General features: G+C 52.4%; 4 protein-coding genes across 10 annotated transcripts in view; 2 read left to right on the top strand and 2 right to left on the bottom strand.

Moving 5' to 3' along the window:
* Positions 1–7,326, bottom strand: part of MSL1 (MSL complex subunit 1) — an 11,958-nt gene extending 4,632 nt beyond the window's left edge. Inside the window, exons 1-5 of one of the 2 annotated variants that reach the window (XM_041725862.1) lie at positions 6,559–7,326; positions 3,874–4,097; positions 2,443–2,825; positions 493–540; positions 1–36 (exon numbers count right to left, since the gene is read on the bottom strand). The exon at positions 1–36 is cut by the window's left edge and continues 29 nt beyond it. In XM_041725862.1, the coding sequence (XP_041581796.1) occupies positions 1–36; positions 493–540; positions 2,443–2,825; positions 3,874–4,097; positions 6,559–7,326 (1,459 nt within the window). The remainder of the gene's footprint in view (positions 37–492; positions 541–2,442; positions 2,826–3,873; positions 4,098–6,558) is intronic. The other variant, XM_041725863.1, reaches the window with a different exon arrangement.
* A 19,740-nt stretch (positions 7,327–27,066) lies between these two features.
* On the top strand, positions 27,067–34,655 carry NR1D1 (nuclear receptor subfamily 1 group D member 1). The gene is made up of 8 exons (XM_041724608.1): positions 27,067–27,650; positions 30,344–30,676; positions 30,885–30,973; positions 31,078–31,222; positions 31,579–32,219; positions 32,528–32,713; positions 33,251–33,461; positions 34,169–34,655. The coding sequence occupies exons 1-8, from the start codon at positions 27,620–27,622 to the stop codon at positions 34,366–34,368; spliced, it is 1,836 nt and encodes a 611-aa protein (XP_041580542.1). The 5' UTR covers positions 27,067–27,619; the 3' UTR covers positions 34,369–34,655.
* A 167-nt stretch (positions 34,656–34,822) lies between these two features.
* THRA (thyroid hormone receptor alpha) lies at positions 34,823–58,551 on the bottom strand. The gene is made up of 9 exons (XM_041724609.1): positions 58,330–58,551; positions 47,480–47,832; positions 45,009–45,076; positions 44,305–44,405; positions 41,769–41,916; positions 40,930–41,135; positions 39,760–39,906; positions 38,893–39,151; positions 34,823–38,266 (listed from the first exon to the last, which is right to left on the bottom strand). Exons 2-9 carry the CDS (start codon positions 47,530–47,532, stop codon positions 38,016–38,018), a joined length of 1,233 nt encoding a protein of 410 aa, XP_041580543.1. The 5' UTR covers positions 47,533–47,832; positions 58,330–58,551; the 3' UTR covers positions 34,823–38,015.
* On the top strand, positions 55,831–67,950 carry LOC121472938 (translation initiation factor IF-2-like). Of its 6 annotated transcripts, none has more exons than XM_041724614.1 (4): positions 55,831–55,852; positions 56,349–58,217; positions 66,969–67,154; positions 67,243–67,950. In XM_041724614.1, the coding sequence occupies exon 2, from the start codon at positions 57,239–57,241 to the stop codon at positions 58,151–58,153; it is 915 nt and encodes a 304-aa protein (XP_041580548.1). In that variant the 5' UTR covers positions 55,831–55,852; positions 56,349–57,238; the 3' UTR covers positions 58,154–58,217; positions 66,969–67,154; positions 67,243–67,950. The 6 variants fall into 6 exon arrangements, 4 of the variants coding, with proteins under 4 accessions (XP_041580548.1, XP_041580544.1, XP_041580547.1 ...); XM_041724610.1 differs by having other exon boundaries at positions 56,349–58,149; positions 67,243–67,949; XM_041724613.1 differs by having other exon boundaries at positions 66,946–67,154; positions 67,243–67,945.
* Positions 67,951–68,562: the final 612 nt, after the last annotated feature.

Here is a 68,562-nt window from a genome sequence, read left to right as displayed (position 1 = left end):
TTAGAGGCTCTACTGAGTGGTCCCTCCAAGAAGGAACTGGAAAAAAAAAAAAGAAAGAAAAAGAAAGGGAGGAGGGGTGGAACCACCCTTAAATCCAAAGTCACACAACCCTCCTATAATTCACTAGGACAAGAGGTCTCTCCCCAGATAGGACAAAGTTACCAAGTGATAGGAATCCATTCTATGGCCTCGCCTGAAGCCATATTCAGTGTCCTCGCTATGGTATAAAAGAACCTAAAATGCCATTGCAGTCTGCCAGACACAGGATCACAAAAAACCCTAAGCCAATACCTGACAATTCATATAATGGATGCTATTGCAGTTCCTGAAAAACAACTGAAATTTGTAGTCATTTGGAAGTCTATAGTGTAATCATACACCGAGGAATCTCACTCTCCCACATCCAACTGATGGGGAATGCAGCTCCCAACCATCCACCATCCCACCAACCCCCACCCCAGGCCCAGCCAGCACAATTCCTATTCTACTCACCAGCCAAGACTGAAGTTTCTCCTGCAACACTTGATGGCATCAGACACCCTAAATAATGCAGGAAAGAAGAATCATCTCAGTGTAAAAAGAAAAAAAGCCCATACCCAAAATGGAGGAAAGGATCATCACTGAAGTTCTCACTAGGAAGCCATTTTGGTTTTTTTGAGTTGTTCTTTTGAGAATTTCTCTCTGGGGGAGGGGAAGAGGGAACAACAGACAAAAGAAAAGAAAATAAGCCCACCACTTTTTTTTTTACACTGAGACGACTTCTTTTCTTCATTATTTAGGGTGGTTTCCCTGCAACAGTTGATGGCCAAGGATATCAAACCTTAAACTCAGAACATGGCAGGTGAGTAAAAGTTGACCCTATTTTTCAAATAAAAGATCAGTGTTCTCAAAACTTACATATGTAGTCTTCTTAAACAGCTCCCTCCTCCCTCCAAACAAACTACCTTGCTGGTCCAGCCTGAACAACATGCACAAAGACTTTGGCTTCCTTAGAACAAGCCATTGAGCTTCCTCTTGAGATAGGATAAGGATTCACACATTTATTCACAACTCAGGCTCCTCAAAGGGCCGGGATCCCCCCAGTCAGACTCTTTCTGTACTGCTATGCCCCCACAATCTCAGAGGTGTTTGAAATTTTCTGTACTAGGGCAGAGAGGGTTTTCAAAACAGCCAGTCAAACAGAACAGCTCTGGACCAAGCCATTTCCCAATCCCGGATGGGAAGTTGCTTCATGGTTTCTCTTAAGTTGTTACACAGCATTGCCATGGCAGCAAGAAGGTTAACCATTAAGGATGAACCTGTTCAACTGACTGAACCAACAAAAAACCTGAACCTAGATCAGGATCCTGGTCTAGCTCATGTACTCAAGTGTGAGGCCTAATGAATTTTAGATAGTTAAGAAGAGTAATCTATCTTCCCCACTTAATTTTTTCACCAGAACAGCCAAACAAAGCCTGGAGAATGCTCTTGTCTTATTGGAATGGATTCCCATCCCCATTCCTGCTAGGGCAAGACACAGTGGTAGAAACTCGGGGCTGTGGCTCTATTCAAGAAGGCTTCTCCCACCATCACCCCGAAGTACCCGCAGTGACCGTCACCGACTAACATTACACAATTGAAGGCACCTTGCAGTTACTGGTTGATGTAGGAGATAGGGGAGCATCTCTGTGTGGAAGCCATGAAGAAAAAAAAGGGAATGAAGACCAAGGTCCCACATCCCACACCCTCCCCAAGCAGCTCAGATATCCCAAGATAGTCCTTATTGTTTGAAAAATAGTTTGTAGACCATTTTATTTAAATATATGAACAACCAATGGGCTACTGCAATCCAAGTAAACTCTTCACATTTAGAACCTTTGTGAAGTATAGTGAGATAAAGTAAGACTGTTGGGTCTTTGGCAGATTCCTCCTGCCCCCCAGACCGGGACATAGAGATACAGATAAATGTTTATATAGTTAAAGAGCGGAGGCCCAGGTGAAATTCCCCACCCCAAGCTGGCTCCCCAACCGAAAAATTACCATTGGCCCCTGAGAACACCCAAAGACCACCCTCCCAGGTTTCACACAATATCAATTGCAGGAACAGTCGTGCATGGCAAAGTATAAGTTCTATGCATTTCACAGCACAGAAAACCCTTCTTTCAGAGGGCATGCAAGTTGCCGGAGATTACACCCCCAAGTCTGGTGCTCTTGTGATGAGCAACTTACTGGCAAACACATCTCCCAGTGGTGTAAGCAGGCAAATACATTGAGCACATTTTGCTGTAATTCCATCTATTTGCAATGCCTGCACAGTGTCTGTCTCTGGCTGTTAACTTACTCATTCTTGACAGAACTCTGCTTTATTGATTGCACTTTTTTAAAAATGCCAAGGGCATTTTCACACTTGTTAGCTTGACCGCCACCACTAGGGTATAAGAGCAAGTGTTCTCTATGCCTTACTTGCTACAGTCTCCTCCTTCTTTGGAGAGGATTCCCGTAATGGTAACGGTGATGGGGGAGGCTGGTGCCAACGACACAAATACATTTCTGTGGTGGAAAGGTACGGCAAATCTTCTATCTCACTTGAGAAGGCTTTCTCCTTGGGGTGGGTGCTGGGTCCCTTCTGGGGAGTGGAGAGTCTTGGCGGGGTGTCCACTGAAGACCGGGGCTTTTCTGGAGTTTCTTGGCTCCTCAATTCACGTTTACAAACAGTTTCAGATAAGGAACCACAGGGTTCCTCTTTAATGGGAGAGTGCTTAGGAGTTTTTGTTTTGACTTTTGAAAATTCAGGAGCCAGCTTTTTAACAGGAATCTTTCTTTCTGTACTTCCAAATGGGGATTTCCTATTAGATAGGGAAGAAAACATTATAAAATGTATTGACTCTTGAATAAAATCTAATTTGATTACATTTGGGGGCAAGAGAATAAACACGTTCAGGTATCTAAATATCTCAACATCTGGCTCAGTTGGCAGTCACAAGCAAGAACAATCTCATGCTTACCAGTATAACAGGCTCTCAGTTAAGTGTTTATTGAACAAGTGAGTTTCCATGGTTAAGAATCTCTAATAGTATCTTATTGTCTACTAAATCTAAAAAGGTTCCTATTTTATTCAAGACCCTTTAGCTAACATGAGGTGCCACTACTCTGTGGCCTATGTCATTCCTCTCAACCAGAGCCCAGTCTCTTATTTTTTTCCCCAATTCTAAACCATGTTAATTATAATCTCTACTTCTTTTTTCTTGCTATCTGCTGGCTTTCCTTCTCCCACCAATCTCCTCCCCCAACTCCCATTCCTAGAATGCCACCTCCTTTCCTTTTTACCAACCTAAATTCTAAACTTCTTTTTCAAGATCCATCTCCTCCTTAAGAGCTTTACTAGTCTACCTCAGAATAATCTTTAATGTGTCTGAATCTTGTAAAACTTAATTTATATCACTGTTGTCTACGTTTGTATGTTTTGTTGCAGTTGAATTCCAAGTTTGCAAAATTTATGCCACCTTTATAGCTATAGACTGACTACTGTCTTTGGGTCCAAGGACAATTAGATCTCACTTCTTTGTCCAATACTACTTAACACAATGAAGGAATTTAACACTTCCTAACTTGACGTGAACTGCTATAGTTTTCTTTAAGAAGATCAGCTGTCACATTTGCTGCCCATTCTCTTTATGATGTGATGTACTCTACATTCTGTAATGACCACAATGTTCCTAACAGATTTTTATAACCTACAAGAACATTTCAAGATAGTTTCTCAGCATGGAAGACCTCATAATTCAGGATATGGCTGTATTAAAACTAATTCATAAATCCCAATTCCCTACTCTCAGTCACTGGAAACACATGTCCTCATCATGTCCAGACAGCATAACAAAGTTATTAGCACACCTTTTGTGTCCCTTTCCACTCCGCCCACAAGAGAAAGGCTTGGAAGGCAGAGTCTGGGATGTCTCGGAAAGCTCCGGCTGGCACTCCAGTTTAATTTTCTCGGATAGCTCCGTTTCCTCTCTTTCTTCAGTTTCATAGCCCTGAAACAGCTTGTGCCTTTCTTTCTCGTTATCCTTCTTTACCAGCTGCATCCGCCTTTCCATACGTTCAATCCGAGCAAGGAGCTAAAAGAGAGAGTGCCAAAATGCAGACTTAAAACACAAAAAATTACACCCAGGTACTTAGCCCCATTTAGGCATCAGTATGGTCTTCTGCCTCTTTCCATGGACCACAGCAATTCAATTTCTTTCTAATAGACAGCCATCCATCTGAATAGTTTTCCTTAAACGTAATAGAGAAAGCAAGGTACTCTGCTTAATTTTAGGGCTAACCTAGTTGAGGAGGAACATGGGAGAATTTGTAGTTCATTCTTTTGAAAGAAGATTCTCTTCTCTGGGAGGGGCTACAACATGCCTTTCAAATGGCATGGTCTCTGCTGCTGCTAACCATGTGGCTCCAAGTCAGTTTGGGAGTTTCCAGAATTAACCTTATGTTCTTTTAGCAGGCCCTAAGTTTCTCTAAATCCTATCCTCTCTTTCACTCCAAAATGCTATACACGGGGGCAAAGTCCAAACAGTATATTGAGAAGGAATTAAAAGCTCACAGTCACAGTGCCACAAGGGATTGCAGTGTTACTTGAAAGGGGTGTGCAGGGCATTTAAACAATGAACACTCAATTTGGAAGAATTATAACAGTAACCAGTACCCATAATCCCATTGATCATGAAATATGCAAATTCCTTTGCATTTAAGAAAACGAGAAAAATCTACTTTTATCTAAATATTAATTCATAGTCTTTTAACTTTAATTAAAGGAGAACTACATAATCAAACAGAAAATGGACGTCTATTATCAATGAAAACTCCACATTAAAATGTTCTGAGAAAAGTGCCAACTACACCAAGTAAAACAATGTAGTAAGAATTTCATTTGGGTAGATAGCAATATCAACGTTGTCTTCATTATATCTACTTGGCTGCAGAGATTTCAGTAGAGGCCAAACAACAACTGGAATAAGAGAAACAAGCTTAAGCAACGCTAAGACTGCAATACACAACAAAACAGTGAATGCCAAGTTCAGACTGATACTCTATCCTTATCTCACCCCACTTTTCCTCCCTAGGAAAGTCTGCAAAGGGGCCATTACCTTAGGAACTGAGCATAAACCTCCACAATCAGCAGAGAGCCCCCCCTGTCAGCCATACTCTCATTTCATCTTCTGTTTTGATTCACAGCCTTAACAATACTTAACCATGGTTTGTGGGTTACATTTCCTTGATTTCTTCTCCTCCACTGGTCCTTCTCTTCCCGCCTCCCCCCCCCCCCATGTATGGATATGATGTGTTGTAATTACAGTACCATCACACCCCTAGACTGCAGTACAGTAGCTGAGCAGTGCCACCTCCATGTTGAGTAACTTCCACAAATCAACACCATGAGATATTTTGATGAGACCTGCCCCAGCTCCCATTCCACCTTGCAGAATGCATTCTCCAATAAAACAGCCGATGCCTGATGTGATTCATTTGTAAAGCAAACAAAATGAATAGCCCTCTGCTCCGTTGCTCAGCCCTTGGCGCACACAACGCCAGGGAGAGAGAGAGAGAGAGAGAGAAAGAGAGAGAGAGACAGAGACTGCTGCAGCCTGAACACAACAATTGTAGAAACCATGTTTATTTTTAGGCAGCTGTAAGGTATGCTAGCACAGTAATACCCCCCACACACATACACACACACACAGCTTTCCTGATATCTGAAAGAGTATGTTTTAATGCATAAGGTGCTCTTGGCTAATGCTGCAGTAACAAGCCTATACAGTCATGTTCCTCAGAAGTACAAAGAAATAAGAAATTACTGCCCTATTTCAAGATCCTAAAATAGGGATTTTTTGGGGGGAGGGGGGTGTATTTGATACATTTAATTAACTTTCCCCTGATGCCTTCAAATCTACCAGTCCTTATACAGCATGCTTATATACAAGGGAGCTGGTCAGTGGGTCATGTTTTATAACTCAGATTCTTATTAAAAACTGTCTGGAATCAAAAGCAGTGATTCTCTTCATATCATTTAAGAAAACTAAAATAGGATTCCACTGTGAATCACCTCTACCTCTCTGCCAAATAAAAGGCCTACTTGCCCTATCTAAAGATGCTAGAGCAGTGCAACAGCTGCTCTGTCCCTCTCCTCTAAGAATGCATTTCTAACGCAAAAGCTCTTTCATTTAACCCCTTCCACAAAGCCACCACATATGCATCCCACCTTTGCATAGTCAACCCTTCACAAATCAGGTCTTTTCCCACTCTCAACGTCTTTCCCACAAGTCTAGGGCTGTCATTTTAAATTAACCCCTTGGCACCCGAAACCTCCCCTCCCCCTCCCCCTAGGAGGCTGCCCTTTAACCCTTCCCTCCAACCCAACGTGTCTGTGAGCCTGGTTCCCAAGGACCCGACACTTAAGATACTCTTTGCTGGTGGCCAATCTCCTTACCCCTAACCAAGGGATACCTTAACCTCCTACAGCCCCCTTCCCCCGAGCATGCGCACAACTCGTTCTTCGTCCCGAACGCAGATTAACCCGTCCCGTACCGTGTCTCTCTCCGACTTCAGCTCCTCGATCTCCTTTTCCTTGGCCTGCAGCTGCTGCTGCTGCTGTTCGATGAGGTCCAATTGCAGCAGAAGGATCTGTTTGAGGCAGGCGGCCTGACTGGAGGCTCCCGAGCCGCCGCCACCCCCGAGAGGGCTCTTCCTCATACTCTTCCATCTGCCCTCGCTGGCCGCCAGGGTCCCGGCGGCGGCGGTGGGCGCGAGGGGTGGCGGCCCCGGCAGAGGTAGTGGTGGGGGTCCCGCCGGGTCCGAGGCGGTGGCAGCTGGGGGAGCCGCCCCACCCTTGTCCCCAGCCCAGGGCGTAGGCTCTTTGGCCGCCGCCACGAGAGAGCCCGTCTGAATGGGCAGCACCGCCTGATACTTGGGTCGGGGACTGCAGCCGGCGCCCGCGGCCGCTGGCTCCCCCCCAATGCCGGCTTGTTTGGTGGCCGGGGGCGGACAAGGCAAGGGCACCGAGCCGCCCCAGCTCTCTTCCTGCTGCCCGGGGGCCGCCCCGGCCGGGAGCAACAAGCCGCGGCCCTTGCCGCCGCAGCCGGCCGGGGAGGGCGCGGGGCTCCCGCCCTGGGAGGAGGCCAGCGGGGGCCCCGGCTCCTTGAGCTTACGGTGCCGGGGGAGGAAGTGGGCTTCGGCCGCCCCGGGCTCGTCCTCAGGCCCGCCCAGCGCCGCAGCCCGCTCGTAGTCCAGTCGCTGCTCAGGGTTGCCGCCGGCAGGGGCCGCGGCCGCCTTGAACACTGCGGATCTCATGGTCATAGTGGTCCGGAGCGGCGCCGGGGACCGAGACGGAGGAGGGGGTGGGGAAGGGGCGAGGTGCGGGGGGTCGAGGACGGAGGAGGGGGAGGGGAGTTTGGCGGGCTCGCCTCAGCAGCGCGGCAGCAGGCCTCGGCTAGCGCGGCTCCTCCGGGGCCCGGGCGCCATCCCGCCGGCGTGCGGACAAGTGGAGGCCGCGGCTGAGGCCCGCCGCCGGCCCATGGGGGCCTCGCCGCCGCCTCTGCTGCCGCCGCCGCCGCCTTCGCCTCAGAGGCAGGAGCTCGCACCCAGCCGCCCCCGAGCTCATCCCCGGAGCTCGCTTCGGCCCCCCCTGGCCCGGCCGGGCCCGCCTCGTCTCCCCACCCCACACCCCCCCTTCCCCGCCCCGGCCCCCCGCCCCGGAGCTCGCCTCAGCCGCCCCGAGCCTCCATTTTCCCCCCGCTCCTCCTCCGGAGGGGGTGGGAGGGATGGGTCCGCCCAAAGCCCTCCTACTCCGGGAGGGGGTCTGTCGCCTCCCCCGGGGGGTCTCCGCGGCTCGGGGTCCCCCTCCCCCACAGTCACCCCCGGCGCCTCAGCGTTTCCCTTTAAAAAAACGGAGCCGCTCGCAGCCGCCACCGCCGCAGCCGCCACCGACCGGAGGGCGCATGCGCCGGGCGGGGAGCGGGCGGGAGCGAACCGGGAGCGGAGAGGAGGGAGGCGGGCCGCGCTATTGTGAAAGGGGCCGCCGCCGCCGCCTCGAGGGGGCGGGGAGGGGGCCGCGGGGCCGCCGAGGGGAGGCCGGGGCTGAGGGGCGAGGACCGGGAAGCCCGCCGAGGAGCGGGGTGAAGGTGGGCTGCCGAGGGAGGGGCGAGCCGGGGGAGGGTCCGGAGGAGGGAAGAAAGGGCGAGGGCGGCGACGGGCCGGCGGGGGAATGCGGAGGCTCGCCGCGGGGAGGGAGCGCGACGGGATGGAGCGCGGAGGAGGGCAGGGGGTCCGGACGGCGGGCGCGCCCTCGGCGGCCGGGGACCGAGCGCTCCTCGGCCCGGGCCTGCGCGGGGCGGCCCCTTCCCCCGGCACCTTGGCCGCCCGCCCGCCCGGCCCTCGCCGGAGGGGCCCCGCAAGCCTCCTGGACCGGAGTCAGGACTCGGGCCCCTGTCGGAGCCTGTGGGTGTTTCCTGGGGGTAGGATCCTAGCCCCTCCACCCCCTCCCGTCCGCAGCAGCCCCACTCTGGCCTGGGAGAGAATGAGGTTCTTTGTCTATAAGGGATCCAGACCAGAAACGGAGGGACCTCTGGTTCCCAGAGGGAGGAAAACCCATGATGTCTGCTGCCTTAGGGAGTTCTCGCCGCAAGCTCCCTGGAATGAAGCATTGCCAACTACCAACAGCTCTTTTTCCCAACGGCCACCTCCCCAGCCTTCTTAAGTCACTTCAGGCATCTGCTGGAGGTTCATGAAGGGTTGAAGGGAAAAAGAAAATCTCGGGAGGGACTTTTATTTGTTTAAAGTTTATTTTTTCGTAATCTCTACACCCAACGTGGGGCTCGAACTCACGATCCTCCCCCCCCCCCCCATCCCCCGGAGATCAAGCGTCACCTGTGCCTCCACCGAATTCAGCCAGGCGCTCCGGGGATTTTTATCTTTACCGGGAATAGGAATATTTTAGGGTATTCTCTTATGTAGAGCATTTCTTCCTATCTCACAATGGTCTGTGTATGCGTCTCAATTTTTTTTTTTTAAGATTTTATTTATTTATTCATGAGACACAGAGAGAGAGAGAGAGGCAGAGACACAGGCAGAGGGAGAAGCAGGCTCCATGCAGGAAGCCCGACGTGGGACTCTGATCCCAGACCTCCAGGATCATGCCCTGGGCTGAAGGCGGCGCTAAACCGCTGAGCCACTCAGGCTGCCCCTGTGTCTCCATTTCCATGCAACTTTAGCCAACAAGTCCTCAGTTCCTCCAGGAAGAACTTTTATATAGTTTTAATTCATTTCCTTTTTCTGTTGAGGTGTATTTTTTTTTTCAATCCATATGAAGATGGAGCTAACATTCTTTGACCTAATGTGGAAACCTCTGATTAAAACTAGGTCTCAGCATTTTTGGGCCCAAAGCATGAAGCGCTGGAAATTTTTATTTTATTTTTTTTTTTAAGATTTTATTTATTCACAAGGGACACACAGAGAGAGAGGCAGAGACACAGGCAGAGGAAGAAGCAGGCTCTATGCAGGGAGCCCAATGTGGGACTCCATCCGGGGACACCAGGATCACGCCCTGGGCCAAAGGCAGGCTCCAAACAGCTGAGCCACCCAGGGATCCCCAGCACTGGAAATTGTAAACAAGTGGGTGTCAATGTGTTAATCCAAGAGAACCCCATCCCTCTTTCCACCAGACCTATGGCCTAAGATCTGCAAGGGAAGTATCTGGGTTAGGGATACCAATAAAGGGGGTGGTGGGAGGCCCAAGGAATATGGTAGTCTCTTTCAGTACCAAGACTTTCAATACCCTCTCTACACTGACAACTCCCAAATTTATATCTTCATCACCTCATCACCTAATTCCAAAATTGTATATATCCAGTTGCCTAGGAGACATATCCACTTGGATGTCTAATCAGCATTTCAAACTAACGTCTAAAATCACACTCCTGGGACGCCTGGGTGCCTCAGCCGTTTAGCGCTGCCTTCAGCCCCGGGCGCGATCCTGGGCACCCGGGTCTCACATCGGACTCCCTGCATGGAGCCTGCTTCTCCCTCTGCCTGTGTCTCTGCCTCCCTCTGTGTGTCTCTCATGAATAAACAAAATCCTTAAATAGATGATTGATAGATAGATGATAGATAGATAGATAGATAGATAGATAGATAGATAGATAGATGCCTAGGTGGCTCAGGGGTTGAGTGTCTGCCTTTGGTTCAAGATAGATAGATGATAGATAGATAAGATAGATAGATAGATAGATAGATAGATAGATAGATAGATAGATAGATGCCTAGGTGGCTCAGGAGTTGAGTGTCTGCCTTTGGTTCAGGGCGTGATCCCAGAGTCCTGAGATGGAGTCCCCCATCAGGCTCCCTGCATGGAGCCTGCTTCTTCCTCTGCCTATGTCTCTGCCTCCATCTCTCTCTCCCTCTCCTCTCTTTGTGTCTCTCATGAATAAATAAATAAAATTAAAAAAAAAAATCACACTCCTGAATTTCCCTCACCCAAACTGCTTCTACAACTTTCCTCTCTTTCTCTCATCCATATCCAGTCAATTTCCAGTCCCATTGTCCTTCAAAATGTATATCCAGAATCCACACCTTCACACACCTCCACAACTTCCACCTTGATCTAAGTCCTATTGCACTTTTTTTTTATTGCTGTAACCTTATAATTAGTCTCTCAGTTTCAACCTTTGCCTTCCTCCACTTAAGTTTGTTCTCAACATAGCAGCCATAGTGATCCTGATAAGATGTGAGTGAGATCATGGTCTTTCTCTGCTCAAAACTGTCTTGTGGCTTCCTATCTTACTTGGTGGAAAAACAAAATCATTATTATGGCTATAGGATCTGGCTCCCTGGCATTGCTCTTTTACTTTGACTGCTACTCTTCTCCCCCTTATTCACTACCCTCCTTGCCACACTTGCCTCTTTGCTGTCCTCCCAATACATCTCATATGTGTTTTTCAGGCCCTTTCGCTTGCTATTCCCTCTACTTGGATCACTCTTCTTTCTGATATCCACATGCCCTCCTCTCTCACTTTAGTTCTTTACTGAATACCATCTTTTCATCAGACATTCTCTGGTCACCTATGTAAACTGCCCCCTCCTCCAAACTCCCTCTCCTCCTTTTTTTTTTTTTAAGATTTTATTTATTGATTTGAGATAGAGACAGAGAGCACGAGCAGGGGAAGAGGCAGAGGGAAAAATAGACTCCTTACTGAGCAAGGAGCCCGATACGGGGTGCGGGATTCAACCCCAGGACCCTGGGATCATGACCTGGGCTGAAGGCAGACACCCAACCAACTGAGCCACCCAGGCACCCGCCTCTCCTCCTTTCCTGCTTTATTTTTCTTCTTAGTACTTATTATCTTCTAACAATTTACTTTGTTTTCTCCCACTAGAATATAAGCTTCGTGTTTTGTTTACTGCTGTACCATCAGCACCTAGAACCATACCTACACAAAGTTGACACTTAATATTCATTAAATGAATAAATGATCTGTGTAGATATACTAAGAGAAAACCTCCTCCCTTGACCTTTAGTTTGGTTGAAAGTGATAGTCAAATTGACATTAATACAATGTAAAACGTAGTGAAACCTAGGGAAAAATAAAGTTGTCTTGGAGTACAGAGAAGATAGAATATACTGTCTAGAAGGAGTCGAGGAAGCGGCAACTGAGGTCTCAAAGGTTGAGACCATAGGAAGACATTTCAGATAGAAATGAGAACATAACAAAGGTGTGGGATAAAAGGACAGGTTGGAGTAAGTGAGAGAAGTTGGCTGAAGTTTAGCTTCAGCCAGAGTACAGGATAGTGGAGAGTATAGGGGATAAAGCAGATAAGGTGGGTTGAGAACAGATTATGAAAGTCCAGCTAAGAAATGTATAATTTATTATTATTAGTCAAAGTGAAACATCAAAGGATTTCCAGCAAAGCATAAAATGACCAGATTTGTTTTAGAAAGCTAATTTCAATATTTGTATCTATGCACTAAAGGCAGAAGGCCAATTTAAGGCTTTTAGTCCAAGGGTGAAATGACAAGTGGTTAATCTAAGGTGCTAGTAGTATGTGGTCCTGCATCATCAGCACCACTGGGAGTTTGTTGGAAATGCAAATTCTTGGGCCTTACTCTAGACCTGATGAATCAAAAACATTGGGTGAGACTCAGCAGTCCATGTTTTAATTTTTTTACGACTTTATTCATGAGAGAGAGAACAAGTAGAGGAGGAGGGAGAGGGAAAGGGAGAAGCAGGCTCTGTGCTCCCTGCTATGGAGCAGGGAGCCTGATGCAGAGCTCAATTCCACAACCCGGGGATTACAACACAGTGAAGACACTTAACTGACTGAGCCACCCAGGCGCCCCAGCAGTCCATGTTTTAACAAGCCTTCCAGGTGATTCTGATGCCCCTCAAGTTTGAAAACTTTTGGCCAACCTATTTTTTTAAGACTCTTTTTTAAAGATTCATTTATTTTAGAGAGAATGGGGGTGGGGGGTGGGGAGAGAATCTCAAGCACACTTCCTCGCTGTGCATGGAGTCCAACATAGTGCTCCATCTCACAACCTGAAATCATGACCTGAGTGGAAACCTACAGTTTGACACTCAACCCAATTGCAGTACACAGGTGCCCCATGTTGTTGTTGTCGTGTTTTTTTTTTTAAGTAATCTCTATACCCAACATGGAACTTGAACTCACAACTCTGAAAAATCAAGAGTTGCATGCTCCACAGACTGGGACTGCCAGGTGCCAACCTATTCTTAAAGGGCTACATAGTAAATAATTTTAGCTTTGACAACCATAGGGTCTCTTGCACTATTCAACTCTGCTATTGTAGTGCAAGATAATATGTGAATGAAGGTGGCTTATTTATGTATTTATTTATTTATTTATTTATTTATTTATTTATTTATTTATTGTGGCTTATGATAAGTTTCCTTTTGTTTTTAAGTAGGCTCCACGCTTAGCCTGGAGCAAACTTGGGGCCTGAACTCATGACCCTGAGATGAAGACCTGAGCTGAGATCGAGTCAGATGCTTAACTGACTGAGCCACCCAGGTGCTCCATGATGAGTGTTAATCTACGGTACGGTTAATCTACGGTACTCTGGATATACAGAGGGAACAACAAGTGGGAGGCTCAATGATTAAAAACAAAGGCTCTGGCATGAGATTGCAAGTAATAATTACAGTTCTACCATTCAGTACAATTTTCTTTAGGGACACTGAAATTTGAATGTTATATCATCATGTGTCATGAAATATTTTAGATTTTTCAAATATTTAAAAAATTTTAGCTTAGGGGCCCCTGGCTGGCTCATGCTTAGCTGGTAGAACATGTGACTCTTGATCTTGGGGTCGTGAGTTCAAGCCCCACCTTGCACGTAGAGCTTACTTAAAAAGGTAAAATTAAAAAAAAAAAATCTTAGCTTATTAGCTTGTGGCAAAATACAAAAAGAGGCATCGGGCTGGACTTAGCACTCGGGCTGCAGTTTGCTACTACCATTGATCCAGAGACCATCTAGAGATCTAAATGAAGCTAGAACCAATCTACAACAGCAACAAAGACGACTGACTATATAGTACCCATGTAAATCAATACAGAGTGGCTTAGAACTGTTATTTACTCAGATTATGTGCTTCCTATTTTGTATATGTTAAAAATTACTTTATTTTGTGAAATGGTGATAGTAAAGAGCAATTAATGTCCTTACTTGGCAAAATAGAATGCTGGCAATTCTACATCTGTCCCCCACGTTTTTTGTTTTGTTTTTGTTTTGTTTTGTTTTTTTCCTGGAAACTTTACAGCTCTGAAATCCAAAGTCTAAGGTTTCACTACTCCAGACTAAGTAAACATGCTTTTCTCCCCAAGCCAAAAAGCTGGAATTTTTGGATTTAGAGGTCTGATCTTCTTGATCTCAAGTCACAGGATGAGGTAGATAAACCAGAAAATGGAGCCCTGGGAAAAGAAACTCTTCTAAGAAGGGAAGATAATTCCTTACAAACCGTTAGGTTTTTATTTTTATTTTTTTTATAAGTTGTTTATTTATTTATTTATTTTTAATGATAGTCATACAGAGAGAGAGAGAGAGAGGGGCAGAGACGCAGGCAGAGGGAGAAACAGGCTCCATGCACCGGGAGCCCGACGTGGGATTCGATCCCGGGTCTCCAGGATCGCGCCCTGGGCCAAAGGCAGGCGCCAAACCACTGCGCCACCCAGGGATCCCAACCGTTAGGTTTTTAAACTGAACTAAGGTCATTCCTGAACTAAGACACATAAGGGCCCACAATATCAAAGACTAAAGACCAAGAGGGATAAAGTGAAGTGCTCCCTTTTGAGTGCAAGTAGGAAAATCTTAGGACCCATTAATTAAGTCCCTAAGTAATAATCTCCCTATGTTATCCTTAATGGGATAAGGACCATTCCCTTTTGCCCTCTGGCTGATCATACGGATGGAGTTAGAGCCAAGGCTACCACTACTCTACGGATTCAGGATGGCAAATTCCATTTCTATAACCTACCTTCTTTAAAGGGAGTGCCTATGGTGTGCGAAGAACAAGCCCTTCTACCTGTCTGCGTCTTGGTTTTCCTATACCAAAAAGAAAATTGAAGCAGATCATCTCTAAGGCCCCTTCCATCTTAAAGACTGTACGAAGCTGTGTTTTTCTGCTAACTGTGGGGCAGAACTAGGTAAAAGTAAAAGAGGCTTATTTTGGCTTCTCCCCAAGGAGAAAGGATTCATCTGGGCGGCTTCCTGAGGCTCTTGGAAAGGTAAATAAAGACTGGGGTTGCGATGCTGGCATTAGCCCAGCCCCACAATGGCACCGAAATGAGATCAAGGGGGAGAGGCCACCTTTCCTTCCTCCCGGAGGATGGGGAATGGGGAACCAGCATGGGGCCACGAAGGTTTCCGGCTCCGAAGCCCCATAGGGCTGAGAGATGTTTCTGGCAGAAACAGAACTGCCCTGCGTCCCTGGCCTCCGCGAGCAGGAGGCTCGTGTGCTGCTCCTCTTTTCCCCTTTGCAGCGGCCCCTCCGAGGGCAAGACACACCCTCTCTGCTGCCTTTTTTTTTTTTTTTTTTTTAATCACAACTCAAATTTGGGTATTTTTCGCCCATTGCCAGCCCCGCCAAAACTTTCAGCGGACTCCGCCCACTCCACGTGTACCTCCCTTCCCTGTCCCAGCAGCCCCTGCGAGAACCGCCCCCCCCAACACGTGACCAATTGTTATGTTTCCTTCCTGGGGCTCCCTTGTCTCTGGCACCAACGACTGAACAAAAGTGCCCCCTTCAGGGTGAATGTGGGGCAGCAGCCTGGGAGGAGAGGAAGGTTGAGGTGTGCAGTGCAATATGGGAACGTGGCTGTGTCTACTTAAATAATGATTTCATGCCGCATAGCTCCCCCGTTAATAACCTTAAGGATCACATAGTTTAAAAGACGAGGCGAATTCAAGAGGAGATATCATCAAAGAAAACGGCCGGGGGTGGAGTTGGGTAAAGTTTTAATCCCTCACTGCACAGTTGGTTACCTCTACTCCAACTCCCATTTCTCCCAGAGTTCTTCATTGTTGTTGGCAGAGCTCTCTGAAATCCACAGATAGCAGACAAGAACCAAGAGTTCTTTAATTACATGGCCTCTCCTAGAGCCAGTGTTCTGCGTCTTGCCTCCTTCATCACCTCCCCTTCCCCAACCACACTGGAAGCAGTTCTCCCTCTATGGGCTGGTATTCCTCCAGAGCTGACAGAAATTTTATTTCCAAAGCGCAGTTTTTTCTCTCAGCGTTAAGGACATCTGCCCTAGATGGGAAGAGCACAGGGGATCATGTTGGAGGGAGAGGTGGGCAGGACAGCAAAATTAGTCCAGTGGGAAGGCTTGATGCATGGAACAAGAGGACTAATCAGGGAAGGCTAGAATATAGGCCAAATGAAATCAAGCAGGGAACCAGCTTTCTTTGGAAAAAAAAAATTCTCACCTGGCTTTGTCCATTCATCCCCACTCCCTTTCCCCACATGGGATGTGAGGTTGGGAGATTGCATTGGGAATTGGGGTGATGGAAGGCATGTGTTAGGAGGTTGACTAGGAGAAAGTATCAGGCAGTGCTTAGAGAAGGAAGGGTAGGGAAGGGTAAATTTAAAATCAGAATGATCACAGGGTCATTTGGCCCTCACAGTCATAGAGGTCATGAATAGTAGTCGAAGAGCTACGGGTCCTTAGTGTAACCAAGTAGCAGGCTCTCCGTGTGCATGTTAAGGAGCAATGTGTGGAAGGGAATGGGACGAGTCCGAGGGCACCTATTTTCAAGCGAAACAGCCGAAAAGCGAGTAAGCTAGGACATTAAAGACTAGGGACACTTGCTCTCCTATAACTCAACATCTGTCAGCGCTCCCATTACCAGGTGCTATTTCCAGAGTCCCGGGCCTAGAGAAGGAAAAGGAGGGGCCCCGGTGGAGAGACAGTGGGAGACCCATTGGGCTCCTCCCCCAGCCCAGCTGCAGTTCCAGACTTTCCCCACTGCGGGGCTCCAGAGCTCAACCACAGCCCCAGAGTAAGGGACGAAGAGCGAACCTCCCGACTGTGTGAGACGTCAGTGACAACCGGGCGCAGAGAGGTGACCTGGAGGTCATCTGCTCTGAAGCTCCAGACCCTTCACAGGGCCGTTGGGAAGGCATCCAGCCTCAACTCTTCTGTCTAAAAGGGCCTTATGGCACTGGGAACTAGCTCTCCGTCTCTTACCCTTACCCTCTTCTCTGTGGTCATTTCCTCCCCCGCATGTTTCCTTACCCTCTCCCCAAACTCAGGGTGGGAGCACCACCACCATTCCCCCAGCCCCCAGCCTGTCAGAGTCCTGAGGAATGCTCTCACTCTGGCTGGGTGCCAGGCTGTGGACTTCCTGGGCTTTGGGGGTGGGGCTTGGCGGAGGGGAAGCCCTTTGGAGAGAAGAGCCATCCAGTCCTGCACTGGCTGTGTGCTCTCCCCCTCAGGAGTTTGAGCTCTCTCTCTCTCTCTCTCTCCCCCCATCCCCCACCCCCACCCCCACCCGTTAAGTAAAAGGCTCATCTATCATTCTCTGTCACCACCACCTAATTTCTTCCCCTACAATAGCATTTCCTTGCCAGGACAAAAAACATCCACAATCTGGAGGTAGCGGGCATCCTAAACACTGGTTTATAGTGAGAGAGAGGGAAAACACCTATTTCAGAACCTGCCTTCCAGTTCCAGAAGCCTATAGCTGGAAGGAGAGATTCATCTGCCAGGGTCCTGAGGTAAGGGAGTTACAAATGGTAATTCAGTTATAGGGCTTCTTTTGGATCCTGCTCAGAACCTCAGATCTAAGGAAGCACATGGGTCTCTATATAGTAAAGCTTGGGAGTGGATTTCTGCATATCTGACCACCTCTACTCAGCCTTCATATCCCTGAAATAAATCAGCCGAAATCTGAACTCACCGATCCACATCAAGCCAAGGAAATCTTTCCAGCCTCTGCAGGCTGGGGTGGGTTCAACAAGAACGGGGAGCAAGCGGGCAGAAACCACTTCCAAATCTAGTGAATAGAGACCAGGGCCTGTAAGAGACCTCTGCCTCTGATCCAAGGGGTCCTCTGCTCAGAAATGTTTTCATATTTGAGGTTTGGATTGTCTTCTGATGTTGTCCACCAACGAGAAACTGAGAATGCAGTCCTGCAGTATCCCCTGCCTGTGGTGCCTCAGTGCCACTTTTGCAGCCTCTCTCCCTGACGTCATCTACAGACCTGTGCCAGATTCCCAAGTTCCTATCTTGAAACCTCAGCCCCCACACCCAGGGCCTAGGGGAGAGCCAATGTAGGTCACTGCAGCTGAGCCTGCAGGGCTGTCTGCTCCTTGAGCCCACAGCCTTTCAGGCACAGAGAGGAACCCTTGCAGAGAGAAGTGAGAGAAATGGCTCTGTGAGAACCAGAGGAAAGCATATTCCTCAAAAAATGAAGCAGGAAGAGGCCAGGAGTCAATCCGTCACACTTGAGACAATAATAGGACCTCTCCTCCTGAGAAGCTACATGGTGATGCAGGAGAAAAGACCAGAGGAGACTGGCTGAGCATGGCTCCCCTCTCTGCTCTCCACCAACCCCACCCCCACCCCACTCTGCCCCATGCCTCATCCTTGTTCTTTTTGCTTGTGAAAGGGAACCCTTCTTTTTTTTTTTTTTTAAGATTTTATCTATTTATTTGAGAAAGAGAGATAGCTAAAAAGAGCACACGCAGGGAGAGAGGGAGAGGGAGAAGAACCAGGCAGGAAGCCCGATGCGGGGCCAGTACCAGGACCCTGGGATCATGACCTGAGCCAAAGGCAGACACTTAACCAACTGAGCCACCCAGGCACCCTGAAAGGCAACCCTTCTGATCTGATGTCCATTCCTCTACTTCCCTACTCGCTTTGCTTTCCAGGTTTGGGTTTCATTCTCAGGAGCCTTTGTGATTTGCTTCAGAGACCCTCTGCTTCCTCTGGTTGCAGTTTCTGGGGCTTAGGAAGCTAGAACAGGCCAGAGTTGTCCCCACCCTCCCCCATTGAAAGACTTTTCCTGCTTGTTATCTGTTAAACTCATTTTGCCTGGGGTACTTCCAACCCTCTGGGATCTCATTCCTTTTCTTGGCTGTCCCTGCCCATCTCCGAGATCCCAAGGAGGGTGTGTGTGCGTGTGTGTGCATGTGCCTATATGACAGTGCTCATATTCTCTTAGTTATGCATGAGGAGTCAAGGAACTATGGCTCTAACTAGCTTGTGGTTCCCATGGTCAGCAAAAATAGACAAGGAACCAGTTTCTATCTCCAGCCTCAAAACAATTTAAGCCACAACCAACTGTTCTAGTAGAAGCCTCAGGAGAGGACAAAGAGTAGGTAAGATGGAAAAAGGACAAATTATTACAACCCTAACCCTCGCTTCCTTTATCCCTCTCACCCAGTACCTTTCCTGCCCTTTTCAGTTCTGTCACTCATCCTCCCAATACTTTTCTGCTCTCGTTTCCAGAATCCTTGCACACAGTAGGCACTTGATAAATGCTTTTTACACTGAGTCAAACTGAATCCAGTTGTGCTCTCTGGCTAAACTTAGCTGAAGCAGCACGAAAGGGGAAAGTGGACATTCCCCAGATCTTGGGCTGGATCCTGCAGGACTGATTGCTGGGGAACAAAACCTCAGAGCAGTGGTGCTCACCTCAGCGTGCAACTGAATCCCCTGCAGGGCTAGGCCCTACTGCCAGAGTTTCTGATTCAGTAGGCCTGGAATGGGACCAGAGAATTTGTATTTCTAATAGGGGCTCAGGGTATGCTTGGGTGGCTCAGTGGTTGAGCCTTTGGCTCAGGTTATGATCCCAGGAACCTGGGATAGAGTCCTGCATTGGGTTCCCCACAGGAAGCCTGTTTCTCCCTCTGCCTGTATCTCTGCCTCTGTGTGTGTGTCTCTCATGAATAAATAAATAAAATCCTTAAAAAATAAACATAAAGGGCAGCCTGGGTGGCTCAGCGGTTAAGCACCGCCTTCAGCCCAGGGCATGATCCTGGAGACCAGGAATTGAGTCCCATATCCGCTCCCAGCATGGAGCCTGCTTCTCCCTCTGCCTGTGTCTCTTCCTCCCTCTCTCTCTCTCTCTCTCTCTGTATGTCTCTCATGAATAAATAAATAAAACCTTAAAAAAAAAACCATAAAAAGAATAGGTGCTTAGGTGATATTGACCCCACTACTAATCCTGGGATCACCAGTGGATCCTGAGAACCACTGTGTTTGGGAAGCATAGTCCCTGACCCCAGTGCTCACCATGGGGACCTGACTGGTTCCAATATTATATAGTTTAAGAGGAAAAGACAGGTGAGAATTGGAAATGTGAAACGTGATTCCTGCTCAGCCCTCCACCCCAACGTGTATAGAGATCTAAGAAAGATAGGGCAAGGGCAGCAGAAGTTGGTGTCGGGCTGATTATCTCTTCTACGTCGTTTAAAATAGCCCATGGACTTGATCCTGGTTGAAAGTCACTTCCCAAAAACATGTTTTGCAGCAGCAGCAAAGGAGCACTAGGAATTTCCTGTGGCGAGGCAGCGCCAGCGTGGGGAGGGGAGAGGCAGTGCTGAGCGAGAGCCTTCCCTTGGCTCGGGCAGGGCCACGTGCCCCACCCCCTCGCTTGCACATGTCTCCGCCACCACCGCCGCAGCAGCCGGGCTGTTTATGAGCGAGTTGTTGTGGTAGAAATGGAGCAGGCTGCACATGCCCAGGCCATGTGACCTGGGCAGCCCGCGTGAGCCTCGGCCGGCGCAAACACCCTCGGCCCTGTCCTCCACGGGCCAGAGAACCAGGAGGAAAGATGGGGAAGGAGCAAAAGGGCACTAGGCTTGCTTCTCCCTGCCTCGGCTCATTATCCTGCTTCTGTCTCCTTTTGTCTCTCCTGAACCACTGGGGGAGCAAATACCCGGGTAGGAAACATGGTTTCCCCAGGCATATTCTCCTCCCAGGCAACCCCTTGGCGTTTATACTACCCAAAGCCCTAGACCCCACATGAACAAAGGGCCTTCCCAAGCCAAGAGCACAGAGTGGCCCCCCCAGCCCTGGAGTTGATGTGCCAATGTCAGCCCGGAGCCAAGACTTGGTTTCCCTGAAGCCTGGGCTCCCCACATCAGGCTGCCTGGCCCCCTCTTTCTAGGAAGAAAGATGCCACACAGAGATGCAGCAAATGCCCATTCCAGGATTAGAGTAACGGGAGTTCGGGAATTTGTGGGGTCAGGGATGGGAAGCCAGGGTTCTTTCTGCAGCAGTGGTCTATGGGACAGGAAAAGGAAAGTCCTTCTGCCAATCGGGGGGATAGGGAGGAGCTGAGGGTGGGGTGGGGGGTGGGGGATCTGGAGGAACTTCACACTAACCCCGGTCCAGCTGGAGAACAAACGCTAGTGCTAAAGACAAGCTCAGCCTCCATCCCTCATGGAAGCGTCCCCTCCCATCCACCTGGCCCTCCCAGCCCCATAGAGTCCTTCTCTCAGTACTTAACCCCAGACCCCCACTTCAGCCCTCTGCTCAGGGCCCCCTGCCCCGTGACCCCGTTTCTGAGCAGCAGTGCCTCTTGCAGGGATGTGAGACCGTGCTGGAGTCAGGCGGACAGTAGGTTAGCAGGAACAAGCAAACGAAACGAGCACGACCCACATTTCCTCATCGCACCAAAACTTCGCAGATCCTGCATTGCAGAGCTAGCGCTTTTTTTTTTTTTTTAAATCTCCGCTGGGCCCCTACACACGTCTGCATTTTTGCAACCAGCACAGATTTTTTTTTCAGGGTGCAAACTGTGCATTCTAATGAGCCAAAGCTCCTTCCTGTGGCATTGAAAATCTCTTTGGCAAATTGCTTCTCCCCCTTTTACCCCCCCCAATTTAGAAGAAGGGGGGGATCCCAAATTTGCAAAGTCGCATTCTCTCTCTCCCTCCTTCTCCTGCCCCCCGCCCCCAAGATACTGCAGTCTTTCCGGGCCCAACTCACAGCTGCAGACCAGGGGAGAGGGATGGGAGGAGGGAAAATGAGCTTCTTTCCTTCTTTCCATGCAGGCTGAACTAGAGGGGCCAAAGCTGCTTTTTTTCCTGGGCAGCCCATTGCACCCTTCTTTTCCCTCCCCATCCTAGCCAGTGTTTATGTAAGCCTCCCAGAAGCTATGCACAGCCCCTAATGTCTGCCCAGACCGTCACTCCTCCAAAGGTCCATTCTGCTCACCAGGACTGTCATAAGCCTCTGGCCTCCCCAAGCAGCTAGGAGAAGATCCATTCCAAGGTATGGGAATAAGGAGAGGGTTTGACCTAGAGTTTGTGGTAAGAGGTGGAAACAGAGGCAGGCACACAGGTACCCCTCCACTCCCCCTTCCACTCCTCTGTATCTCAGTCCTACAGAGGCTCAAGGACAGACAATAGGCTTTTGCCAGACCTGGAATAAAAAAACACCAGTAGGCTCCAGAAGTAGCATAGCAAAGGTTGGACAGGATGGCCTTAGCATAGCATGTGCTGGATGGCACCATTCCCCAACCCAGGAGAAGGAACCCCATGCCAAAAAGAGGGTGATCTGAGACTTAAGTCTTCTGCTGCCAAAGCCGGTCATATACCTCCTGGATCCTGGGATGTGAGTGGGATCCTGGGCTCTGAAAGGGGAACCCTCCTTCCAGTTCCCCAAAGCATCTGATGAAGCATGGCCTAGGATGGTGGAAGGCTTTAGGAGGACTGTACTTAGAGGGGCACATTGTTCAAGCAGGTAAATGGGGAAGTGGGAATTGTTTCATTAGGGCTTTGTACACAATTATTTAGGGGGCCTTCTCTACTCTCATTGAACTCATCTGTTCTTTTTCAATTTTTTAATTACAAATTTTTATTTTATTATTATTATTTACAACATAGTGATTCAACATACCTATACATTACAAAATGCTCACCATGGTAAGCATAGCTACCATCTGTCACCATGCAAAGTCATATGAACCAATCCATTCTTAATACATCCACTGAAGGAAGCACAGTGGTGCTTTAAAGGGCCCTGACCTACCTGCCCCCTCCCCTTGTCACCTGCTGTGGATCCCAAAGTCAGAGGGAGACAAGAGGGTTCAGGTGTCTGCTTCAATGACTCACCTGTGAAGCAGTCACTGTGGTCATTTGTTTGCTTTGTTTGTTGTACCCTATTCTGGCCCCTGTCTACCTTTACCATCATGCAAGGAGAATGTGGGAGGGAGAGAGGGGAGAGGATGAGGAAAAAGTAAATGTGGCTCTGGGAAGGTGAGGTACTTGTGGGACAGGGGTTAGGGTACTTCAGGCTTCTCTTCTTGTTGACACCTCATGTTAGGAAACACCAGGATGAGATGGCTGCTCAGACGTTTCAGTGTTTGAGTCGAAGTGATCACTTTCTCCGGGAAGGGCAGTCTTGCTAGTGGAAATAGTTGCACCCTCATACTTGAGGTCAGATTCCCAACACTCCTGTCTTCACTGAGACACTGGCAGTGGTAGTTCTAAGAGATAGCTGGGGGAGCTTCAGTCTCTCCAAAAATCTCTATCGACTCCACCACTATTTGATGTGACATCTTCTCTTTGGTTTTCTTAAAAAAAAAAAAAAAAAAAAAAAAAAGATTTGTTTATTTACTTGAGAGAGAGAGCATGAGCAGGGGTGGGGGCAGAGGGAGAAGGAGAAGCAGGCTCCCTGCTGAGCAGGGAGCCTAATGTGGGGCTCGAGCCAGGAACCTGAGATCATGACCTGAGCTGAAGGGAGACACCCAACCGACTGAACCCCCCAGGCACCCCTGATGTGACATCTTCTCAATTGTCAGTGCTTCACTTCAAGTAGAGCTTCAAGGCAAATCGCCTAGCCTCTACTGCATCTCAGGCAAGCTAACAAACATCTCAAAGTCTCGGGTTCCCTCTCTCTAAAATAAGAATGAGACCTTCATCATAGTGTTGTTCTGGATATTAAATGAGATAATATGTGTAAAACACAACACAGTGCCTGGCGTACAGTTGGTACTTAATGTGTGCTTATTATTTCCTTTCCTTGGAGAAAGGAGTAGTAGTGAGGTGAGGATAGAATCTGAGGCAAAACATATCCATGGAACTCAACCCTAGACTATGCTTCACCTTCTCTTTATCCAGTTCCCCCAAAGAACAAATCAGCTCAGACTTAAGCCCTCCTGTGGCATGTTGTTGAAATTCTCCCCAAGAGTAGGTAGGTGAAGGAAAGCCACCTAGCCCTTTAGAGACTAGGAAAAGAATGTAGGAGGGCAAGGCAGGAGTCTTTCCCAGGCACATGGCTGCTTCCCTGATTCTGGGAATCCCCGGGGTTTCTGACCCAGGTTTGCATCACCTGGGCAGGGAGGTTACTCCCCTGGGCCATAGTTTGCTTGGTGAGAAAGGAGAGGGAAGGGAAGGCACCTACTGAAGCCTGACCTGGTTTCTAGCAAGGATCCACCCTCAGACAGTCAGTCAAGCAGTCAGCTCAAGATTTAGGCCACCCAGGATTTGTACGGGGCGTTGCCCTGTTACCCAGAACAACACACTGGCAAGGAGCATAGATCCTGGATCGAACACACGCATCCCTGCACACTCATACCATTCACACACACTCACACATGCAGTTTTTCACTCATAAACAATCACATGCATACTTCGGGTAGAGTTTGGAGCTCTTGATCCCTCTCCTTCCACTGCTTTATCTGTGCTGTCCACTCCCCTAACCCCCAGTCCAAAGAAATCCAGGAGAATTGAAGACATATTTGGAAACACACACACACACCCACACACCCACACACACACACACACACACGATCCAACCCTGCCCCCAAATGGTGATATCAGTCCCTAAATCCCAGACTCTGAGAAATCTAAGTAGAAGTATGTGCAATATGGAGCCAGGGCTTGCCTTGCTGTGTCAGGTCTTGGATATGTATCCTTCCACACGGTTCTAATCTGAGTACTGTTTATTAAGAACCCAGTTACTTCTTGAGCTGAATTTGGCTATAGGAGGAATGGGGTGTGTGTGTGTGTGTGTGTGTGGTGTGTAGAAGTGAACTGGAATGTCCAGCTGGCAGGAGAGGTGAGAGGCTGTGTTGAATTGCACCTGTTGTCTTAAGGTCAAGGTTGAGGTCAAAGAGAGGCCAAAGCTAGATTCTATTCCAGGTCCCCAAAGGCAAGACAACTCAGCCTTTTCTCCCTCCCTTTGGTGGCTCTGGGTTCCATAGGCCTCTGTACTTCTGCCAGTTGCTGCTGGCAGTAGAAGGAACAGGGCGGATAGACTAGAAGCTTCTGGAGCCAAAGAAGAGTCCTGCCTCTTCATTCTTCTGTATCCTTCCCTCCAATTGTAGAAGAAAGATCCCAAAGTTACCTCTTTGTCAGGGAAAAAAAAAGTGGGGGCCTATTAGAAGCACTGCAGAGTAAGGAGGCAGCAGAGGTAACCCCCCTCCTTTACTTTCTCCCTCCCAGCCTCCGCTTTCATACCTCACTCAGACTGCAAAACAACCCAAGTCCTTGCCAAGAGTTAGGCTGACTGAATTTCAGTGCTCCCTGCCTCTGCTTCCTCTTCCCTCTCCCTGGCTGCAAACGCAGGGAGAGTCTTGACCCCTGGCCCTTTCCCCATAGGGAAAAAGACCAACAAGCAGAACAGGGGGTGGACAGGATCATGAGCAATGAACAGAGCTCTGGGCCTCAGGGAGGGTCCAGGACAAGCAAGGGGAGTGTGCTGGTGTTGTTGGTAGAACTGGTGGAGTACTAGAGCTCATGCCAAGGGCCCTGATTTTGAATCTAGCCCTGGCCCTGGCTGTGAGGAAGAGGCAGGGAGAACGCAGAGGGCATGCAATACTGGACATGGCAGCTCATCTCCTAGCATTCCCTCCAGAGCCAGGCAGGAGGGGGAGGGGAGAAGGCTGAGGTCAGAACCAAATTTTCCTGAAAAGCCTCTTTCCGTGTTTGTCCTAGCCCCTCCCAGGCCCTCCCACGCTCTGCCACAGCTTCCCAGCTCTAGGCTGGAGGACCAGGGCAGGCCAGGGAAGAGCTCACTGTCTGCTCTCTCCCACATTTCCTGGGGTCGAGGGGGGTGGGGTGGATAAGGCTGAAACCCAGGGTATTCAAAGGAATCCATTTTAGACAGCACATCTCCTGGGAGTCAGAGGGTCAGTGGTCAAGCCAGCTATTCAGTCACCTCCTCTCAACCTCATGGTCCACTCGGTTCGCTGGTTTCCTCACTACCCAGTTCCCTCCTTCCTTAGTGTCCACACTCCCTTTCTCTACCTCTCTGGTTACTGTCATGTTTCCAGGGACCTCTCAGTGCTGCCCCAGGAGCTGTCTGTGAACAAGTGGGGAAGGGCTTCCTGTGCAGAAAAAAAAAAAAAAAAAAAAAAACCCTCCCTAGAAACCCTGGGACAGGAAGGAACTAGTGGGAAGCAGCAGGTGGCTCAGGCTCCCTTGGCTGCTTGAAGAGGCCCCATCTCTCCCCACAGTCCAAATCCTCAAGCGGGAGGGGACCCATTTTCACCAGTGGGGCAATTGCTGCTCTGAAGGGAGATGCTGGCCATCTCTAACCCCTCTGGGCAGTGTTTCCCTTGCAGGTCTGCCCGTCTCCCTGCTATTTAGGGTAGGCAGAGGGAACTAGAAATGAATGTCTGACCTTGGGCCACTCACTTCTAAGCTTCATTTTCTTCTTACCAAGGAAAAGATGCTAAGGAAAGGGGAAGGAGTTAAGATGGTCTTTGGGTTCCCTTCTGTGGGATCTACATGCTGCATTCAAGCACCAGGTGTTGGGGGTGGGAATGGGTCACTCTGCCCCCAGACCCCTGCCTCACGTTTTGCCCCATTACTTTAGGACCTCAAAGCACTTTCACCATAAAGTTCCCCTCCCTGGTCTTTTTTATTTCCCAGACAAAGGGAAGTGACTCACCCCAAAGTCACCTCGAATGAATGGGGTGGTGTCATACAAGCAAACAGGGAGTCCCTAGGGATAACCTCACAGCCATAGCAACTCCTTTTCCTAAAGATGTTCTCCCTCAGGAGAGTGGAGGGAAAAGGGGTCACATTTCCTTTTGGTCTCAGGACTTGGTTCTGCAGCAGAAATTCAGCTTAAGTTCCTGACTCTGGGAATATCTCCCTTCCCTACTTGTCATCTCTCCCTGTGTCACCAGTAACCTCAAGGCGCAGTCCTGCAATCACGTGAAGCCCTCACGTTTGCAAGGTTTGCAGAAAGAGCCTGTTAGTTTTGATCTGCCAGGGAGCAGCCAAGCTTGCCAGTCCCTCCCCAGGAATTCACATGCCTCTGCCATACAAGCTTTCCAAACACGCCACCCTGACTTTTCAGTGTACCCCACCCCATTCGGCTCTTAGCTCCTCCCGCGTCCCAGCAGCCGCTTTTTGCAAGGCAGAAAGGGGGAAATAGACGCAGTCCGCCCCCTTTGCCAGTGGACTACAAATCCCGACAGGCTTGGCGTTACGCAGGCGCACGGAGCTCAACGTGCCTGCTGCTGGAAAAGTGTGTCACTGGGGCACGAGGCGCTCCCTGGGATCACATGGTACCTGCTCCAGTGCCGCGTGCGGCCCGGGAACCCTGGGTTGCTGGCGCCTGCGCAGAGCCCTCTGTCCCAGGGAAAAAGGCTGGGGCAAAAGGCGGCTGAGATTGGCAGAGTGAAATATTGCTGCCGAGGGAACGTAGCAGGGCACACGTCTCGCTTCTTTGCGCCTGGGTGCCCCGTTTCTCCCCATCACCTACTTACTTCCTGACTGCAACCTCTCTCCCTCTGGGACTTTGGCACCGGGAGCTCCAGATTCGCTACCCTGCAGCGCTGTGAAGCCGTCAGGCAGTGGCACCCCGTGCACTGCAGAGACCCGACTCTCCTAGCTACCTTCCAGCCAGAACTACAGCAGGCTGATTCCCCCTCCCCCACACTCTGCTCTTCCCATGCAAAGCAGACCTCCGTTGCCTCTGCGTCCTACCCTTCTGCAGGGCTGCAGTCCGGCCACCCCGAGACCTTGCTGCAGCGTGCCTCGGATCCTGCTTGTGATCCGCGGGGTCCATTCCCCGCCCTCAGTCAGTGCCCAGGGGGTGACAGCGGCAATTGCAACCTCCAGCCTGTGTCAAGGTCCGGTTTGAATGACCGCTCTCGGCCAGTGAAGACATGACGACCCTGGACTCCAACAATAACACAGGTACTGAGATTCCTTTACCGTCATCATCCTTTGTAGTTGTCTCCTCACTTTCATATATGCCTTAGAACAGGAGGAACTTTGTAAGGCACTGGGGACTCCCTCGGCCCAGGGATTTGCTAGCATAATGGGGACCATAGGCTGGGATTTCCTGAGCGAGTTGTTCCTCCTGGGAAAGAGCCCGGAGGCGCCCCACCACCTCTCAGAGTCCCAAAGCTCCTTTTAGCCTGAAGGACTCGGATCCCGGGCAGGAGGAAAAGGAGAGCGGGTACGTGTGGTAAGATGCACAGTTTTGAGGGACTGGGAGCCTTGGAGCAGTGCCCCAAACGCCCCTATCTCCCCTCCCCCCTCGCCTGCAGCTGTGGCATGCCTGGCCTTCTCAGAAAGGGGACCCCCTCCTCCCTCTCTTCCTCTTCCCCTAGTTCCTGCAAGCTCAAGGGAACCTGAGAAGCAGTGGGGCGATAGGGGCTCAGGGCAGGAGGGGCTGAGGGAATGGGTCGGATCTCACTGGGGAATCCTCAGTGACAATAGGGAGCGGCCCTGAAGGAGCCAGCAGAGTAGTTGGTGCTCTGCCCCGGGGAGGACACCCACAACGCCCGGGAGGCCGGGAGGGCTCACATGGCTGCGGAGTCCGGCCCACGTGCTGCGTTTGTTTTCATTCAGCAGAAGCCGTGGCCGCCACCCCATTGGTCGTTGCCTTCCGGCCCCGTTACATAATGAGCTCCGCCCCCCGGTCGCCCCGGCAACGCGTGTTCCCTTCCCTCCTTCCCTCAGTTGCCCCGGACCGGCTGGCGTTTGGGGCCCAGCCCAGGACCCGGAGGCCCGGGAGGGGCGGGACGGGGGCGGGGCCGCCGCTCCCGATTGACGGGAAGCGGAGAGGGCGGGGCCTCGGGTTCCGGGGTTCCTCGTTGGGGAGCCACGTGCAGGAGGCACACGTGGAGTGGGGACGTGAGGCCGGCTGAGGGCTCGGCTCCCGCCCCGCCCCTCCAAGATCTGGGTGAAGCCGGGCTGACTCACCGCCCCCGCCTGCCTCTTTTCCTGTCCGCCTGCCTGGGGCCCCCCCTTCTCCCCATCATCGAAGCAGAGTAAGATGGAGACATCCCTGACCTCTCGTGGCCTCATGTTTACACTCCTCAATGGTACCTCCTGTCTAACTGCCCTTCGGCTCTTTCCTTTCCTCTCACTTTAATGCCTTTAGACTCGGTGTTACCATGGTCCAAATTCCTTCTGTTCCTGGAGCATCTCTTTCCTTAGTTCCGCAAACACTGTCTCACTCCCCATCCCTACCAAGCAAGCAGCAGTTGTCATGAAGGACTTTCCCAGAATCATAACTGAAGGTCTCCTTCACCTTTTTTCCCCCCCTTCCTCACAGAAAGGAAAACTGACACCCAGAGAGTGGAGTTAATTTCCTCTAGGTCACAAATCAAGTTGGTTGTGATAGATCCAGATCTAGACTAGACCCTTTTGGGCATGCCCCTCACTTCCAGGTAGGATTATATTTGGATGAAGGTCTTATTCCCCTTTGGGGGGATGGGTGAACTAGGTCAAGTTCATTTACCACTCAATAATATCCCATCCCCCTCCATCTCTGATGGGATATTCAGTTCCAACCCTGAAACTGTAGGAGCTGATCTATTGTGCAACTACTTTTACTGGGAGCTAGGTTCACCCTGACCAACCTTGAGCTATTTTAGGGTTGCCCTGCCCAGCTCAGTGTGTGTCAGTGGGTGAGCAAGACATGTGCTCTGGATACACGGTGACATGGCTTGTGTTGGCTCACACGTGTCCTAGGATCCTCCCTTCTCCCACCCGCCTGTGGCAGGCCAGGCTAGGTGCTTGGCAAAGGTGTGGCAGGCAGGTCACCTTTTCTCCTAATACCACGGGAACACAGCCACCTGGTTGGGCCAAAGTTCCTGAATGGCCAGAGAGCCAAGGTCGTTGTCACCAGGCTGAGAGATCTAGAAGGGGATTTCCAAAGCCCTATGCTGGGCAATTTGTTTTTCATGTCCACCTCCTGCAATGTGCACTGCTAAGTCTTTCCTGGACTCAGAGGGAGAGTCCACTCTGACTCTTGCTCTTGGAGCCCAGGGCAACCAGCCTGGGCATGTTCAGTACCCTCAGTATCTTCAGAGAATATGTCTTCCAGTTTTGGGGGAATGTGACTGGTTACTCTTGTTAAGACCTCTACTCTCCTCAGTGTTGGCTAGCTGGCCTTCCATAGTCTCATCCCTGGAATGCATCAGCCACGGTTTTTTTTTTTGGCGGGGGGAGGGGAAACTGGGCATGCTGAATGGGTCTCAGTGGCTCATCCATCCTCAGGTCTGCCACTGACCACTAGGTCATCAGCTGCAGTCCATAGTCCCAAGGACAGCATTCAGGGCAGAGGGGGAACATACGTGAGATGCCTGCAGAGGTCCCGCCTCTAGGCACCTCTAGGCACCTCACACCCAAGGCAGAAGCTGAATGTACCCTGCAAAGGGTCTTAGGGTATTGGTTGGCCATGTTATGTCTGATATGTGTTGGGGAATTGCTCACTGCAGCTCTTCCTGGGACTCCCAAGATTAAAGGTTCCACATGGTTAAGTTCTGAGCATCCAGCAGTATTTGGAGGAGGGAGGTGGGGGGATGAGCAAAGTGGTACCCTGGGACCAAAGATATGTGATGGCTGACATCCCTTCCCTTGTGTTCTCCTGCCAGGTGGTGTCATCACCTACATTGGCTCCAGCAGCTCCTCCCCAAGCCGCACCAGCCCTGAGTCTCTCTACAGCGACAGCTCCAATGGCAGCTTCCAGTCCCTGACTCAAGGCTGCCCTGCCTACTTCCCACCATCACCCACTGGCTCCCTCACTCAGGACCCAGCTCGCTCCTTTGGGAGCATTCCACCCAGCTTGAGTGATGATGGCTCCCCTTCTTCATCTTCCTCATCATCATCCTCCTCCTTCTATAATGGGAGCCCCCCAGGGGGTCTGCAAGTGGCCCTGGAAGATAGTAGCCGAGTGTCCCCCAGCAAGAGCACCAGCAACATCACCAGTGCGTAAATTTCCAGCTGATGTGGGGAAAGGCGGACAGGCCTAGGTTGGGACGTGGTGTTCACATGATACAGTTATTCCCAGGGCCTTCCCTGGCCTCAGGGATTTCTCCTAGAGTTGCACCAACTGCTGTCCAGCCCAGAAAACCTCCACGTCTCTGGCCATTCAGATGGCCCTCCTGCTCACCCGCTGCCTCTTTCTCCCCACAGAGCTGAATGGCATGGTGCTACTGTGTAAAGTGTGTGGGGATGTTGCCTCAGGCTTCCACTATGGCGTGCATGCCTGTGAGGGCTGCAAGGTGAGGCAGGATGGGGGTAAGGGCAGAGGCATGTGACCTCATCCTTCCGGACACATAGGCCTGGCCTGGATGGAGTGGCTCACTAGCTGCCCCTGTCCTTCCAGGGCTTTTTCCGTCGGAGCATCCAGCAGAATATCCAGTACAAGAGGTGTCTGAAAAATGAAAATTGTTCCATTGTCCGCATCAACCGGAACCGCTGCCAGCAGTGTCGCTTCAAGAAGTGTCTCTCCGTGGGCATGTCTCGAGATGGTAAGGCAGCACCATTGCCCCACAATGTCCCCTCCCTTCCTTCCACCCAAAGTTTCTGAGTTAATCCCTCCCTTTAAAAAGTCCCAATGGAGACCCGTCACACTGTGAGTCTCCTTTGCACAGGGGACACCCATCTTTCATCCTCTTGGATAAACGCGCTTCTTTCCTGTTAGTTCCTCTGGCCACCTCCTAAGTAATCCCTACTTGGAAAACCCCTCTCAGTGGGCGTGGCTGTGGTTCTGGTTTTGATGTGAAACCCCAAGCGTTCAGGGCCTTGCCCTTTCAGGAGGAAGGAAGGAAGAGAAGCATGTGAGTGTGTGTGAGAACTTCCTGACGCTGCTCTCATCCTGTCACAGCTGTGCGTTTTGGGCGCATCCCCAAACGAGAGAAGCAGCGGATGCTTGCCGAGATGCAGAGCGCCATGAACCTGGCCAACAACCAAATGAGCAGCCAGTGTCCATTGGAAACCTCACCCACCCAGCATCCAGCCCCAGGCCCCATGGGCCCCTCACCACCTCCCGCTCCGGCCCCCTCACCCTTGGTGGGCTTCTCCCAATTCCCACAACAGCTGACGCCTCCCCGATCCCCAAGTCCTGAGCCCACAGTGGAGGATGTGATATCCCAGGTGGCTCGGGCCCACCGAGAAATCTTCACGTATGCCCATGACAAGCTGGGCACCTCACCTGGCAACTTCAATGCCAACCACGCATCGGGCAGCCCTCCAGCCACCACCCCACACTGCTGGGAAGGTCAGGGCTGCCCTCCTGTCCCCAATGACAACAATGTCATGGCTGCCCAACGTCATAATGAAGCCCTGAATGGTTTACGCCAGGCTTCCTCCTACCCTCCTGCCTGGACCCCTGGCCCTGCCCACCACAGCTGCCAGCAGCCCAACAGCAATGGGCACCGTCTATGCCCCACCCATGTGTACACAGCCCCAGAAGGCGAAGCACCTGCCAACAGTCCACGGCAGGGCAACTCCAAGAACGTTTTGCTGGTGAGGGCACTGGGGGTGAAGTGGGCAGGGGGCCTGGGAGACTGGATTTAGCATAAGGCAGCTGGGTGTGCCTGTATGCTAATGCAGGAATATCCTCTTGTCAGGGGAGGATGCTCAGCCCTGCCGTAAGGGCTCTGTCGGCGAATCCCTGATCTCCACCTGGCACCTGATTGCTACTTTACCTAAAAGACTCATCCTCAGGGCCACAGTCCCTAACCCAGGCAGAAGCTGGGGTCCAGCCCTGCTGGGGGAACCCATCTGAACCAACCTAGCTGATATTCCCCTCCCCAAATCCATTCCTTCTCCAGGCATGTCCCATGAACATGTACCCACATGGACGCAGTGGGAGAACCGTGCAAGAGATCTGGGAGGATTTCTCCATGAGCTTCACACCTGCTGTGCGGGAGGTGGTAGAGTTTGCCAAGCACATCCCCGGCTTTCGCGATCTTTCTCAACATGACCAGGTCACCTTGCTTAAGGCTGGCACCTTTGAGGTGAGTGACCCGTTGTGATCCCGGGGAAGGATCCAGCGTTGGGTATCTGCGATAGGCAGGGGTTCTGCAAGGCTTTGGAACCCCCAGTATCTTTGTCCTGATTCTGACTGCTGAGGGAGGGGACAGGATTCCTCTCCATCCTGCCTTGGTATGGCTGGGTCTTGTCTTCTCAGCTGGGGTTGAATAACATTCCAATACCTTAAAATAACATCTTAGGGCACATTGCTACCCCCACTCCAGGCATGAGCAACTCACCTTGGTGAGCTTTTGTGACCTTTCCCAAGGTCACGGGTAGTGACAAAGTTAAGACTCAGATTCAGGCCTGTTGGATTCCAAAGCCAGGGTGATGTTCTCCATCCTTCCATTTCTCTCCCACTCCTACCCACTTACCCATTCAGAAATCACCCCCACTCTTTACTGAGAAAAATCTAAGGCAGCACCAGTAAACCCCCTGGAAAACTTGAGGGGCAATTTAGCAAGTGCTCCCCCACCCCACCCCCAAGGATGACCATCTCTGCCCCCCACTCCCCCCGCCAGGTGTTGATGGTGCGCTTTGCATCGCTGTTCAACGTGAAGGACCAGACAGTGATGTTCTTGAGCCGCACCACCTATAGCCTGCAGGAACTCGGAGCCATGGGCATGGGGGACCTGCTCAATGCCATGTTTGACTTCAGCGAGAAGCTCAACTCCCTGGCGCTTACCGAGGAGGAGCTGGGCCTCTTCACCGCGGTGGTGCTTGTTTCTGCAGGTAGGTCAAGCTCTCGCCTGAGCCTGACCCCGGGGGAGGAGGCGGACGCAGTTCAATTCAACACACCTTTTATGGAGTACCTACTCTATGCCAGGCCCTGCACCGGGCACTGGGGATACAGACATGATTCAGACACAGTCTAGCTGGGGAGACAGACTCATGCCCGACTAATTATAAAACAGTGAGATAAGTGTCACAGTAGAAGCATGAACCAAGGGCTTTGGAAGCACAGACAACTATTTCTGCCTGGGGGAGCTGGGAAAGGAGGTGACACTTGAGTGGGGCCTCACAGGACAAATAAGATATTGCCAGGCAGAGAGGGGGAAGGGCATCCCAGGCAGCGGGAACTACAGAGCAAAGAGCAAGGGAGCCTGGACGTGTGTGGCCTGTTCGGGGAAGGAGAATGGCCTTGTGGGATGGGAGGTGACCAGCCCTGTGGAGACCATGCTCCTGGCTCTTTCCACCGCTTCCTGCTCTCGGGGCAGAGGTCTGGGGGAAGCAGTCACGCTCCCCTCCTCCTCCTTCCCCGTGGGCCCTCCAAGGGGCTTCAGGGAGAGGCTGCTCCAGCAGCAGCACCGACAGCAGCCGTGTTCTCCTCCTCCTCCTCCTCCTGGCGGACTTCCTGGCAGACCTCCTCATAGACCTCCTCCGGTTCCTCCTCAGAGGAGCTCAGGGAGCCTGCCTCACTGCTGTCGTCTTCCCCACAGACCGCTCGGGCATGGAGAACTCCGCTTCGGTGGAGCAGCTCCAGGAGACGCTGCTGCGGGCTCTTCGGGCTCTGGTGCTGAAGAACCGGCCCTCGGAGACTTCCCGCTTCACCAAGCTGCTGCTCAAGCTGCCGGACCTGCGGACCCTGAACAACATGCATTCCGAGAAGCTGCTGTCCTTCCGGGTGGACGCCCAGTGACCCGCCCGGCCGGCCTTCTGCCGCTGCCCCCTTGTACAGAATCGAACTCTGCACTTCTCTCTCCTTTACGAGACGAAAAGGAAAAGCAAACCAGAATCTTATTTATATTGTTATAAAATATTCCAAGATGAGCCTCCGGCCCCCCGAGCCTTCTTGTAAATAACTGCCTCCCTCCCCCATCACTGACCCTCCCATCCTCCCCTATTTAAATCACTCTCCCCCCTCCCTCATTCGCTAGCCCCCTGATTTGTTCTATTCCTGTCTCAAATCCAATAGTTCACAGCTGAGCTGGCTTCTGTGGTGTGTGCTCGTTTTGGGGGTGGGGTGGGGTAGAAATACTGCCAAGGCTGGGGCACACCTCTCCATCTGGTCAGTCTGTGGGGTGGGTACTCTGCCAGCAGATGGGAGGATACAGGGAAACAGCACACAAGTCTAAGGGGGGTGCCCAAGGGGGTTATTTTCATCATATATTTATTACATAAATATATAGTAAAATAGACGAGCAACAATTACCATAAAAATATCTTTCTTTAAAATCCTGACCCAAAACACAACGGGGTGAAAAATCGCACGTAACAGACATACTGATTGTCAACGTGGGGCAGGAGTAGGAGCCCCCCAAGTCACCCCTACCGGTCCCCCCTCCCTGGGGAAGGGGACCTACCTCCTTCCCTGTTTCTGGCCACACACCCCCTCCCCCCACCCCAGCACCAGCTTCTCATACATTCAGTAGCGCCTCCAGGGAAGTGTCTCCTCCCCCCACCCAGGAGTTCCTGGGGCAGGAATTTCTGTGCCCCTATGGACGGTGTCTGTATCACACGCCCTGCCCTCTCCCAGCCCTGTAGACCCGCCACCAGGGGAAGGGGTAGGGGCTCCTCCACCCCCACCCTCCCCAAGGCTGAGCAGGGAGGAGGCTGGATGAGGTATGTGTGTTCTGAGTGATGGGGGGGGGATACTGAGATGGAGAGGCGGGTGGTGGGCACGGGGGAGTGGTCATGGCTCTGGCACCCCCTTGTCCTGGCCTGGCCCATTCCCAGCAGTCCCTCCTCCCACCAATACTGCACCTGCTGCCCGGCCCCGCCTGCCCTAGTGCCCCGGGCCAATACTGGGGGAGGCATGCTAAGCACCCACATCAAGGCCATCCCCCTCATTAGCACCAATGGCCCCCAGGAGAGGGCCCTGTCCCCCACTTCCAAAGCAGGGACTGGGACAGCTGCCTCTCTAGAGCAGGTGCGTGGCGCTCCTGAGTCCCCTGGCTCCTGCCCCACCCACATGTACTTGCTCACACATTCACGCAGAGAAACGCACACATACACCCCACATCACCTAGAGTGAGGGGGGAGGGGTCAGAGGTGGGGGAAGGAGTAAGGGATCACAGCTCATATGATTGGGGAGGGGCAGGGGAGGGTTCCCAAGTGCCTGTAAGAGGCCAAGCCCCTTCAAGGCCTTTTCTCCACCATATCCATGGCTGAGAATGGGGATGCAGGGGTGGAGGTTGGGATGGAAGGATGGGGAGACAGCAGACAGGTCAGGAATTCCACTGGGCCCCCAGGGGTGGTGTTCCCCCAGAGGAGGGTACAAGAGGGCTTACCCATGGGACTGGAGTAATACAGGAATCAGTACCCCAGGAGAGAGAGAGGATAGAGACAAAGACAGCAGGGGCAGCCCACTAGCCTGGGGGGGGGGGGGAGGGCAGGGCAGGCACATGCACAGGTGACAGCAGATGCTCTTCCAGGCCCTCCACCCCTGTGAGAACACCTGGACAGTGGGGGAAGGGCATGCCCTAATGGGCAGCATAGCATTGCCTTCCCGTGTGTGCGTGTGTGTGCGTGTGTGTGCGTGTGTGTGTGTGTAGGGGGCTGTGGCAGGCTGAGGGTCAGGGTGGGGTGGCAGGTTCCCCACTGCTTAAGACATTTTGCCCCAATAGTGCAAAGCGCAGGAAGCCCTGGCACCCCTCCCCCTGCCCCTGCCCCATTCCCCATGGCTTCCGGGGGCATCTGTGTCCACCCATCCATCCCTGCCGACGTGCAGCCCTGAGCCCAGGGCCCTCTGGTCTGCTCTGTCCCTCCCCATCCTCCTCCCCACATCCACAGGAGGGCTACCTCCTCCCTCCCTCTCTTCCCTGTGGAGTGGGCAGTGGGCGAGAGCCAAAACGAAGAGGAGGGCAGCTCACCCAAGTGCAGACCAACAGAGCACTCCTCACCAGGAGGGTGGGAGGTGGCTCAAGCCAAAGTCCCTGAATTAGAGAAAAGAAGAGGGGAAAGGGGTCCCAGGGGCAGAGGGGCGGCTGGCCTAAAGAGCTTCAAAGGAAAAAGGAGGAGCACCAACCGCCCCCTCTCCTAGGGCCCCAGCTAAGTGCCATTTGTCTAGGCAACCCCATTCTGGTGCCTGCCTGCCCAGAGTCTAGGTTAGTGCATTGAGTGGGAGTGGGGAAGGAAAAGGGCAGAGGTTAGAGAGAGCCCAGAAGACAGATGGGGACAGGGTCCTAAGGGGGTAGGCTCTGGGAGAAGCTCACGCATACCGCCCCACTACCCACCCCCCCGCCCCCCAGTGCAGCAGCATCTGGATTGTATCGAATACTGCAGGTGTGAGGAGGGCAGGAGTTTGAGCCACAGTTTTCCCTGTGTGGGTGCCAAGGTATGGAAGGAGTGGGGGTGGGGGTGGGGAGAGGCCCCTGGGGCTGGGCACTTGAAAGGGGAGCTGTGTGGGCAGCAGGGCAGGCTGGTGAGGGGCCAGCTGGCATCCAGCGTGAGAGGTAGATGGAACTCAGCGGGCACGAGTGGCAGAGAGCAGAGGGAGCACTGGGTAGGGGGTGGGGTAGGAGTGGAGGGCGGGGGTGCCGAAGGGACACAGAGGGGCAAGGCGAGGAGGGATGGCCAGGACCCTGTTGTGGTAACTCACAGCTCTGATCGGCAGCCCTACCCTTGGGGACCTGGTATGGGGGGGCAGTTCTCTCTGATTTGGGGGGAGGAGGGGCAGCTCTCAAAGTGCTTAGGGGTGGTAGGGGGCCAGCCTCGGTTAATAACTTAATATCATCTCTCTCTCTCTCTCATCAGTCGCTCACTCTCTCTTTTTTCTTTTTTTCTGTCTAGTTTTTCTTCATTTATCTTCTCCCCTTGCCTGGTTTCCAAAGTGCAGTTAGAATGACTAATTTTTAACCTCCAGGGGGAGGAGCCAAGCCAAGCCTTTCTTTGCACCCAGGCATCTGGGGAAGCGGAGAGGCCCTTAGCCTGGAGGGGGGGAACCTCAGTCAAGGGACTGGGCCAGGGAGCTCTCTCTTGTGTGTGTGTAGGGGCTGAGTCGAGGGCATCCCCCCCACACCTCACATTCCTCTATCCCCTACGGTCAAGATGGCTTGTCCCCTCTTGGTTGTCCCTCCCTCCCCCTACCTTCTTAGAGGACAGGGTCCTGGGAAGTGCAGGACACGGCCCCCCAACCTCCCACACTGTCCTTTTCATAGCAAGTTCATGTGTTTGCCCTGTCCCAGGGCTGGAGGTTCTGAGGAGGGATGGGCAGTGCGGGGAGGGGGGTGTGTGGGAGAGGAAGGAGAGAGGAGGGGTGGGGGGCCTCCCGCAGCCCCCCAGCTCTGCCCTTTCTCTCCACGCTCCTCCCCACCAGCTCCGCACACCCTCTGGCCGCCTGAGGCTTTAGACTTCCTGATCCTCAAAGACCTCGAGGAAGAGTGGGGGGAACAGTTCGGTGGGGCACTCGACTTTCATGTGGAGGAAGCGGCTGGCGTGGCAGGCCCCGATCATGCGGAGGTCAGTCACCTTCATCAGCAGCTTGGGCCAGAAGTGCGGAATGTTGTGTTTGCGGTGGTTGACGTAGTGCTCAAACGCCAGCAGGTATGCCTCCTGACTCTTCTCGATCTTGTCCACACACAGCAGGCCCGAGCGATCTGTGGGGAAGGAGGGACGTGCAGGGTGGGGGGGGGTTTGAGCCAGCGAAGGGAGACTGAGGCAGAGGAGCCAGGGCGGGGGAGGGGTGAGAAACCCCCTGTAGTACACGCACTGGAGCTGGAGCCAGAGGCCCAGCTGAGGAGGAGGCTGGGGTGCTGGGGGCTTGAAGAGGTAACGAATAAAGACCACAGAGGGGCTGAGAGGTGGGAAGGGAGGGGAAACCTGGAGACAGGGCTGGTGGGAGGAAGGGCAGAGGGGAGGAGGCACAGGGAGAGGGGACTGGGCACTGAGGAGGGATGAGGGATAGAAGGTGGCTGGGGGGTGGGGAACAAAGGCGAATCCAGGCAACAGAACGGATGGGGGGGGGGCAGCAGAGAGAAAGAACGGGGTAAAGATGGGACGAGGAACAGAGGAGGCATGGGCAGGCAACAGATGGGCCTGGACATCAGAACCCAGGGGGTATTGGTGACAGAGCAGGGCACAGGGGACAGAGAATGGGCTCAGTGACAAAGGGAAGCAGAGAAAAACTATAGGGGTCAGGGAAGAAGAGTGTGATGTGCCCAGGGCCCACCCAACCTCTGGGCCCCTGGAAGTTTCTGAGCCCTCCCAGCTGGTAGGCAGGTACCTGTTGACATTAGCAGCACAGCCTGCAGCAGAGCCACTTCCGTATCATCCAGGTTAAAGGCAGAGAGTGACTTGCCCAGTTCAAAGATGGCGTCAGAGACCACGCCCAGGCCGCCATTCTTGAGCTGCTCCCGCTTGACGGCCATCTCCCCGCTCAGCGTCAGGGTGTCGCTCTCGGGGTCATAGCGGACAGCCGCCCGCAGGGACATGATCTCCATGCAGCACCCCTTCAGGAGGATGATCTGGTCTTCGCAAGGCAGCTGCAGAGTGGCAGGGCCACAGGAACACTCAGCATGCCCCTCCCTCTCCTCCAGTGTCTCCTGTGGGTGCCCTTTGTGAGCCAGGAGGTCAACACTGGCCTCAGCCAGTAAGGTGTACTCCAAGCGGCTAACCTTGCTCTGGGGCCATGGGCATGGCCTAAGCCATTAAACCTCACAATTACGCCTATGTGAGTTACCTCCCATCATTAGCTCCATCCCACTGCCAAGGAGGAAAATGAGGTCCGTGGGTAGGTAACATGGCCAAGATCCCACAGCTAGGAGGGCAGTCTGTGCCCAGAGGTGGTGCTCACGCTGCTATAGCCAGGATGGCTATGTAGATGTGGGCGGAGAGGGGTAGGGAAGGGTTGGGGAGGCTGGGGACTGGGAGCCTTTGGTTCCTTAGGCATGGTGTGTGTGTGTGTGTGTGTGTGTGTGTGTGTGTGTTATAGGCACTGGGTATGTGTGTGTGTTAGCTGTGTGCTGACCTACAGGAATCGCTCCCTGTCCAGAGAACCTCAGATGAGCATGTGCTGACACCAAGTGACCTAGGGAGCAGCCCCAGGTTTTCCTCCAGTGTGGCACCATGCCTCTTCCCATCAGCTACTTACCTCGGAGAACATGGGCAGTTTTTTGGCAAAGTCCACCACACGGGTGATGGCCGGGGTGATGATCTTGGTAAACTCGCTGAAGGCCTCTAGGTCTACCTTGTCTCCATCCGGCATGGAGACGATGGGTGACTGGCCGATGTCATCCGGCTAAAGAAGAAGAAGGGGTCAGCTGGGGCTGCAGACCCCTTTCAACCTCTCACTGAGGCTGCCTGCCCACCAGGGGGAGCTCCAAGGCAGGTTGGGGAAGAGGGGCCACCAGTATGTGGGGAAGGCCCCATCCAGGACCTAAGGCTTCTCCTTCACCTTGGGGCAGAAAACAGAGCAGAGCCAGAGCTCCAAGTCGGCTAATAATAACAATGATCATAACAGTAGTAGAAATAATAACATAATAATAGAAGCTATGTTTACTGAATATTTAATACAGGAGACACCAGGCTATATGTTTTATATATCTCATTTAACCTTATGAGGAGGATGTTCTACTTGCCACCATTTCACAGATGAGAAAACTTGAGGCATAGTGTAGCTAAGTAATAAGCCCAAGGCCACATGACTAGTAAGTGGCAGAACCAGGATTAAAACTCAGGCAGTCTGACTCCTGACCATTATACACACATATGCTTGGTCTTGCAGCCTGTGCTCTGAACAGTATACTGTTCCACCCACTGGCACACTCCACCGGGAACCAGACACCAGTTTTCTGCCTTTACTCACCATATACAACCAACTGTTCATCTCTTCCCTAACTGACCATTCACTGAGCACTCTGTTTTGCCAGGGCCTAACGCAATGCCTGGCACCCATCAGGGGCCCCGAAATGCTGTTACATAACTGAGTCTTCACCATCTCTTTCCAGTCACTGTGGGCAGGGAAAAGAGCAGCAGCTGCCCCTGCTCTCTGGAAATTCAAGGAGGAAGGCCAGGTCCTATCCTCATGGAGCCCCCAGTCTGATGAAATAGGCCATGCTCAGACAGCAGCAACATATACTCAGGTGTATGAGTCAGGATTGCCAAATTGTAGAGAGCATCAGCTTTGGGTCAGATTAAACTAAGAAGGCTTCCTGAAGGAGGCAAGACTCTGAACTCACTCTCCCTCCTGGTCACCTGGCTGCAGCTCTTCCCGGGGCCGGGGGTGGGGTGGGGGGGGGGAGGTGGAGGGCTCTCTCCTTACCAGGAATTTCCGCCTCTGCTTCCAGTGGCTACCCTGGGCATTCGTGCTGCGATGGGCCTCTGTGGCAACATGGATCAGGTCCCACTCTTCGGGAGTGGGCTCTGGTCGCTGCTGCAGTGATCGGATCATTTCCTCCTTCCGTCGTCTCTCCCGGTTCTGCTCAATCAGCTTGCGCTTGGCCACCCGCTTTGAGTCATCTAGAACCACTATCAACAGCAGAGAGACACGACGCCCTTTGCATGGCACTCTCCGCAACCTGTTCAGAAACTACTCCTCCCAATGTACAGGTTGGGAAACTGAGGGCCAGAAAGGTTAAGTGACTTCCCAAATCACCTAGCAGTTGGGTGGCGCAGTCTGGGATCATGAGAATCAGTGGGACCACATCAATGCTAATTTGAGCTGATCCAGGTGACTCGCATATCCTGGTCTAAAGGGTTCCGATAACTGGTTACTAGAAGACCCTGCTATCTGATCTCTAGCCGATGCAAGATGCCCTCTCTCACCCAGAAGTGGGGTACCTTCTCTTATAGTCAAGAACCCTGTGCTAGGGTGGGATGCTCAGGACTCCTTTCTACCTGACAACTCTCTCTAAAGCCCTGGAGTGCTGAAAGGCAGGTAGGCACTGGGGCCCACATGTAGGGCTCAAAGAGAGATCCTCTGTTTCCTTTTCCCCAGGGCAGCAGGGACCAAGATCCCGAACATTCATTCCGCCATCAGCCTGATGTGGACTGTCACTCTGCCTTGAGCGTCCTGAGGATTCCCTGGCAGAAAGCAGTCATACCTGAAATCACCCCCACCCGCAGCCATCTGGCTCAACTCTGCCCCCTGCAACCCCTTACAGTCCATGGCCATGCCCACGGCGATGCACTTCTTGAAGCGACAGAGCTGGCACTGGTTGCGGGTGATCTTGTCGATGACACAGCAGCTGTCATATTTGCAGGAGTAGGTGGGATGGAGGTTCTTCTGGATTGTGCGGCGAAAGAAGCCCTGGGGTGGACGGAGATGAAGCATGGAGTGATCGTGATTTCCCCTTCCCTAACCAACCATGCAGTCAGTCCACTGGGGTGTGGGGGGATTAATGAGGGAGCCTGGCATCCTCCTGACACCAGCAAGCCCAAGATCACTTGGCTGGGTCAAAGGACCATAGAAACATGTGCCCTCAGCTCCTAGGCTGCTGAGGGGCAGGGGCAAGTGGGTAGTGGTGGTGGCAGGGGTAGGGATGAGGAGCACAGTACAGAGACAAGAGCCTGGGATGGTGTCAGGTGCTATGACGCCTGAAGGAAGAGCAGCTTTGGAAGTCCAACTGATATCTCATTTTCCATCTTGCTAACCAACTCTGAAAATAAAACTGACCTCCCCAAACCATTCCTATACATGGTGCCTGCTGCTCATGCAGGTGGAATTCTTGAAATGGGGCAGGGGGTAAAAAAAAAAAATCAAGAAAAGGCACTATGTGGACCCTACCAGCTTTAAAAGAAAATGTTTAATTCTATATATAGGGTTTCATCTTTGTTTTATTTTATTTTATTTTTTTTTAAATATAAACTATTTACTTGGTTTTATTTTATTTTATTTTTCACAGAGAGAGAGAGAAGCAGAGACATAGGCAGAGGGAGAAGCAGGCTCCAAGCACCGGGAGCCCGATGTGGGATTCGATCCCGGGTCTCCAGGATCGCGCCCTGGGCCAAAGGCAGGCTCCAAACCGCTGCGCCACCCAGGGATCCCTCATCTTTGTTTTAAAGGAAAAACCTGGGCAGCTCGGGTGGATCAGTGGTTTAGCGCCGCCTTCAGCCCGGGGTGTGATCCTGGACACCTGGGATCAAGTCCCATGTCCGGCGTCCTGCATGGAGCCTGCTTCTCCCTCTGCCTGTGTCTCTGCGCCTCTCTCTCTCTCTCTCTCTCTCTCTCCTCTCTCTCTCTCTCTCTCTCTCTCTCTCTGTGTGTGTGTCTTTCGTGAATAAATAAAATTTAAAACAAAATAAAGGAAAAACCTCAAGAATCAAGATGGCAGTAATAATACCAAGAATTAACATGTGCTGAATGCTATGAGGCACTTAAAAGCATTTGTTTGTTTATTTTTTAAAGCATTTGTGGGGTGTTTTGTTTTGTTTTGTTTTGTTTTTTGGTGCATCATATTTGATGCTGTGTCAACCCCATGAGGTAGGAACCCATTTTGAGACTAGGAATCTGAAGTTTGGAGAGAGTAAGCAATCTGCCCAAAGTAATACTGGCTAAATGGGCAGGAGAGCCAGAACTGGACCTGACATATGGGACACAAGGTCCGAGTTCACAGATTCTGCAGTGCATTGAAATCATCTAATGCACTTATGAAAAAATACCAATTCCTGGGTCTCACTCTAGACTTACAACATCAGACTCTCTTGGGGTAGGGCCAAGGCATTTCTGTCTTTCTGGGATGCTCCTCTAGGACTTTGCTGTCCTTGAGGGTGAGGATCCTTGCTCTATGTTACGCTATTTGTATTGCTTCCGTGAACAATGCTACAGGATGCTAAATCCCGGGTGCTCTTGGCTTGGTTGATACTAAGAAAGAGAGAAACTGGAAGCCTTAACATATTTTTAAATACTTTTGTTTCTTGGAAGGTCTTACATTTTCATGAGGTGATGATCCTGGAAAACCCTAGCAGGTTAAAATGAGCAAAGTGAGATCTAATTAAGGTTCCCCAAGTCTATGACCTTGTCCCATCTGCCCAGGGACACTCTGTCATCTTCTCCCACTCTGGATCCCACCATGCCCCCCCCGCCCCCCCAGCACTGGTTCTCAACCTTCTAGATGCAAGGGAAGCAACCAGGGAACCAGTTTCAAGGCAGAGTCCACGAGGCTTCACCACAAAGAGTTCTGACTGAGTGGGGCTGGAATGGGATCTGGGGCTCTGCACTGAACCCCTGAACCACATTTTGAAAAATGATGTTTGTTTCTAGTGTGCCTCTCTTGGGTAGGCCATGAGCAGCCCAAGGGCAGGGCACATATTACATCCCTCATAGCTGATACACCAAATGGATGGACAATAGCTGGGATTTTTATTGAGCGCTTCTTATGTGCTTGGCACTGTTATTAAATACTCTCCATGACTTAGCTCATTTAATTCTCCCAACAGCTCTCTGAAGTAGGTAGGACGATTATGCTCATTTTATAGATGAAGAAATTGAGGCCCAGAGAAATTAGGCATCTTACATATGAGTGGCAGAGCAGAGATTGTGCATGAACAAATGAATGAGAGAGAGCAATGGTGGAGCAACAGGTGGGCTTTAGGTGACATGTTCATAGGGCTGGCCTTGCCAGGTGCTGAGGGCCTTAAGGTGGGTGAGATGGGGGCTCAGGTGGCAGGGGAGGGGCAGGAGCTGGCTGGTCCATACCTTGCAGCCCTCACAAGTGATGCAGCGGTAGTGATAACCGGTTGCCTTGTCCCCACACACGACACACTGCTCGTCTTTGTCCAGGTAACTAGGGATATACCCTGGGAGGGAGGAAGGGAGGCAGGCAGGCAGGCATGGCTTGGGCCCCCAGCAGAGAGGCTCCTACACTTTCTTCTTCCCCCAACTTTTTCCTTCCTGGCCCATCCCCTAGCCCAGCCTCCTTGAAGGGTTTTGTGTCCAGGTAGAATCCTGGAGACACGTCAGAGGTCATCTTGTCCATCCCCTTCCCTAAGAATATGGAGAATCCCAGTTCTTCCGACTGCCCAGTTGGGGATTTTCTCTTGCTGCATCTGAGGGGCGGGGAGGGGGAATGCAGGAGAAGCACAGGTCAGCAGCTAATCTCTGGAAAATACAGTCCCTTGGCTCCTTAGCCCAGACTCTGATTCCAGGGTGCAGGGGGGTGGGGCTCAGGCAAGGGGGTTGCCGGAGAAGGGAAGAGGCCCTTCTTGACCTAATCCATCCTCAAAGGCTGGGGCATGCCCTCTTCACCCCTCTAACCTTCAGACAAGTCGGTCCCAAGCCCTCTAGGAAGCTCTCCCCAAGGGACACAGGAGCTGCTGGTCCATGCTCAGGCCCCGAAAGAGCCCTGGCCTGGTTTAGTGGGGTTGTGGGTGGGGAGGAAAGGCACACACAGCCAGGCTCACCTGACATGCTGGTTTTCAGGGAACATTGGCCGTTCTTTCTTTTTCGCTTTCCATCTGGTGACCTGGCACTGGATGGGGGCAAAGTGGGCAGAATCACAGAGCAGTCTCTTTGGGCAGCCCCCTTCTCATCCAATAGGTTTATATAATCCCCCAGGTCCCACTCCCTCCATCTTGTGTCCTCATTCTACTTCCACCCCTAGGTCAGGTGACAAAACTGAGAAGGGTCCAGCTATCTAGAAGCTTTGAGGAGAGAGATAAAGGGCTTGGCTGGGACGCAGGCACGTTCTAGGGCCCAAACACACATTACATGCACGTGCATACACATGCACACACGCGCATTATAGATCCTTGAACACCCATAATCCACAAGATATCCATACGTTTAAGCCTTCAATACATGACACCTATGCAGAAAGAATCTTCAGGACACGCTTAAAGCTATATAACCTTTAGAGCACCCAGATATACATAACATAAGACCAGCACATCTGAATGACTAAGCCTTCAGTATAAACTTAAGCATAGTAAATAAGCAACAAAATCTATATATCTATGAAATTTTCTGGGCATTCTCAAAAGCATTATATGACCTCTAGGATATGCCCGTCTGTTACACAACCCTCTGGAGAGACACTTAATAATACCATCTCCCTCCCCCCAGTGAACATGTTGCTTGATTTCCAGGTCATGCACACATGGTGAATAACCATAGTATTGAAAACATATAGCGCCTAGCAACTAGAACCTAGAACCTGGAATACGAGAATAAGAAGAGACTTCCAGAGTCACCCTGTTCATGGCCTCCATTTAACAGAGCAACAAACCAAAGCCCCACTGTGGCCTGGTGACACTGGGCACTGGAGTCAGAGCCAGGACAAGGACTCTGGACCCCTCCATGCAAGGTATCAGCAACCCTCAGCCACTGCACATATATGTCACTGGCCTCTGCCCATATGTGTTACATAACATCAGCACACACAGATTATGTAAGCCTCTACATGCATGCTCGGATTGTATAACCTCCCACACCCACCCTGCATGTGGCATACTGCAGGGCTCCTCCCCCCAGAGCCTGATGCGGCTCCCAACACACTGACACAGTGACCTTGGCCAGGGTCACAGTCACAGACAAGTCTGTGTTCTAGGCCCCCAGGGGATTACCCCTGTCTGATTTCTACAACCACTGGAGGCTCAGATCTCCCTCCTGCCTCCAGTAGGAGTGGGTGTGGGAGAACTCCAGGCCTTCCAGCCCCTAGTTGAGCTGGCGGTTTTCAGCAATTATGGCTCACAGCCTCTGGGTGCAGTCCCAGGGACAGCCACAAGGTGGCGCACGGACATGGGGGGAGGGGAGGAAGATGGGGGAAAGAGGGTAGTGCTGGGGACCAGGAACCTGCATTCCTACTTTTCTCTGAATTAGGAGCAGACTCTCCCAGACTCACATAAGTCTGCGCAGGGAGGTACAGAGGCTGCAAGTGAGAGGTATGCAGTGACAGGCCAGATCTTTTTTTCAGAGGCCCTCTGGGGTGAGGCTTTGGGAGGGATACCTGAGGTGTCCTATACAACTGCCAGCTTCATCCACTTCCTCCATCTCTCCAGGGACCTAGACTTGGGCCCCAAGGCTTTGCCTGGCCAAGCCTCTGGCCTCTTGGCTCAAGATCTGGTCTCCAAGGCAACGGCCACACTCCTCCCCAGAGCACCCTCACCCTCACCCTCTCCCTGGCCATAGGCACAGGCTGTACCCAGCTCTTGGGGCATCATGCCAACTGGGACAGAGCTCTGTGCTACTTAGGGCTGATGGGAGAAGTGGAGACCCTCTGGCCTCTTCAAGGGCAATGCAGATAATAGGTAACCCATCCCTAGTTGTGTGTACAGGGCTGATTCCTCCTCCACGTGTTGAGTAAAACCTTCAGAGCTGGCATTCACTTCCACTTCCTGGGAGGAGCCGCACAGCAGTGCTCGCTCCTGCCCATGAACAAGGAAGAGCTTGTGGGGCTCCCAATAGGTTCCAAATATAAGCATGGGCCGTGACCAACAGTCACTGGTGCATGTGCCCTGAAATGTCATGTCCCATGCACCATGGGTTCTGGACCACACAGTAGTCTGGTAGGAAGAATAGGAAAACGGCAAGGCTGTATGCATTCCACATGCTCAGGTGAGAGCTGCCGAGGGACACTGGGAGGGCATGTGAGATTTCCTAGCACTGTCAAGAGAAGAGCCACATGCCTGCTGCTGTAATCGCTCTGCATCACCTCCCCCCTCCGAAATGGACATCTCTCAATCCAGGTGCCTAATTCCCTGCCACATGTGGCCATGACCTCACCTCCTGGGCAAAGGTAAGCAGCAGATATGCTGGTCTCATGCCCATCCCTCCAAAGGTGCTTAAAAAGCCCAAGCTCAGTTCTCATTTGCCCAGCCAGGTGAACATGCCTGTTGCCTAGGAATTGGCATGACCTGGCTGCCAGACCCATTACCTGTTCTCCTCTGGGTCTGACCCACACTCCACCTTGCTTGGCTTCTGTTCCATTCACTTCAATTCCATCCAGGATGCCCTCCAGCACGCCAAGAGACTGGGGTGGGCACAATGGCCCCCCCGGCACACCCACAGGCCACCCACCCCCTGCCACCCAGGCCCTAGGGCACAGCACCCATGGTGCCTGCCTCAGCACTTGGCCTTTCACACCATGCCCTGTGCCCCAAGGGGGGCGGGCGGTGAGAGGGGCCAGGGAGTGGCAGGTGGTAGGGCTGAGGGCAAGGTGGGTGTGGGTCCGAGGAGGGGTCTTGGACTGGGGGAGTAGCTTTAGAGTCTTGTTCTGTCCAGAAGTCCCTGCAAAGAGAGGAGAGAAGCAGGGATAAGGCAGGGCCATGGTAGGAGTAGGTAGATAGGATTCCTTTGGTGGCAACATTTTGGGCTCTTGGGGGCTCATAAAAAGATGGTGGGGGGCATGGAGGGCAAGCACAGGGAGGGGATTGGGACAATCTGTTAGATCAACAGGTGCAGCAGGCAAGACTGGAGATACCCGTTCTAAGCCTCAGACCTGGGAAGGTATGGAGGAAAAGAATGAGGTGATCACGTACCATGTCTCAATCCTTTTTTTTTTTTTTTAAGATTTTATTTATTTATCATGAAAGACAGAGAGAGAGAGAGAGAGAGAGAGAGGCAGAGACACAGGCAGAGGGAGAAGCAGGCTCCCTGTGGGGAGCCCGATGCGGGACTCGATCGCAGAATCCCGGTACCACGACCTGAGCCAAAGGCAGATGCTCAGCCACTGAGCGACCCAGGTGCCCTCCCATGTGTCAATCCTGATGTTCAATCAAGCACCTGGCCCTTGACAAAGCACCCATTAATCGTTAGCTATTGCTACCACCCCTCTCGTCGAGTTTTTATAAGATTTATCAGTATTACAGGGCAAGAGGAGACCCAAAATGAGCAGTTTTCAGCCCAGGTGTGTGTGGGGGTACTCAAGAAGGAAGCATGGGGTGTGGGGGCAACATCCAGCGATCATGAACCCCCACCTGAGTGCCTTTATGGAGAGAGATGTTGAAAATAATGGGGAGCTGACATCCCCCCTGCTGCTGACCAAATTATGACTCCCCAGTCCCAGTCCCCCAAGGACTCCAGAACTTCCTGTCCAAGGTCCCAAATCACACTTCCCAGCCTGAGGATCAGACTTCCCAGTTGGCTTAAGTGTGCTGCCACCCACCAGGACAGCAAGGGAAAGGGGAAAGGAAACCAACATGTGCCACCTGAATACATAATATATGCCCCCTCCGGGGTGGGCATCAGAACTCTACAGATGAATTTGTAGGCTGGATCATTCATTCCCATGCATGTAGCTAGGAAGCAGGTGACTCCGGGATTAGAACCTCACAGGCTGTCTCAACGCTAGTGTTGCTCCACTAGCTGGGGTCCAGGGCAGTGCCAGCCCAGGGCCCACCGTTCTGTCCACACCGCCCCTCTGACCACAGGTGACAGACCTGAGGCATACTGCAGCCTGTGCACACACAGGCAGGTGTGGGCATGTGAGTGGGGGACAAAGGGTACAGTTCCCCACACATGGCCTCCATCACGTGGCTGCAGTAGCAGACACCTCACCCCTGGGCCCCCTGCCCCACCCCCAGGAACTGATAAGGAGCCAGGGTGGGAGGGGAGGCAGAGATAAGTCAGGTCACTGGGCAGGGCAGGGCAACAGGACAGGGCCTCTGCACCCCACGGAGCCCCCAGCTGGAGGAACATGGCAGGAGCACAGAAGGGTGGCCCATGGTGCCTCTGCTACCCCCACAGACCAGGACTGGGCACTAGGGGCTGGACAGGAGACTGAGGGGGGGGGCAACGAGCGGGGAGTCTTAGCCCAGGGAGCCGTCAAGAAAGTAGGTCAAGTTTTTCTTGGCTTGTGAAGAAATTCCTGTTATAAATTTATAATGGCGTAGCCAGCCCTAAGGGGTAGAGGTAGGGGGAGGAGAAGGAGTGGGTGGGGATGCCCAGGGACTGGGCACTGGGGCCCGCTACTTGAGAGGTAGGGGGCCAGGGAAGTTGTAGGGGTGTGACTGCACAAGTAAGGGCTATTTTGCGTCACCTCTGTTTCCACTTCTATCTGCGCCCCAGCGAGGCTTCCTTTGGTCGTCTGTCTGCATTTGAATGTGTGTGTGTGTGTGTATGTGTCTGTCTGTCTCTCTCTCTCTCTCTCTCTGGGTCTGGGTGTCTCCCTGTCTCCCCCCTGAGGCTGTGCCTCGGTGCTTGGCACACCCTGGCTGCGGTGCTGCCCTCGCCTGTCTCCTGCCCACCTGGCACGCTGCCACCACTTGTTTACAGAAGCTGGAAAAATCCACTCGCCAGCCGGAGGCCCAAGCGCCCCCAGGGATGGGAGGAGGCAAGCACAGAAGTGGGCATGCTGAGAGAGGGGCAGCCCCCAGGAGCAGGCCCTGGGGGCAGGCCCAGAGGACCAGGGTATATGGGAATGGGTATTAGCAGCTGGGGGCCAGGCCAGGCGGGCAACACTAGCAGCAGCCACAGGGCCGGGACAGCTCCTGCCTAGGGCCAAAGCTCCAAAGGACCCCCTCCTCCTGCTCCCTGCCACTGCCAGTCGCTACAGGGCACACCTGGGGTAGTGCCAACCTAAGCCACCATGTTTATTTTCCCTTCCTCCTCCCCAGCCCAGCCTTCACTCCAAATGTGTCTGGGCATTGCCAAGGGCTTGCACGTGCCTGCTGGGGGGAGGGTCAAGCTCTCTCTCTCAGAGCCCCACCTCTGTGCTGAGCTGAATGGTGCTCTGGTGCCCTGGCCATGCTGACCCTTGTCAAGGGGCAGAGGAGCAAGGTGCTGCCCTCATGTTCAGGGCACCCTCACGTGGCACCCAGCAAGAGCCTGGAGAACCCCTGGGGACCCCTGGGCTCTAGGGACATACCTGGACCTCTGAGACATCATAAGAGCAAACAGAGGGTCCAGCATGCAGGGAGGTGGATAGCATGTGAGCCTGGGTTAGTTGTGGGAACGAAAAGCTCAGCCGGGAAGAGGGGGTGAGGTAGGGATGTCCACCCTGCAGGGCAGCCTCTATTCCCTCTTCCTGGAGTCTAGCTTAATTCCCCAAGCTCCTTCCTGGCACTCGGCCTGCAGAGGTGGAGGCTCAGCCTGAGGAAGGGGAGGTGGAGCTGTGGGGTTCTGAGACTAGACTGGACTGCCGGATGGCAAGACCCACCTGTCAGGTGGGCTGGCCACCCACTCCCTCTTTGTCGGATAAGAGCTGTTGGGTGGCAGTATGGGCAAGGTGCCCGCGGAGGGGGAAGCATTTCATTAAGCTTAAGTGCTTTTGCAACGGGGTGTGGAGGGGGACAGAGACAAGAGGCCAATGCAGCATCCATGGGCACCATGCCAGGTTCCCACTGCTGGGCTGCCCCACTCTGTAGTCCTGTGGGCCCAAGGGGCCTCTCTGCCCCCAGAATCTGGCCCCAAATTCTACACACACGATTCCTCTGAGTGTCTGCTCTTGGCTTTGGCCCCATCTGTGTGGGGCCCTCGGACTTTGTCCTTAATGCTCTAGAGAAAGCCCAGCCCTCCTCCTTGCCAACCATGAAGGAAGAGACACACATGTATAGAGGGGGCTGAGAAAAGTGGAGAGAGAGGAGGAGGAGAGGGGCAAAAGGGATGATGGAGGAAGAGGGGGAGAAAGATGAGGAGAGGCAAGAACAAAGAGATGGGCAGGGGTGGGGGGGTCGAGCTGGGATGACAATGAAGTAGAGGGAAAGGCAGCAATGAGATGGGGGATGGGGGACAGAAGGGGTGAGGTAGGGAGGAGAGACAAATGAAGGAGAGGGGAGACAAAGAGAGAAAGGTAACAAAGAAAGATGGGTGGGGGGTGCTTCATGCCCCGCCTAAGTCCCACCCCACAGAGGCTGGGGGAGGGGGGGAGTAGAAATGGTTTCCACGGTGACAGCTGGTTCTTGGTGGCCTGGCATGTGGGTTATTAATAGTGCTGTGGGTAGGTTCACGCCTCCCTTTCCCCTTCCCCTTTGCCTGATGCTAGGGTGGGGGGCAGTACTCCCCCCCCATAGCCTGGCATCAATACCCTGACTCCACACTATGGGTGCCAAGAAGGGTGATGCTAAGGGGCCCAGGTGGCCACTGTAGCCCAAATATACACAGGGGCATGCACAGGCAAACACAGGCATCTGTGTGCACACAACCGCTGTGCCAACGTGGGCTCCCACGGGCAGCCACAAACACCAATAGCCCCAGGGAAGTCTGGTGAGAGTGAAGGCTACAGCACAACACAGGCCCCCGTGTGGAAGGGTAGGTAGGCACCTCTTAGGGTTAGGACCCTCTTTCTACTTTCCCAGGTCACCCTATTTTATTCTCAGGTATGGACTGAGTAGGACTGCCCCACCCAACTCACTGTTAGACTTGTGCCAGGAAAGAGAAGAGAGTGAAGGCGGGAAGAAAGGTACTATTTGGCAGGAATGAGATGGCAGAGGAATACACAGACCAGCTTGGCAAGCAGGAGGGAAGAGAAGAGGGAGGCAGCACTCCTTGGTGGGCTCTCACTGGCCCCCTGAGATGGAATTCTGGAACTTAAGAGCAGTGACCCTTAAGCCTGCTCTCCTAGCTCACCAAGGGGCCCTGGAGGCTAGAGAATGAGAGATGGGGGTAGGGGATATGACATGGGGGGCGAATGGTTACTTAAACAAAAGATCCTCTCCCCCCAAAGAATATAACAGGAAACTCCCCCCCTGCAGATCAGAGACAGAAAGACATAAACAGCAGCCTTGACTTGGGCCAGATGCCCAGTATTAACATCAAAGACTGGAAAGATTGTGTGCATCCTACCCCCCCACCCCTATAACCTTAACCACCTGCTGCTCTTCTCTCCCCCTTCCCACCACAGGCCAGCTCCAGTCAGGTATCAAGGTGGGTGCCCAAGGTCTAGAGGTCAACTCCATTCCCCACGCCCACAGCCATGCTCCAGAGCTTAGCCTCTTCCCTGCCAACCCACAGAACTTCTTGCCTCTGTCCCAGTTCCCCTCCGGAACTGAACGGAAGCGGGAGATCCAAGTAGCCAAGAAGGCAGTTAGGAGCACCCCCAAGCTGGGCATGGCATATTCTCCCCCCCTCCCCGCCCCCCTCACCCCCAGCAGCCAGCCGGGGAGGGTAATCGGAGCTGGGAGCTAGGGCAGCTGAATGCTGGAGGCATGAATGTCACGGGGCCAAGGCACTCGCTGCAGATGGCACCATGGGCACCGGGCTTGGGGTCCTCCCTTCCCCACTCTCTTCTTCCCAGGAGGCCATAGAGTTGTCTGCAAGCCCTGGGGAGCATCGCCCAGGAGGGAAGGGAACGGTGGAGGCGCAAAGACAGGCAGGGATGTTCTCCCAGGCACCCCAGGGACGCGGGACTTAGCCCCCACCCAGGCAGAACTGGCAGAGGCAGAGAGAGGGGGCGGGGAGAGGGAGGGAGAGTGAAAAAGGGAGAGAGGGAGGGAGAGGGAGGGAGGGAGGGGGGAGAGAGAAAGAGACGGCGCGAGCGCTAGAGAAGGGGGAGAAGGGGAGGGAGGGAAGGGGAGAGAGATTGAAAATTGTGTGTGTGTGAGTACGTGTGCGCGCGCGAAAGAGACAGCAGGAGAGAGCGAGAGAGCGCGCGAGCAAGTGAATGCAGCTGAGTCTCCGGCACACACACAGACACGTGCAGACACACACACTCACCCCGCATGCGCAGAGCCCGGCGCCCGGTTCCAGCAGATATTCAGAGCCCTCCCCAGCCCACACATGCATAAAACACGCACACATGGATGCGCGCACCACACACCCACTCACTGATGTGTACAAAAACGCCGATAGCCACCAATAGCCGATAGCCTCGGGTCCGCGTTCCCCTTCCCCCGCCCACGCGCCTGGGTAAAAGAGAAAATGAAACAGCTTAGGCTCTGGAAGCCAAGAACTCATCTCTTCCTTGCAAGAGGAAGACAGGAGGAAGGAGGGGAGGTGGGCTGGGGCTGCTCCTTGCCACTGCTGGGGATGAGGCTGTGCCTCTGGCCCTAACTTTTAACCTGAGTCCCCTGTCCCCAGACTGAGGGCTCACCCTCAGAGCAGGGACCAAACCATAGCATTTCCTGGGCACCAGTGAGTTCCACCTTGCTTTCCTTGTCTTCCGGGGGAACTTCTGTCCCCTCCCTCTGGACCACTTCCTACAAAGACACGCTAGAAGGAGGCCCCCTTTGTTACCTCAACCTTGGCCTACCAGGGAGGAGGGCAGGCAACCCACTATGCCTGAAAACCATATGCCTCCACCGCCACCACCATCACCACCACACACTGGCCCCAGATGCCTCTGTGAGAGATTGGGAACGATCTCTGGTTCCAGGGGGCAGGTGGATCCCCACCCTGGAGCATGCAGCCCCCAGAAGAACAGGAGAACCCATGGGCATTGCTTATCAAGCCAGGACGTGACAGGGTTTGACCACAGGTGTCAGGCCACATTATGTTATTTATCCTCGCTTGGAGTGAGGGGGCATCATTGTCTCCAGATGAGGAAAACTCAGGCCAAAGTCAGCAACTGGTGAATGGCAAAAACCCAGCCTCCAACTCCCAGCCAGTGCTCTTTCCACTATAAGCATGCTTGCCTCCCTCCCCAAGAGGCACAAGTCCCCTTTGCAACCGTGAGAACTGGAGTTGAGATTAACTTCCCAACCTTGAAGCTCCCCAGTGACCCACCACAGGGCATCCCTGTACGGTCTTTGCTTGCAAAGACCTGCAAGAGGAAGTGCTGAAGAAAAGGGATTTGGGGGAGAGAGGAATCTCATCACCAGACTCACCAGAGAAGAGAGGCAACTCAGGACAGACCCTGGCCCTCAAGGTGCCACACCCACCCGCTGGTCTTTACTCAGTGCCACCACCCTTCACACAAATGCCCCCTTGGTGCAGGGATGGGGACTCTGGTATCTATCAGCTGGTGCTAGATCCTGGGTGACTAACTAATGGTTAGGTAGCTGGACGCTGGGTCTCCAGCAGAGAGGTAGGGTGTTGTACTCTACATGCCAGAGGTAGAGGGGCTCCAGCTTGCAAAAACTTGTAGGGGAGAGAGATGTGATATGAAGGTGGAGGAGGCTGGAGATTAGGAACCCACTATCCTCCCCAACCCCCACCCCATTCCTATGAAGTCTGGAGATCCAATTCTCTACCCAGCTTCCCCAAGAAATCCAGGGGATCCCAGACCCACAGGCTTCCTCATTATAACAGCTAACACATACAGTGCTTTTATGCACCAGGCACTTTTACAAGCATTTTATATATTCTAACTCCTCTCATCCTCAAAAAGCTGAATGAGATAGGTATTACCATTCTCAATGTACAGATAAGGCAAGGGAGAGGTTAAATTGATTGCCCAAGGTTATACAACCAGCAAGTGGCAGAGTTGGGCCTGCCAACCCAGGCACTCCAGCTCCCAAAAAAGAAGAAGAAAAAAATCCCTTCTCTTAAGCATTTTATTATCTGCTAAAGGAACAATACCTTGTTCTTTGATCCAGCTATGTTTCCCCTGTGACTGAGCCTCAACTTCCCCTTCTGTAGTGGCCAATGGATTATCTAATGTAGAACCACTACCAATGCCACCTCATCCAAATAGGTCATGGCTAGAGGGGAGCATGGCCAGAAATGCTTGGTGCCCCCTGGGCTCTGGGCTCCCTGCTCCACTACCTCCTGCCCCAATTCCCACTCTGGGCTGAAGCCTACACTCATGAGACAGGGCCTCACTCAGCCCCCCACATAATCTGGGCAGCTGTACCCTCAGGACCAGGCTCTGAGGCTGGGCAAAGGGCACAGCTGTTGGGCATCTCTGAGGTGGATCTCAGCTGCCAGGGGTGTGGAGAAAGGCCATTGTGAGTACTGCCACTGACCCTGCTCAGTTGAGCCCTGCCAACTCCCGCCACTGCCCATGGGGGTGACTGTTTCCAGTGGGTCAATGTGGTGGGGAGCCTCCTCACTGGCTATCTTAGGAGCTAGCTGGCTGTAGGCCGCATACCAGGGGCTTCCACTCCACTGGTGTGCCCTGGCTGAGCATGCCAGCCTAAGAGGTCAGTGTGTGCTGTAGCTGACCCCTGTCCCCCCCTTCTCAGACCCTAAAACTTGCTGCTGCAGCTGCAGTGCTGAGGAAGCGCAGGATGTCCTGAGCAGCCAGCTGAGCCCCCCACACCCCCCCACCGGAACCTCTTGGTGACCCCAGAGGCAGGGCAGGCGGGGCGAGGGGCGGGGTTTGAGGATTAACAACTGGAAAAGTATGAGGCTCATCACTGCCAGTTCCCAGCTCTGAGAAAGGAGGCTGTGGCAGAGACAAGAACATGGGTAGACAGGGGGCAGCGACCGGGTGAGAGAGAGTTCCAGACTGTCAGAGAAACAAGGAGAGGGGAAAATCAGACACAGCAAGACAGGGCAAAGAAAGACAGCGCATTAGAGAGAAATTCCAAGTCAAAAATACACATCGCTCACCCAGACACTCACCAGCATACGGCCTCCTAAGGAAGGCTTCCAAGTTTAGACAGGAGGGCAGAGGTGGGAAGAGGGGCCAGACTCATGGTGGGAGGCAGGAACTCCGCTGGGGGCAAGTCAATGGCCCCAGGAAAGGCTCAGATATGCGACCCTGGCAGAAGCCGCTAGATCCCACATTTGCTTTTAAGGTGGCGATAGGGACCGCTCCCTAGGAGCTGGCTCTCCCCAACTCCGCCCCCTCCCCCCCAGCAGCTAGGATAATCTCAGCTGCTGGAAGCCACTGGACATTGCTTCAGCCCCATGACTCGGCCCTCTGGAACCCCCCTGACCCTGCTCTCATTGCTCTTGTTTCTCTGCCCCTCAAAAAAAAAAAGGCTGAGAATGGAGGAAGACAGGAGGAAGCTCAAGAGAAAAAAAAATCTACAACTGTGTGTGCATCTAGGGGTGCGCCTGACTGCATGGCTACAGTGTACAGTGTGCACGTCTGGGGGTTGTCTGGACACAGCTGTGGGCGTGGACCTGTGACTGCATAGACCTGAGCCTTGTGAATGCCTACTGCACCTGAGTCCCTGAGACTGTGTGCAAATGAGCACACCTGTGTCTGGAGTTCCCAGTCAATCAATTAACAAGTATTTACAGAGCACTTCCTGTGCTAGGCTCTGGGTGGGATCCAGAGCTCTTGGAGTGATTCTCTGAGCTCTTAAGGAGCTCACCACCTAAGCAGTGGAGGGATGACAAGCGATAGAGACTGATAATATTATCGTGAATGCATGTGTTGCACCATTATGCAGGAGGACTCTTTTCACAGAGATGAATTTGATTTTCCTTGGAGTAGAGGTTTTGTTGTATCCAGAACCTTAGAGATCCACAGTAAGAGTCCAGGAAATACTTGTTGCTAAGTTGTGTACACATGTGTTGATGTGTAACTGTGTTTGCGTTTGACTGAGTGACAGGCACTGTCAAGGCAGGCAATGATGCCTGTGTGACTGGGCTCATGCTAGCACGTGTGTGCCTGTGAGTGACAGGGTCTTTTGTAATGTGCGGCTGTGTGCAATTGCTCTGTGTTCATGCATGCATTCGATAGTGACTTTTTCTGTGTGGGTGACAGCGACTCCTCCTTGCCCCTGTGTGTGACAGCATCTCCGTGTGACCCTGTGCGTGGGTATGTGCATAGGTTGGTCTCCCCACTCTTGGTCTCCCGTGGGTGTGTCCCACCCCTGTGAGCTCTCCGGAGCAGCGGCAGCCTGCCTCTTCCCTTGTCCCCATGTGGGTGTGTCCAACAGCTCCTGTCCTTGAGTCTGCCTGGGTGTCCCTGGGTGTGCATGCATGTGGCTGTCTGTGTGGGCATATCTCTGTGCCTGCATGTCACATTTGCTTCCCCTCCCTCATGGAGGACAACAGCCCCCTTCATCCCTTCCCCTTCCCGGGGCCAGAGCCAGCATTGAGGGGCAGGCTCCTATCCCACTGGCTTTCCTTCTGCGACCTCCACCCCTGTAAACGGTGGCTCTCTCCTTTGGCCCTATCATCCCTGCCCCCCGCCCCAGGCCTTTCTTTCACACCGGACAGGGGAGGGCCCCAGGCACAGAAGGGGCACCAGAGACACGTTGCAAGGGGAGGGAAACAGGGGGGGGCACACTACACAGGTCCCTTCCTCCCTCTCTACCCCAACCACACTAGCTTCAACTCTCCAGATCATCTAGGGACCCTCAAATACACTCCCCCCTACACACACACTCCCTCCCCTCCAAGCAGCGTTTTTGCAATTAGGAGTGTTGCAACCAGAGAGCCATGCTCAATTGGGGAGGCGGGTGGAATGGGGGGGGAGGCTTCCCTCTCCCGGGGCCTGTGCAAGCCCACCCCCACCCCACTCATACAGCCATCCGCAGCTGCAGGCGCCTTTGCAAAGGCCACTCAGCCTCGGCCACGGCCTCGGCCTCTGCCTCGGAGGCTAGGGGTGGGGGCTGGCGCGGGGGGGGCAGGCCTCCGGCGCACCGTAAACAAACCGCGGCGGGCGGGGGAGCTCCGGCGGCCGGCAGCGGGGCCGGGCCCGGGAGTGCGCAGCAGACGCGCCGGACAGAGGCCGGGCGGGCCCTCGAGGGGGAGGCCTGGACGCCATCTCTGCCGGCGAACCCCGGGGCCCACCGACCTCCCAGCAACACCTCCCTTCCCCAGGGTGTAAGTTGCGAGCTCCCGGACTGTGACAGGGTGACCGGGACGCCGGGGAGAGCCGAGGCTGGCAGCAGGTACCCCCGGCGCCCCCAGCCCGCCGGGGAGCTGGCCCCAGAGCCCCACGGCTTTGCATAATCAATTGCGAGGCATTTGCATATTAATGCCCCCTCGCTCCCTCCCTCTTACCTCGGCGTGGCGCGCTGGACAGGGCTGGGCAGCGACGCAGGGTCTCAGCGCCCCGTGCCGGGGGCGTCCATGGGGGGCCGGTGGGGCCCGGGCCGCCCGCCTCCAGCGCCCGGGTGTGAGTGCGAGTGAGCGCGGGGGGGGGCGGGGGGCGAGTGTGGCGGCCCCGCGGCTCCTCCGGCAGAGGCGGCGGCCGCTCTTGGCTCCTCCCTCCCCCGCCCCGCTCCGGCTGGGGCTCGGGCTCGGCGCGCCCGGCCGGCTCGCGGCTGCTCCCTGCAGGCCGCCGCGCCGCCGCCGGCCCCCGCCCCCCGCCCCCCGCCCCCCGCCGCGCCCCGGGACCCCGGCCAGCCGCCCGGCCGCCCCTCGGCCGCCTCTGCCCCCGCCCCGCTCGCACTCGCCCGCCCCACTCCCGGCGCCGCCGGCAGGAGTGGTGCTCGGTGACATATTTTAAAAAATAGCTTTGGCTTGCTGGAAGAATCGGAGGTTTTTGGGTTTGCACCACGGGGATGGAGAAGGGAATATAGACGGGCCGCCTGCACCTTCTAAGTCGGGGAGAAAGTCTAAATACCAAGCCCTAGGAGCTTTAGAATTTGTTTCTGAGTTCAGGGGCCCTTCTTTGCCAGTTACTCACTGTGTGACCTTGAGCAAATCACCACCGCTCTCGGGGACGGAGCTTCCTCAACCTTAAAATGTTAGGGCTGGGCAAGTGACCCCTGAGGTCCTTTCTCCCTCAATCATCCCACGTTTTTAATCCTTTTGGAGGTTTACTCCCTATTACCCCCTCCCCTTCTCATTTCTAACATTATTACCTGATCACTGCCTCTTCTTTCAAATGTCACCCTCTTTCAATATAGGCTTTCTATTCACTGCCACCAGCTATTTCCTCAACAACTGGTCCCCTTGGTGAGCTGGGGAGGAGGCAAGGCCTGCCCTACCTCCTCAACTCTCAGCCCTACAGTGGTGGTATTTCCTCTTGTGTTTGCCCCCACCCAAATCCAAATGGTACTAGGGCCAATCTAAAGAGGGGGGCAGGCTGCAAAAAAAGGATCTTCTTCCCCAAAGGAGAGGTCTCTGCCATTCCAGCTCCACCTCCCATGTGCGCGTGCACACACACACACACACACACACACACACACACCTGCATTCATGGATATAAAACCATCTCAGTGACGCCAGAGCCCCTTTCATCTCAGGATCTCCCAGCGCCAGGCAGAACCCTAATTACCCCAGCACCCCCCTGGTCCCGCCGGTTCCCCCACTATCATTAGCCCAGTTTTACCAGTGGGGGCCACAGCCTTCCCTTGGCTCCCAGGGCGGAGCCCAGTCTCTACAGTCTGCTCTTGGGAAGTGTGTGTGTGTGTGTGTGTGTGTGTGTGTGTGTGTGTGTGTGTTAAGGGGAGCTGCTCTACCAATTGCCCAGTTTATACTGGGCAGAATCACTTGCCAAGTGGGGCTCTAAGTCTATCTGAGTCAGGCTGCCCTTGTTCATATTATCCTCAGGCTCTTGCCTCCTCAGCTCTTTTGGAGCGACTCCTTTTGGGGGGAGAGCATAATTGGGGTCTGCAATGCATAGAGGAGGGGAGAGGAGGGTGCCTCTCTTGGGACTCCTTGGAATCCTGGGGATGAGAGGGGCAGCTGGGATGAAACCCACAGGATGCAGAGTGGGTGGTGATGAGGACAATACAGTGGGTGAAGGGAGCCTGCAGGGTGCAGAGTCAGCATGCAATAAGTGAACCTGTGGGTTCAGCCTGGGCTTGCAGTGGACATGCACCAGCTCAGTGTGGGGCAGTAGGCTGCATCGTGCAGCATCAGGGCAGTGTGCAGTGCGAGGTGACTGTCTTCGGGTCAATGCCACGTCCTCGATGATCATGTTTGGCTGAAACCCGGGGGAGCAAGGCTGTAATGTGCAATGCTTAGGGTGCATGCTCTCTCCTGTATGGAAATAGTCTCTTGGGATTAGCCTGCCCAGGGAGTTGAGATGGAATCCCTGTGCATGGGATACATTTATGAGATGAGCTGCATTTATACTCTGCACCCGTCAGGCAGAACCAGGAGGCAATGGGGAAGTCTGGCACTAATCTGGATTAGGACAGGGTGACGGAGTCCAGAGCGGGAATACGAAAGTGCTATGGTTTTGTCTCCCTTCCACTCTGGCTTCCCTCACATCTCTGACGAAAGGCCCTAAAGATATCTGGTGAGGGAGACTTTTTGAAATCCTAGACCCAAAGCCATAGAAAATGAAGTGCCTCCTAATCCACCTCTCGACCTCCCTCAGGGGCAGAATGGGGCAGCTTGAACTCAAAGACCAAAGTTTACCATTCCCATCTTCTTCTTACCTCTCTTCCTTGGCTCCCAATATGGGCTGGTAACAGACCTGGGCAAGGGCAAAGTCAAGGGCACACTGCCTCCAAAGCAAAGCCCAGGTCTGGAGTTATAGCCTCTGCCTGCTATTGCATCAGCCCCCTTCCCACCCCACTCATCCTACCTACCCCCATTTCTTGAAGCTTCTAGCTCCTCTCAGAGTCATTTCAGCCCCAGCTTTTGTTGTCTCCTTGCCAGGAAACCCCCACCCGGGGCTGCAGTCTCCTCTCATCCCCCCCACCTCTGCTTTAGGGCCCAATCCCTGGGGATAGTAGGGGGGTGGGGCACAAGTAAGGATGGATAAAGACCCTCTGAGGGGGATCTGCCTGAAGGCCCCCTCCCTCTTAGATTTTGGTTGCCAAGGAGGCAGCAGGAACAGCCTGTTCTCTGGGCTCCCATCGGAGCAGCTATGCCTGGGCCCCGCCTTCTCTCCTTTCCTCCTTCCTTTCCTCTCAGACTGTTGCTAGGAAGCACCCCAAGATTTCTCAGGGTCCCCCCTAGAAGCCAGAGGATCCAAATATCTTTCTGAAGAGCTTCCCCAAAAGCCTGGAAGCTAAGACCCCACACATTATCCTCTACCCCTGCCAAGAAGCCACAAACAATTGGGGGTAGGGGAAACAAGGGACAGGCCCTGGACCAACCTGCCCTGGAACTATTGCCAGGGCCCAAGCCTCAGTAACCCCACCTCTCCCCCATTTCCAGCTCCTGCACTCTGGGTGATGTCAGCAAGTGATGAGGTGTCCAGCAGATACCCCTCGACTCTGCAGACACAGCCCCACTTATTGGGGAGTTCTGGAAAAGCAGCAGGGGAAACCAGCTAAGAGAACCCAACCCCCAGATGTTTCTCCCCCTTAGAGATCTTTCAATCGAGAAAAGGTAGTGGAAATGGAGAAAAGAAAGAGGTTTGAGCCTTACCACACTGCAGCCCTCCCCCTCCAATGAAAGGAGATGGGACAAGCTGGTGTGGAGGCCAGGAGCACACAGTGGTTCTCAGGGCCTGAAGGGAGGGGTGGTGGTGCAAAGGAAATGGCAAGCGGGCTTCCTTTCCCTGCCACTGTCCAGGCCTCAGGATCACAGGACGTCTCTTCTCTGAGCTAGGAAGGAGTGTGGAAAGGGGAGGCATCCTTCAGGGTGTTGGAGAGGAAGCTACTTCAATAATTAGTTCAAATTCTGCCTTTCATTGTCCTGGCTGGTCTCTTTCTGGACCTCTGTAGGGCAGGGGAAATCCAGGAACTATTTTAAAGTGGGTCCACGTTGTAGGCTTCTCCCCCATCCTCTTCTCTCCCAGATAGAAAGAAAGTGGAGATTTTAATGTGGGACCTGTCAGAGAAGGGAACTGGTTTGGAACCAGCTGTGTATGAGTGTGTGGGAACAACTCTTCATGCCTCTGCTGCCAATTAACTCCCCAGAGCAGGGGGACCCAGGCAAGCTTCCAAAGAAAATGTTCCAGCTAGGGGAGGGGAATGACTCAGTTTCCCTGTGGAGAGAAGGGGAGCTGAAACCCTTAGTACCTTGTATGCTTACCAAGTATTTCAATGTTTCTGGGTCTAGACTCTTGCCACTTTTCCTTATATTTATTTTTCACCTAGAATGTCCCCATCCCTTTGGGCACCAAAACCCTACACCTATTCCCTACAGCCTCTTATCTAACCCTAAGCCTCCACTCTGGCCTAGCTCCTTTTCTGCCTCTGTTCAGTGTTGCCATGTAACTCTACCTGGCTGGTTTCCATCTGCCCCACTTCTCCAGGTAGACCCCTTCCCCAGCCAGACCAGCCAATAAGGTGAAGAGGTTGGAGCTTGGAACTAAGAGAGCAGAGGTGGGAGCTAAGCCTTTATCAGTGCTCAGGGGGGGAGAAACAGACAGCAAGAGAAAGTGGGGTAAGAAGGATTTTTGAGAGGGGCTGTATGGAAGGGCAGTTTTCCTTTATATCCAAAGAGGATGCTGACAACTTTTCTCTTACCCACAGGAGGATTTTCATAGAGTCCTATCCTTGGGGAAAGAGGATCCAGCCAGAGAGCCTGTGGGTCCTAGGAAGCTAATGTGGTGTGGAGGGAGGAAGTTTGTGGAAAGGCTGTCTCTGGGGGTACCTGGGTGGCTCAGTGGGTTGAGTGTCTGCCTTCGTCTCTGGTCCTGATCCCAGGGTCCTGGAATCGAGTTCTGCATCCGGGCTCCCTGCTTAGCAGGGAGTCTGCTTCTCTCTCTCCTTCCACTCTTCTCCATGCTCATACTCTCTCTCTCTCTCTCTCTCTCTCTCTCTCTCTCTCTTTCGCTTACTCTCTCTTTCAAATAAATAAATACAATCTTTTAAAAGAAAGAAAAATTGTCTCTGATATTTACAGAGTAGAGAAGCCAGACATTAAAAGCAGAGAAATTGAAGATGGCCCATGTTCAGAGCTAAGGGGGTCCTTGTAGTCCCTTAGGAGTCCAGTCCTTGGGGGAACCCTGCCAAGCCTAGGAAAGGAGCTGCTGGTGAGAGGTGGGGGGACAAGGAAGGCAGATGGCCTGACTACAAAAGCCGCCTCCCTGCCTCTGTGAAGTGGGAAGAAGGTACCCCAGAGATCTGCCAGGCTTCCTGCCAGAGAGGGATGGTTGAAGCTCAGAATATCACTATCCTCAGGGCCCAGATAGTCCCCCAAATGTACCCAACACCCACTAACTCAGTCAGGAGCAGTCTCAAAGTTGACAGCTTCTCTCTAAGAGTGGCAGGCTGGGTGATGAGGGATGGGAGAGGAACTGTAGGATCTAAGGATGGCTCAAGGTCGGGGGCCCTGGGGCACTATAACCAGAAAGGAAGGAGAAGAAGGAGCAGACAAAGGGAAAGTGGGGATCTGGGAAAAAGGAGGGAGACCAGGTACATGTGAGGCCGCACAGGAACAGGGTTTGTGGTCATCTCGAGTTTGAGTGTGTGTGCGTGGCTGGGGCAATTCGGAAGTTAAGTGTGGGGAGTCTGGGTTCTCCCCCCTTCCTGTTTTGGAAGCTTTAGCTCCTCATATTTGGCAGCTGTTTTGCAGAAGTACTCTTTCTTGGTGGTGTCACTTGAGTAGGCACAAAAGGGAGCAGAATGGAGGTGGTGTGGATGGGTCTATGGGGAGAGAGAAAGGCCATAGGCAGTCATGACCTTAGAGGGATGTGATCTGGCCCTCCTTCAGCAACACTCAAACCCTCAGAACAGGAGTCCTTGTCTCCGTATTGTGATTTTGCTCCAATACCTGGGATCCTGTTATTCTCTGTCACAAGGGCCACAAGTTTGCTTCCAGACCCTGAACACAGTGCTCTCCCAGATTCATCCCCCTGATGACTGATTTTGCCAGTGAAAGGGTCGCCAGAATGGTTGCTGGAGAATACGGATGGAACTTGGCCTCATGGACCTGGATATCAGGCTTAGGGTATCGGATGGGGGAGCTGAAAATGGGCGGTGGTGGAACTGGCTGGGGCCTCCATGCTTACTTTTGTCCTAGGTTATAAATGTTAGGGATGCTCTGTTCACAGGCCAGGGCAAAGGATAAGGGCTGTCTATAGGAAAGCTCAGACATTGGAGTCAGAGGGGAATGGTATTTGCTTCTGAGCTTCCTACTGGAGGCGGAAAAAAGAGCTAATGTCTAAAGGCCTAAATATAATTATGCACAATATGGTTCCATAGGATAAGCAAGACATCATATTGTTTTGTTTTAAATATTTTATTTATTTATTTGTCAAAGAGAGAGAGGGAGAGAGAGAGCACTCACAAGCAAGGGGAGCAGCAGGCAGAGGGAGAAGCAGGCTCCCTGCTGAGCAAAGAGCCTGGTGTGGGACTCAATCCCAGGACCCTGGGATCATGACCTGACCAGAAGGCACACTCTTAACTGACTGAACCACCCAGGCATCCCTATCATAGTATTTTTAATAAACTTAAAAAAAATGGGTTTAGGGATCCCTGGTTTAGTGCCAGGGAGTTTAGTGCCTGGTTCAGTAGTTTAGTGCCCGCCTTCTGCCCAGGGACTGATCCTGGAGACCCAGGATCGAATCCCACATCGAGCTCCCTGCATGGAGCCTGCTTCTCCCTCTGCCTGTGTCTCTGCCTCTCTCTCTCTGTCTCTCATGAATGAATAAATAAAATCTTTTTTAAAAATGGGTTTAGGGGGGATCCCTGGGTGGCGCAGTGGTTTAGCGCCTGCCTTTGGCCCAGGGCGCGATCCTGGAGACCCGGGATCGAATCCCACGTCGGGCTCCCGGCGCATGGAGCCTGCTTCTCCCTCTGCCTATGTCTCTGCCTCTCTCTCTCTCTCTGTGACTATCATAAATAAATTTTAAAAAAAAATTAAAAAAAAATGGGTTTAGGGATCCCTGGGTGGCGCAGTGGTTTGGCACCTCCCTTTGGCCCAGGGCGCGATCCTGGAGACCCAGGATCGAATCCCACATCGGGCTCCCGGTGCATGGAGCCTGTGTCTCTGCCTCTCTGTCTCTCTGTTTCTCTCTCTCTCTCTCTCTCTCTCTCTTTCTGTGTGACTATCACAAATAAATTTTTAAAAAATTAAAAAAATAAAAATAAAAATGGGTTTAGATTTACAGGAAAAGATATAGTAGGGAACCCCCATCTACCCTATACCCAATTTCTCCTTTTATTTAGCCTCTTGTGTTAGTATGGTATTTTTTACAATGAATGAACTACTATTGATATGTTATTATTAACTGATATCTATGCTTTTCTCGTATTTCTTAGTTTTCACCTAATGTTCTTCTTCTGTTCCAGGACAACATCTGGGAGGGATACCAAGTTACATTTAATAATTATGTCTCCTTGGGGATCCCTGGGTGGCTCAGCAGTTTAGTGCCTGCCTTTGGCCCAGGACGTGGTCCTGGAGTCCCGGGATCGGGTCCCACGTCCGGCTCCCTGCATGGAGCCTGCTTCTCCCTCTGCTTGTGTCTCTGCCTCTCTCTCTCTCTCTCTCTCTCTCTGTGTGTGTGTGTGTGTGTCTCTCATGAATAAATAAATTTAAAAAAATAGGGGATCCCTGGGTGGCGCAGCGGTTTGGCGCCTGCCTTTGGCCCAGGGCGCGATCCTGGAGACCCGGGATGGAATCCCACGTCGGGCTCCCGGTGCATGGAGCCTGCTTCTCCCTCTGCCTGTGTCTCTGCCTCTCTCTCTCTCTCACTGTGTGCCTATCATAAAAAAAAAAAAAAAAAAAAAAAAAAAAAAAAAAAAAAAAAAAAAGTCTCCTTAAGCTCTCTTGGCTATGACAGTTTCTTAGACTTTCCTTAATTTTAATAACCTTACCCCTATTTTCCTCCTTAGTTCTCCCCATATTCAAGCAGTATGCGGGGCCAGGAGATTCTGGGAGGACTGCCAAACCTGGGGGTTAAATGGTGATGTATGTGCAACTGATCAAGCCCCAATGTCGCCTCTGGAATACGAGAACTCTGGTATATGCAGAGGTGTAGGAGCACCAATTAATTAATTAATTAATTAATTAAAAAAAAAAAGGTCAGAGAAGAGAAAACGTATTACTAAACAAAAACCACACCCCTACTGTGCCTACTAACTAGCATATAACGAAAGAGTGTCAGAATATCATTTAAATGCCTGGTCAACAGTGACGTCTTTGGGCGACGCCTGTTTACGAGCAGTCTTTTGAGAGCTCTCCCCCTCTTCGCTCCCGAGTCTCTGTGATGCTTCAGCTCCTGTCTGTCCTTTTCCAAAGCAGAGAAACAATGCAGGCTGACTAGCTTAAGTCCCTTAGCTTCCTCACTAGCCCAGGCCAAGGAACTACAATTCCCAGAAGACATCGTGGAGTGACCTGTCTCTTGCCGCATTCTTATTGGCTCATGTTTGTTACTCTCAGCCAATAGAAGTTAAGCTCTTTGATAAGTGCCAAGATGGCGACACCTAGGATGTAGAACTAGCTTGTACGGTAGGCATAAAATTGGGGAGGTGGTGGATGAAAAGGAAATAGGGAATTATAGTTTCAAGGTTGGGGGAGGTGGAGGAAAAACTGTGGGTTTGGGGTGATAGGGGCTGAGGGACGCAGCCAGAGCTGAGGGCGTAATTAGGCATTCGTATTGGCTTAACCCCTTGCCACCCTCTTTACTCTTTATATTAAGTCCCTTTGACACCCTTTTCTTAGTGCTCCAGTTTAAGGAAGGATGATTCAGGAGGGAGGAACCTGAGAGAATCTCTTCCTTGTCCTCTTCCCCATTTTTTCTTTGTAGTTCCTCTGCCTCCCTTAAATCTTCCCGTATCCGTTTCATTCAACCTGGCCCTTCTCTGTTCTTTCCTTCAGAATCTCCTCTCCCCTTCTCTTAGCTCAGTTTCTCCCACCTCAAAGCTGACTGCCATCGGCCCCTTCTCCGAGTGAAATCATGAAGGTAGTGAACTTGAAGCAAGCCATTTTGCAAGCCTGGAAAGAGCGATGGAGTGACTACCAGTGGGCAATCAACATGAAGAAATTCTTTCCCAAAGGAGCCACCTGGGACATCCTCAACCTAGCAGGTCTCAAGTGGAGTAGGAAGGAAAGATGGGAGGGCTAAACCCATAAAAATTATAACCACTCAGTCTTGCTTTGTTATTCCCCTTGCAGAAGCACTACTGGAGCAGGCCATGATTGGACCTTCCCCCAATCCTCTCATCCTGTCCTACCTGAAGTATGCCATTAGTTCCCAGGTAAACTGCCCCATCTATTCCAGAGAGTGAGGATTTGGAGGTAAAAGACTTGGAGTACAATCGTCAGCTCTCGCTTTCTAGGTGGATTTGTTTCAACACAACACTTCTCTGAGCCTCAGTTTTTTTGTGAAAGTAATAATACTTCATTGGTTGTGATGAATGTTACATGAATTTATTCTATCAATAAATATTCATAAGTGTGTCAGATAGTGGTATAGGCCCTGGGGATATAGCTGTGAACAAGACCTGATCCCAGTACACAAGGAATTTAGTGAGTAATAACAGACATAAGCAGTCACAGGATGGGTTTATGACGAAGGTTAAGACAGTACTAGGGGAGTATGTGAGAGAGGCATGGAATTCAGCTAAGCAATCAGGAAAGGCTTTCTGGAGAAAGTGATGTTTAAACCAAGATCTTATTGTTAATAGGAGTTAGCCAGGCATATTGGTGAGAGTGTACTAAGCAGAAAGAAAAGCATATTTAGAGGCTGGGAGGCAAAAATCACATGTTGTTTAGGAACCGAAAAAAATTTATATGGGTAGAGCAGTAGTTTTGGTCTCAGGACCCTTTTATTTTCTTAAAAACTGTTGAGACTCCCACAAAGCTTTTGTTTATATGTATTACGTCTATCCATATTTACCATTTTAGAAATGAAAACTGAGAAATTTAAAGAATAATTATGAACTTATTTAAAAGTAATAAAAAGTAAAGTCTGTTAAATAAAGCCTGTTATATTACACATTAATATAAATAACATTTTAATGGAAACCATATTTTCCAAAACAAAAAAGCTAGTGAGGAAAGTGGCATTGTTTTACGTTTTTGCAAATCGGAGAGCACTCACAAGCAAGGGGAGCAGCAGGCAGAGGGAGAAGCAGGCTCCCTGCTGAGCAAAGAGCCTGGTGTGGGACTCAATCCCAGGACCCTGGGATCATGACCCTGACCAGAAGGCACACTCTTAACTGACTGAACCACCCAGGCATCCCTATCATAGTATTTTTAATAAACTTAAAAAAAATGGGTTTAGGGATCCCTGGTTTAGTGCCAGGGAGTTTAGTGCCTGGTTCAGTAGTTTAGTGCCCGCCTTCTGCCCAGGGACTGATCCTGGAGACCCAGGATCGAATCCCACATCGAGCTCCCTGCATGGAGCCTGCTTCTCCCTCTGCCTGTGTCTCTGCCTCTCTCTCTCTGTCTCTCATGAATGAATAAATAAAATCTTTTTTAAAAATGGGTTTA

The sequence above is a fragment of the Vulpes lagopus genome, chromosome 12, assembly GCF_018345385.1.
Source record: "Vulpes lagopus strain Blue_001 chromosome 12, ASM1834538v1, whole genome shotgun sequence".
NCBI lineage: Eukaryota > Metazoa > Chordata > Mammalia > Carnivora > Canidae > Vulpes > Vulpes lagopus.
This window is presented reverse-complemented; position numbering and strand designations above follow the sequence as displayed.

What these genes read in the sequence shown, in the direction of transcription:
- NR1D1 (XM_041724608.1), top strand. Translation starts at nt 27,620, where the DNA reads ATGACGACCCTGGACTCCAACAATAACACAG. An exon ending in GAGCACCAGCAACATCACCA is followed by an intron (nt 30,677 to 30,884) that starts GTGCGTAAATTT and finishes TTCTCCCCACAG; the next exon opens with AGCTGAATGGCATGGTGCTA. An exon ending in GGTGGTGCTTGTTTCTGCAG is followed by an intron (nt 33,462 to 34,168) that starts GTAGGTCAAGCT and finishes TCTTCCCCACAG; the next exon opens with ACCGCTCGGGCATGGAGAAC.
- THRA (XM_041724609.1), bottom strand. Translation starts at nt 47,532, where the DNA reads ATGGAACAGAAGCCAAGCAAGGTGGAGTGTGGGTCAGACCCAGAGGAG. An exon ending in TCAGACCCAGAGGAGAACAG is followed by an intron (nt 45,077 to 47,479) that starts GTAATGGGTCTG and finishes GCCCCCATCCAG; the next exon opens with TGCCAGGTCACCAGATGGAA. An exon ending in TGTGCTGCTAATGTCAACAG is followed by an intron (nt 38,267 to 38,892) that starts GTACCTGCCTAC and finishes CCTTCCCCACAG; the next exon opens with ATCGCTCGGGCCTGCTGTGT.
- LOC121472938 (XM_041724610.1), top strand. Translation starts at nt 57,239, where the DNA reads ATGTGGGTGTGTCCAACAGCTCCTGTCCTTGAGTCTGCCTGGGTGTCC. An exon ending in ACACCTCCCTTCCCCAGGGT is followed by an intron (nt 58,150 to 66,968) that starts GTAAGTTGCGAG and finishes CCCTTCTCTTAG; the next exon opens with CTCAGTTTCTCCCACCTCAA.